The sequence below is a fragment of the Anomaloglossus baeobatrachus genome, chromosome 3 (genome assembly GCF_048569485.1).
Source record: "Anomaloglossus baeobatrachus isolate aAnoBae1 chromosome 3, aAnoBae1.hap1, whole genome shotgun sequence".
NCBI lineage: Eukaryota > Metazoa > Chordata > Amphibia > Anura > Aromobatidae > Anomaloglossus > Anomaloglossus baeobatrachus.
Window position 1 is genome coordinate 302,783,763 of NC_134355.1, and position 72,089 is coordinate 302,855,851.

The window sequence follows — 72,089 nt, forward strand, 5'->3', positions numbered from 1 at the left end:
AGTAAAATCTCCCCCATCCTGTATTCCTTCTTGGTAAAATGTGCCCCATCCTGGACACCTTCGTGGTACAATGTAATCAATTCCGGGCCCCCTCATGTTTAAATGTCCACATCCTATGCCCCTTCATGGTAAATATCTCTCATCTTGGCTCCATCATAGTATAATGTCCCCCATTCTGAGCCCCATCACGCTAATATGACCCCACACAGGGCCCCTTCATGCTGAAATGTCCCACATCCTAAACCCCTTCATAGTATCATGTCCTCCATCCTGCACCCCTTCATGATATGTTTCCTTTCTTGGGCCCTTTTTTCCTGATAACGTTACCTTTACTCGTTCAACACTTTTTTTTTTAAAGCTATCTTATTTTTTGCTTTATAAGATGACCGGATTATAAGACACACCCCAAATTTATAGGAGGGAAATAGGAAAAAATAATTTTTAATGTTAATATGAGGGTCCGTATTTTAATCCTAGTGCAACTTAATCCTAATGCTCACCAGGGTGGAGCGGCGGTGGTGGAGCGACTCAGGAAGGTCACAGGTGGCAGGGTAGGTGATGCTGCAGGATCAAAGGAGGGGGTGTTGTGGCTCAGGAGGGTTGGCGATACTGCAGACACAGGGGTGTCGCTACACAGGCGCCATTGAATCCCCTGGATATGGCTTATCAGGGAGACGGTGGTAGAGCGGGGACATAGGAGGCAGGGTCACAGGATGCGCTCTGGCATTCCGCGGCGGGAGGAGTTTATCTGCGGTCGGGCAGGCTGTGGAGGTGTCACATGACAGGGTGTTTTGGCAGCAAGTGCATTGAGCTGACTGACATTGAATCACCTGCGGTTGATGAGATGGGTTTCAAGAAAATGGCCGCAGAGGGGGCTCATATGCAGATAGGACTCTTCGGCCATTTACTTGAAGTTCATTGCATCAATCTGTGCAAGCGCCACCTTCGCGACCATGTTCTTGAGCTTTATTGCGTGAACTGCAGGCGATACAATGGAGCCAGCAGTCAGCTCAATGCACCTGCCGCCGAGGAACCCTGTCCTTTGACACCCTCGCAGTCCACCCACTCGCAGATCAATGCCACCCACTGTGCCCCAATAAGCCATATAGGTTGTGTAAGACGCACCCCTATTTTACTCCCAGTTTTTAGGCATAAAAAGTGTGTCTTACAAAGTGAAATATATGGTAATTCTCCCCTTCTTCTACTCCTACATTCCATGGCGTCCTCTTGTTAAGCTGGCACAAGAGCTGGCAACTGACATTGGCATCCCCATCCTGCAGCATGACGTCTCTGACCTTTGCCATTCGGCGGGAGTGCTGATATCAGCTGTTGGCCTCTGATTGGCCAGTGGATTGTATTGCAGAGCAGAGAGCCGGAGAGTCTCTGCACTGCAATACATTTAGCTGGATGTGCATTATTGGATGGCAGTGGACCTCTGGACCTCAATTAGTTGCACTGGCTGGCCTCACAAATGTTCTTTTGGATTAATTGGCAAAAACTCATTTAAACACACTTCAAAATATTGTAGAAAGCCTTTCCGGAAGAGTAGAAGCTTTAGTAAGAGCAGAAAGTGAGGAAAAATTCTCTATAACTTCCTACGGATTTAAAGTGATATGTAATAAAAAGCTCCCGTAGGTGTGATGCACAGGTGTTTCAATACTTTTGTGCATTTAGTTTACGTTTCCCTTCTATTCTTTCACTTGAAACATCTTCAAAACTTTCTTCAATTTCTTCTGCCTGCAAAATGTGAAGAAACATCAGTCGATGACTTTCTACAGGAAAAACAGATATATTCCTAATTTAGCAATCTTATCCAATTATTTTTTATTTTTCAGTTGTAATAACTCAATTGAAGTGTGTTATATATGTATTATGCAATAGGCATATCATAAGCTAATCTTCCTACCTAAGAGAGTATGCTGGCTCCCTAGTATCCATGGATTTCATCACAAAATACTTTCACAGTGAGTAATGTATCACAAGTTATATCTCTGCTAGTCACACATAAGCTGCCAGAGTACTACAATACAATTATAAGGTTTTTCTGGAAAATGGACAACTAATTACTTTTTCCACTAGTTTTTGTAGTTATTTTGAACCAATTTAACAGTTTTTAGGGACTACATGAAGTGACGTAACACGCACTGGTCGGAATTCATCAGAAAGGAACATGAAATAGGTGCTGTATGAACTTGCCAAGTTCATGATTTTTTTCACGCAAAGTATCATTATTACAAATAGCACCACCTACAACAGATCACTTAAACAGATGCGCCAGACATTCTCTTCCTGTAATCTATTCTGAAAAATGGCAAGTCAGACAAAAATATTGTCTTACTCGGTGACCCTGCTTCCAGTTCCTAATCTTTAATCATGGTATATGTAGAACAGAAGCGCTGGAAAGGCAGGTTCAACCATTTTGGCATGAAAACGAACTTTATCGCTTAGTGATTCATCAGAAAGTATTCAACTTTAGGCTAACTTTAGGCTATGAAGGAGACATGATCTCAATGTAAATCCTTAATAATGAACCTCAGCCCTTGTGTAGACATATCAATGAAGAATTTATAGCTACTTTCAATAATGTAGATTTTTTTAAGCTGTAATATTTTTGTATTAAAGCCTATGTTAATGCATTACTGAGCTGTTAGGAAATGCTGCTACATTCCCATGTGCTTTTCTACACATTGAACAGTGTAACTTCACTTTCATGTTTTAACTGATGATGGGAGAGCATGCTCGGCACTGCTTCGTACTCGATCGAGCATCAGTAGCTTGGGTACGCTCAGTACTTGGCCGAGTATCACAGGTGTTCGGAGGTGTTGTTCATGAAACAAAACACAAAGCACAGGCTCGCTTTACTGAATGAATGGGAGCAGGCACCCCAGTGAGATCCAATTGCAGTCCCTGAATGGTTCTCACAGGGGAAAAAACAATGTTTTCAGATGCAGTGTCCAAAAAAAAACCTGTTCACTCTTCCCCAGAAATTATCTGTTTACAGGTATGTGGGCTGAGAGCTGAACTGGCCAATCATTGACTTCCATTACTCGACTTGAGCACACCCGAGTGTCTGACCAGCTTGACTCAAGTAACAAACACTCAAGCATGATAGTGTTTACTCATCATTTTGAGTACCGAGCAGTGTGGGGGTAATACTGGGGGTCATATTACAGTGTGGTGGAAATACTTGGGGCCATATTACAGTGTGGGGGAAATACTGGGGGCCATAGTACAGTGTGAGGGAAATACTGGGAGTGATATTAATGTGTGGTGAAATACTGAGGACCATATTACAGAGTGGGGAAATACTGGGGGTCATATTACAGTATGGGGGGAATAATGGGGGGATATTACAGTGTGGGGGAAATACTGTGGGTCATATTACAGTGTGGGGGAAATACTGGGGGCCATAGTACAGTGTGAGGGAAATACTGGGAGTGATATTAATGTGTGGTGAAATACTGAGGACCATATTACAGAGTGGGGGAAATACTGGGGGTCATATTACAGTGTGGGGGGAATAATGGGGGGATATTACAGTGTGGGGGAAATACTGGGGGCCATAGTACAGTGTGAGGGAAATACTGGGAGTGATATTAATGTGTGGTGAAATACTGAGGACCATATTACAGAGTGGGGAAATACTGGGGGTCATATTACAGTGTGGGGGGAATAATGGGGGGATATTACAGTGTGGGGGAAATACTGTGGGTCATATTACAGTGTGGGGGGAATAATGGGGGGGATATTACAGTGTGGGGGAAATACTACGGGTCATATTACAGTGTGGGGGGAATACTGGGGGTGATATTAATGTGTGGTGAAATACTTAGGACCATATTACAGAGTGGGAGAAATACTGGGGGTCATATTACAGTGTGGGGGAAATAATGGGGGGGGGGTATTACAGTGTGGGGGAAATACTGCGGGTCATATTACAGTGTGGGAGGAATACTGGGGGTGATATTAATGTGTGGTGAAATACTGAGGACCATATTAGAGTGTGGGGAATATTGAAGGCCATATTATAGTGTGGGGGATACTGGGGGCCATATTACAGTGTGAGGGAAATACTAGGGGTCATATTTCAGTATGTGAGAAATACTAGGGACTATATTAGAGTGTGAGGGAAATACTTGGGGTCATATTACAGTGTGGGGGAAAATACTGGGGACCATATTACAGTGTGGGGAAATACTGGAGGCTATATTACAGTGTAAAGGGAATACTGGGAGCCATACTACCGTGTGGGGAAAATACTGAGGGGCATATTACAGTGTGAGGGAAATACTGGGAACCATATTACAGTGTGGGGAAATACTGAGGGCTATATTACAGTGTAGAGGGAATACTGGGAGCCATACTACCATGTAGGGAAAATACTGAGGGGCATATTACAGTGTGAGGGAAATACTGGGGGGGTCATATTTCAGTGTGGGTGGAATACTCGGGGTGATATTAATATGTGGTGAAATACTGAGGACCATATTAGAGTGTGGGGGAATGTTGAAGGCCATATTATAGTGTGGGGGATATTTGGGTCCATATTACAGTGTGAGGGAAATACTAGGGGTCAGATTTCAGTGTGGGGGGAAGTTCTGGGGACCATATTACAGTGTGGGGAAATACTGGGGTTATATTACAGTGTGGAGAGAATACTGGGAGCCATACTACAGTGTAGGGAAAATACTGAGGGCCATATAACAGTGTAATGGGATATTGGGGGTCATATTGCAGTGTGAGGGAAATACTAGCGGTAATATTGCAGTGGGGGGTGGGAAATCCTGAGGGCCATATTACAGTGTGGGGGGAATACTGGAAGCCTACAGTCTGAAGGAAATATTGGGGGTCATTATTTCAGTGTCGGAGCTACTGGGGGCAATATTAGTGTGGGGAGAAATACTGGGGACTATATTACAGTGTGGGGAAATAATGGAGGCTATATTACAGTGTAGAGGGAATACTAGGAGCGTTACTACTATGTAGGGAAAATACTGGGGGTCAGATTACAGTGTAAGGGAAATACTAGGGGTCAGATTTCAGTGTGGGGGGAAGTTTTGGGGACCATATTACAGTGTGAGGAAATACTGGGGGCTATATTACAGTGTAGAGGAAATACTGGGAGCCATACTACAGTGTAGGGAAAATACTGAGGGCCCTATTACAGTGTAGTGGGATATTGGGGGCCATATTGCAGTGTGAGGGAAATACTAGGGGTAATATTGCAGTGTGGGGGGAAGTTCTGGGGACCATATTACAGTGTGAGGAAATACTGGGGGCTATATTACAGTGTGGAGGTGATACTGGGAGCCATACTACAGTGTAGGGAAAATACTTAGGGCCATATTACAGTGTAGGGGGATATTGGGGGCCATATTGCAGTGTGAGGGAAATACTAGGGGTAATATTGCAGTGGGGGGGGGATACTGAGGGCCATATTACAGTGTGGGGAAATAATGGAGGATATATTATAGTGTGGAGGTGATACTGGGAGCCATACTACAGTGTAGGGAAAATACTTAGGGCCATATTACAGTGTAGTGGGATATTGGGGGCCATATTGCAGTGTGAGGGAAATACTAGGGGTAATATTGCAGTGGGGGGATACTGAGGGTCATATTACAGTGTGGGAGATACTGGGGGCAATATTACAGTGTGGGGGAAAATATTGGGGACTACATCACAATATGAGGGAAATACTGGGAGCCACAATACAGTGTGCGGGAATAGAGATGAGCGAACCGGTCCCGGTTCGGCTCGAGGTCGGCTCGCCGAACGGAGGTCCCGTTCGAGTTCGGCTCGTCGAACGTTCGACGAACCGAACTCGAACTGCATAGGAAACAATGGCAGGCAATCACAAACACATAAAAACACCTAGAAAACACCCTCAAAGGTGTCCAAAAGGTGACAAACAACTCAAACACATGGGAAAGTGACAAGGACATATACTCATGCGAAAACAAAACAGCTGGACAAGGAAAAAGAGGAGGACACACAGATATATGAGTATATGCAAGGAAACATCGATTCCATTATTGTGCAACTTGAGCCCTGCTCATTTTAGGCTTCCAATCTGGATAAATTGCCTGAGCTCGCCACGTACGCCTTGGGGATCTTGTCGTGTCCTGCAGCCAGCGTTCTCTCTGAACCTGTCTGCAGTGCTGCTGGGGGTCTGCTGGCAGATAAGCACACATGTCTGTCCACTGACAATGTGGACATGGCTCTCAGAGGACTTTTCTTCCCCTGGGTCAGCCAGGGGACGGGAAAGGCACGCGTATTTTTGAGAGTGCTTCATGCAAAGCATCTTTTTCTTTTTCAAAAGGGGGCTCAACCGATGCCAGTCAAGTGGGGTGTGTGTGGCCCAGTTAGTGGAAACGAGGGAGGCTGTGGTTGGAGTCCCCTCGCTGTGTTTCTAAAAGAACCAAGATGAACAAGTCATGGCTCTCAGAGGACTTTTCTTCCCCTGGGTCAGCCAGGGGACGGGAAAGGCACGCGTATTTTTGAGAGTGCTTCATGCAAAGCATCTGTTTCTTATTCAAAAGGGGGGTCAACCGATGCCAGTCAAGTGGGGTGTGTGTGGCCCAGTTAGTGGCAACAAGGGAGACTTTGGTTGGAGTCCCCTCGCTGTGTTTCTAAAAGAACCAAGATGAACAAGTCATGGCTCTCAGAGGACTTTTCTTCCCCTGGGTCAGCCAGGGGACGGGAAAGGCACGCGTATTTTTGAGAGTGCTTCATACAAAGCATCTGTTTCTTATTCAAAAGGGGGGTCAACCGATGCCAGTCAAGTGGGGTGTGTGTGGCCCAGTTAGTGGAAACGAGGGAGGCTGTGGTTGGAGTCCCCTCGCTGTGTTTCTAAAAGAACCAAGATGAACAAGTCATGGCTCTCAGAGAACTTTTCTTCCCCTGGGTCAGCCAGGGGACGGGAAAGGCATGCGTATTTTTGAGAGTGCTTCATGCAAAGCATCTGTTTCTTTTTCAAAAGGGGGCTCAACCGATGCCAGTCAAGTGGGGTGTGTGTGGCCCAATTAGTGGCAACGAGGGAGACTGTGGTTGGAGTCCCCTTACTGTGTTTTACATGTTTTTAGAAGGGCATGACATGGCTTAGAGGTTGACTTTCAGCATCTGGAAACTGTTGGCTACCAAAATGCTGCCTTTCCAACCTTTTTAACCGAGGATTTACGAGACCTTATGCCCATCGCAGTGCCCCAAGAGCCGATGACCAGGCGCCACTCCTTCTCCAACAAAGGCGTGCACGCGCTACACCAGCATGTCGCACTAAACATCACTGATTCCTTGAGAAACTCTGTGTGACAGGGTGCATTTCACCACAGATAATTGGCCCAGTAAGCATGGACAGGGGCGTTACATGTCACTGACTGGGCAATGGGTTACTGTGGGGAGAGATGGAGAAGGGTCTGCTGTACAAGTCTTGCCGTCCCCACGAGTTGTTTCAATCCTTCTTCTGTATGTAGAAGTTAATACACTGCTTCTGCCTCTTCAACCTCGTGTGGGTCCTCCACCTTGGCGCAAACCCTGTGTGGTCAGGCCACCCTTCCTTGTAACTGCGCACAAGGAATACCACACACCTCCTTACTATGCTGGCAGCAGAGCTCAATGCCATCAGGCGGTCAAAGGTTTACTTTGAAATGTATGGGAAATGTGAGTCACACTGCTGAGAAGTTGTGGACGGTTAGCTCTGGAGACCGAGTTTCATCAATGGTTGTCTCCACTCAACCAGCAGCCAGGGAAGGCCGGGTGCGACAATGATGCAAACATGGGTGCGGCCCTTCGCTGTGACAATGTGACACACGTGCCTTGTGTGGTTCACGTGTTGAACCTGGTTGTCCAGCAATTTTTAAAGCACTATCCTGGCCCACATGGCCTTCTGCAGAGAGCACGGTGTAACGCCTTCCTTGATCCACACACTCAGATGGGCTGTAAATGATAGGCTAGAGGGAAGCCACTCACCAAGCAGGACCCCTAGAACCCTGAAACCCTTTAACCCCTATACAGGGATTAGGAATTACACAGGGCCCAAGGTGATTAATACCTGTGGAAGGCTGCAGTTCCAGAGAATAGTAGTCAGGCAGGGTCAAAACATTAATTGAGGAACAGGAACAGAATGGGACGGCCAGGACTTAATCAGAAAACAAGCAGAGGTGAAATGTGGATCGGCCAACAAGGTACATAAACAGCAAGCAGGAAAAGTAGTCAGGTAACAAGCACACAAAATCATAAAACTGCACTGGGGGTAAAAGCAGAGCTATGTCTGGCAGTGGTCTGCAGACAGGATGGGCATAAAAAAGGGTGTGGTGTCTTCCAATTAGTTGTAGCTGAATGATGGTATTTCATCTGTGAGATACCCACCAGCTACATTCAGCCAGAGATTCTGCATCTGTCAAGGTAATGCAGCCCAGTGGGTGAGCATAACCTGCGTCTGTCGCGGGCGGGGAGGAGGGTGTCAGCACACCGCGCTCACCCCTTCTGCTCGGGTCCGGCAGCTGCTCCTGGTGGCTCGAGCCGTAGGCCGGATCCCGGGGTTTCTCGAGCGACACTCCTCGCCCGTGAGTGAAAGGGGGTGTTTGTTGGGATTATAGTTCGTGACGCCACCCACGGTTGCGGTGATAGCACCACCGCTGCTCAGTGTGGGGGTCCCGGGGATGGTGATTGGAGCAGCCAGGTGTTGTGTTGCCCCTCCGTGGGTAGGGGTTGGTGATCCTGGGGCCCGGTGAAGAGATGTGAAGTGTAGGGCCTGGAGGGCGCAGGGACGCGGGGGCAGCGCTGTGCCTTGCGGCACTGTGGTACTCACTCAGCCTGAGACACGGACACAGTTTGTACGGTAAACCAACGGCTGGTAGGACGGTCCCACAGACGGTTGCACCTGCACTCCCGGTAGGTGACGGTGACGTCTCTCTTCCTTGCACCTGTTTGACTGATGGTAGCGGTGGATTCCCTCCGGTTACCCGCTCCCCGACTGCAATCTGGGCCGGAGGAGCTCTACACTTTGCCCGCAGGCGCTGGCCCTGGGGAAACTGGTGCCTTGGCGGTGGCGGTGTCTCCCCGGTAATGGTCGGGCTGTTGCCGTCAATCGGGACTTTGTTGCTGGGGGATCTGCGTCCCCTTCACTGACGGATTCGGCAAATTGGGCGACTCCTAGCCTTGCCGGGGTCCGAGAGGCCCCTGCCCTGGTGCTGACTGTCCTTCGGAACACTGCTCCAGACCACCGGGCACACAGCCAACGGGGTCCTTCCAGGAACTTCCAAACGGTCCCCCTCCGGACAGTCACCGCCGTCGCTGACCTTGCTGTTCTAGCCCTACACACAGCTGGGCTCTCAGGCTCTGCGCACTCTCTGCGCTCTCTCCACTTCTTGCTTTCCTCCTTTTCCACTTTCCTTTCCTTACTTTCACTTCTGGTTGTTTACTCTAGCCCTTCACTGGACTTCACTCTTGCCCTCCCCGGGCTAATCTGCCTGGTAACTTCCTGCCTCCAGAGTTGTGAGCTCCTTGGTGGGCGGAGCCAACTGCCTGGCCCACCCCCTGGTGTGCACCAACAGACTCTTGGAGGAAGGCAACAAGGATTTCTGGTTAGCAGGTGTGCCTACCTGGAGTGTGGGGTGTAGTGGTGTTGTTATCTGTGTCCCCTGGCTTGCCCAGGGCGACACATTCCCCCTTAGCAAAATGCAGACCGTCCGCGGGCTGCCGTCCTACACCGGTTTTATTTTTCTGTAAAAAGGGGATAACAGGGTTAAACAAACATGCATTTCAATAACTCTTCCCAAGACGGGAGGCACATTTTACTTTAAACGTTTCAACGGTATACGGTCACGGTTTCCGCTCTCTCCCACCCAAGCAACCTGGCCCTGATGCTGCCCCTAAAACCCAGGCAGCACCCCTTGACCCACAGTCCAGCACAAGTCACCCGAGCGGGATCTGTCCTTCCCCTCCAGAGGGTAGCCACCGGTCCCTTTGGTGGCTGGACCCTGGCCTGCTCTGCTCAGGGCCCTCCCTCCAACCTGCCTCTCCGGAGGCGGCATTGCGGAAACGGTAACGGTACCCAACATATTTACAAGCCACTAACGTTTGTGGTTGCCCTGCAGAGTTCACGGGCTTGTCCATGGATAGTTCCCATGCATTTTTAAACTTTTAACGGTCCCCACGGGGACAACGGTGCCGGCTCCTGCCGGTTGCAAATCACAGCTGACAATCAGGTGAAAACTCGGTTCAATCAGTGTTTTTCATTTTTCAAAACTTTCAACAAACTTTCAAACAAGCAGGTGGTCCCAACGGGGACGGTGCTGCGGGCCTCCATTGCCCTACTCCGGTCTTTCAAGCGCTGGGGCTGCTGGCAAGGGGTAGAGGTCTGCGCTCGCTCGGGCCTCCGGGCCCCTCCTGAGGTTAACGTCCAGCGCAAACCATCCTCGCTCCCCAAAGTGCCGGGTATACTGCACAATATCTCCCGGCATCAGGTTACGGCCGGGATGTTCTTCGGGCAGGTGAGCATGCACGTCCCGCCGGGCTACAAACACCTCAGCCTCCAGGCCCGGCTCATAGATGAACCCGTAGCCCCGGCGGACATCAAACCGCCTCACCTGTCCCTCGTGCAGCGGTCCCCGGTCACGGAAGGTCGCTTGCCGGAGATTTTCTTTCTCACGGATCGCTCTGGCCACCAGCTCGGCCTTCTTCCTCTCTCTCTCGGCGATCTCCAGGCCCAGCGGTACCGGCTCCCTATCCCAGTACGGCGCTGCTGCCAGCGCCGGCGCACGGGTCGGGCCCCGCGGGACATCCAGAACGTTACCCACCGTCAGGAAGGTGGGCGGCGTATCCCGCGGTGTCATGGCCTTGGGCGCTGCCTTGCAGCAGCAACCCGGCGCTACCTCAGCCGAGGTGTGGGGGATGGGCTTAGGGGCTTTCCGCTGCCGGGCCTTCGGCTCGGAGCGGGTCTTCGGCTCCGGCTCGGGGAGTTTCTCAGGGGATGCCTCCGGTTCGGTCTTCGGAGTCTTCCACGGCAACACCGCTGACCTGCTGCGAGCTCCGGCTACAGGTTGGCCCGCTTGGGCGGGGACGCTGGGTACTGCTACCGGTTGCGGTGGTAGCAGGCCTAGTGGCGGGGTCACGGCCTCCGGGACGGGTGGCGAGGGAGGCAGCGAAGGGAGAGGGCTTGGACCGGGCCCCACAGCCGCGATGACCGGCCCCTCAAGGGCGTCGGGACGTGGGTCACTCACCCTCCCTTTCTCCGCTTCCTCCTCGCGTCTCCGCACGGTGGCTACAACGTCCGCCATGTCGGCCTCCCACTCCTCCATGAGGAGCTGCATCTTCACCTGCAGCCGTTGGTAGAGCTGCGCGGTCCGGATCTCTACCCACGCCGCGGTTCCAGGCGCGGGGGGCACGGTGTCGCGGGACGGCATCCACATGACGGCTGGTTCGTTTGTTTCCAGGAACGGGATGTTTGCAGAGTCCTGGCGTCCCTGCTTTTATAGCGGCGACTACATGCCGCCAGCCGCCATCGCGTCCCCCTTAGCTCTTTTCGGCCCCTCCTCTCTCGGGGCGGAGTTTTGGCCTTCGCGCCTCTACTGCTCGAGAAGACGCTCGAGCGGGAACTTTTCGCGCCAAAGATGGCGGCTTCTGAAATTTTTCTGCCGGATACCTCCGGCGGTAACAAGGCGCACCTCTACCTGACGGCAGAGCGGTAGGATCCTGTTCGTGACGCCAAGTTGTCGCGGGCGGGGAGGAGGGTGTCAGCACACCGCGCTCACCCCTTCTGCTCGGGTCCGGCAGCTGCTCCTGGTGGCTCGAGCTGTAGGCCGGATCCCGGGGTTTCTCGAGCGACACTCCTCGCCCGTGAGTGAAAGGGGGTGTTTGTTGGGATTATAGTTCGTGACGCCACCCACGGTTGCGGTGATAGCACCACCGCTGCTCAGTGTGGGGGTCCCGGGGATGGTGATTGGAGCAGCCAGGTGTTGTGTTGCCCCTCCGTGGGTAGGGGTTGGTGATCCCGGGGCCCGGTGAAGAGATGTGAAGTGTAGGGCCTGGAGGGCGCAGGGACGCGGGGCAGCGCTGTGCCTTGCGGCACTGTGGTACTCACTCAGCCTGAGACACGGACACAGTTTGTACGGTAAACCAACGGCTGGTAGGACGGTCCCACAGACGGTTGCACCTGCACTCCCGGTAGGTGACGGTGACGTCTCTCTTCCTTGCACCTGTTTGACTGATGGTAGCGGTGGATTCCCTCCGGTTACCCGCTCCCCGACTGCAATCTGGGCCGGAGGAGCTCTACACTTTGCCCGCAGGCGCTGGCCCTGGGGAAACTGGTGCCTTGGCGGTGGCGGTGTCTCCCCGGTAATGGTCGGGCTGTTGCCGTCAATCGGGACTTTGTTGCTGGGGGATCTGCGTCCCCTTCACTGACGGATTCGGCAAATTGGGCGACTCCTAGCCTTGCCGGGGTCCGAGAGGCCCCTGCCCTGGTGCTGACTGTCCTTCGGAACACTGCTCCAGACCACCGGGCACACAGCCAACGGGGTCCTTCCAGGAACTTCCAAACGGTCCCCCTCCGGACAGTCACCGCCGTCGCTGACCTTGCTGTTCTAGCCCTACACACAGCTGGGCTCTCAGGCTCTGCGCACTCTCTGCACTCTCTCCACTTCTTGCTTTCCTCCTTTTCCACTTTCCTTTCCTTACTTTCACTTCTGGTTGTTTACTCTAGCCCTTCACTGGACTTCACTCTTGCCCTCCCCGGGCTAATCTGCCTGGTAACTTCCTGCCTCCAGAGTTGTGAGCTCCTTGGTGGGCGGAGCCAACCGCCTGGCCCACCCCCTGGTGTGCATCAACAGACTCTTGGAGGAAGGCAACAAGGATTTCTGGTTAGCAGGTGTGCCTACCTGGAGTGTGGGGTGTAGTGGTGTTGTTATCTGTGTCCCCTGGCTTGCCCAGGGCGACACACGTCCACCTGTGCCGCTGGCATCGACTCCTCTCCCATCATCAGCACTATGCATGAAAGGAACACGTTGTCACCTGGCGACCGGAGTACAAATTGACGGAGCGTACTCCGTTGGTGACTTAACAGCCGTGTGCGGCAATGATGCAAACCTGGCTGCGGGCCATCGTCAGGGCAATGTGACACACGTGCCTTGTATGGCTCACGTGTTGAACCTAATTCTCCAGCAATTTTTAAAACAGCATCACGGCCTACATGGCCTTGTGCAGCGGGCACGCTCGCTATGTGCTCACTTCCATCGTGCGCACACAGCAGCTCAACAACTTTCGTCGCTACAGAAGTCTTTACGTCTGGCGGTTAAACGCCTGAAATGCGATGTGCCCACACGCAGGAATTTGAATCTGCACATGTTGCAGCGTTTGTGGCAGCACCGCCGAACCCTGCTGCAATACGTTATGACATATAACCTGGGATAACTTGATCCAGAGGTGGTGCAGATCACGCTGCTGGAGTGGTGTCAGATCAAGGACCTATGCACCCTGCTACACAGTTTACAAATGTCGACGAAGATGTTTAGCACTGGCAATGTCATTCTCAGCGTGACAATTCTGGTCATCTACATGATGGAGCACACTGTAATTATTATTCGGAGTCAGGTGTTGGGACAAGAGGAAGGGGAGGAAGTACAGGAGGAGTTATATGTGGAAGGGATAACAAGATCTAAGAGGTCCAGATGGTCAGCGGCACCTATGCGGCAGTCATGGTGAGGGAGAGGGATTAACAAGGGCGCATAGTATCAGCAAAAAGTGTTGATGAAAGTGCAGGAGCCCATGAAGAAATGGAGGACGAACTGGCGATGGGCATGGAAGACTCAGCAGATGAGTGAGAGCTTGCTCACATTTCGGTTGTGCGAGGTTGTGGGTAGAGGGCAGAGGAAGGATGCACGATTCTCACCTCTCTGCCACCAACACACCAAGGACTTGGTCCTCCTGGATGCACAAGACACATGAGCGCCTTCTTGCTGCACTACCTACATAACCCTCGTATTGTATGAATTTGAAGTAATCCTGAATACTGGGTTGCCACACTGTTAGATCCCCGGTACAAGACAAAATTTGGCGAAATAATTCCTGCCATAGAAATGGACGCACGTATACAGGAGTATCTGCAGAATGTGGTACACAATCTTAGATCTGCTTTTCCACTAAACACCAGTGCTGCACAGAGTGAATCTCAACGGTTTGTTATGGATAGGAGGAAATGGTCTTTTACTTGTCCACATCTGAGGGACCGAGGGGTGGCTGTTGTGCTGAGATGCCATTGAGTACGGTGTCCCTGCAGAGTTGCACTTTTGGTCATATACAAAATGAGTTGAAAAGGGACAGATGCGGGTGAAAAGGGGAACAGGTGTGTTGGAAAGGGGAAAAAAGTTTTGGTCCGTGGGTTTGGTGGTTAAGCAAAAGTAACATTTGATGAAGAAACACCATCTGTTACGGTGGGACTGGCAGATTTGGATAAAGTGGTATATACTATGTTACCGCTATATAACGAAAATTAATAAGAAAAGAAAGATAAGGTATATATCCCCATCAGCAGTCAGTGTCCACCGTGCTCCCAGATGGAAAAGGAGAGGTTGGCAACTGGAAGGTTTGGTGGAGGATACAGAGCTGTGTGGCTATGAAACTAATAGTAGCCTGAACCAAGTTAGACACCACTCGGATCTTGAGACTGGGAGCCCTGTTAGCGTCACAGGGTCCACACGCCCACCCAGCCCAGGAACTCCCTGTTAACATCACAGGGGCCATTCAGTACGCTGACCGTGTGCATTGGGGCAACACCTGTGAACAGCAGGCGCATCAGCAGCAGCAGGCCTGTTAATGCCACTGGGCTGCACAAGCAGGACTTGTAGGACAGGAGCTGGTCTTAACCGTTCTGCGTTACCAACTGTGGTGGCGGCCTGCATCAACGCCCTATCCCTGCCTACCTCTGGCCTAAAGCCACAATGGGTTCAACACATGGAGGTGTGCTCTTTCGGAGCATAATAGAAGACTGCGCACCTCCTTGTTGTCTCCAGCACCTTCTATAACCTGGGTCCGCCCCAAACCAGGGTGGACCACAATGCACCTCCTGGAGACAAAAGCAGAGTGACACGTCATAAGTGGCATAACTAGCGTCCTATTTGGAACCGCAACTTCAATGATGACCTCATGGCTGTCATGACCCAAACACCTCACCAGTCATCGTCTGACCATCAATAATGAGGTGACAAGTCATAGGGGCGGGCCTCTGCAAGCCATTTGGGAGTGTCCTGGCCACATCTTCAGGACACCTGATGCCCTGTGGTCTATATGGGCCCCCCCACATCAGGGGCAGGGCCAAAGAGTTCATTACCGAACCTAGTCTCTGATGCAGTAAGTGCCTGAGCATGGTCAGTTGCATGAAATAGAGTCTCTGAAAAAAGACTATCAGCTTTAGCATGGTGTCTAGGCACAAAACAGGACTTAGACCCGGCACGGAATGCAAGTACCTGTGCAAAGAGGCTTTTCACACTAAGTGTGAGAGCATGCGCTGTATCCCGAAATGAAGACTTAGCGTCAGGAATGGCACAGTCAGGCTGAGCATACTCACTAGGCGAAACACTGTAGTTAGGCTGCAGCTGGGGTAAATCGGCACACGCATGCGCACTAGCTGCCTCTCCACACTTAAACGTGGAGGAGAAATTGATCTTCGGGTGTGAACTTGGAGATGCTGTCTATGAACAGAAGGAAAAGCTAAAGAAAGCCTCACTTTATATCCCTCCGAATTATCAAATGCAGCAATGAATTCCCTGAGTTTGCTATAACATTAGCGTAGCAAAATCTGCATGAGGGTGTCCTGCACAGGTGCTAGAAATAGCTTGGCACCAGTGGGACAATAATGAAATACAACATCCAGTTCTATGATGCCACTAAATGGCAGTATTTTTTGCTATCATTATAGCTTATTAAAAACAGAGCAGGAGGGTGTCCTTCAGAGGTGCTGCTCATAGATTTGCCCCAGTGGGGCATTAATGGAATACAACAGACAGTTCTATGATGCCACTAAATGGCAGTTTTTTTTGCTATCATTATAGCTTATTAAAAACAGAGCAGGAGGGTGTCATGCAGAGGTGCTGCACATAGATTTGCACCAGTGGTGCATTAATGGAGTACAACAGCCACTTCTTGTATGCCACTAAGTTTACTCAATTTTTGGTATTATAATGTATTAGTAACAATGAGTTTGAGTGTGCAATGCAGGCAGATGTGCTGCAAATATCTTTCCACTAGTGTGACTACACAAAAGTCCAATAGCCACGTTTAGGATGCCACTAGGTACACTGACTGTTTGCTAGTATAATGGCTTAGTTATAATGAGTTGGAGTGTGCAATGCAGGTAGAGGTGCTGGAAATGTCTTTGCATTAGTGGGACTATAGCAAAGTCCAATAGCCACGTTTAGGATGCCACTAGATACACTGAGTGTTTGCTAGTATAATGGCTTAGTTATAATGAGTTGGAGTGTGCAATGCAGGTAGAGGTGCTGCAAATGTCTTTGCACTAGTGGGACTATAGCAAAGTCCAATAGCCACGTTTAGGATGCCACTAGGTACACTGAGTGTTTGCTAGTATAATGGCTTAGTTATAACGAGTTGGAGTGTGCAATGCAGGTAGAGGTGCTGCAAATATCTTTGCACTAGTGTGACTAGACAAAAGTCCAATAGCCACGTTTAGGATGCCACTAGATACACTGAGTGTTTGCTAGTATAATGGCTTAGTTATAATGAGTTGGAGTGTGCAGAGGACAGGAGGGTACAGTGCCAGGATTGTGGGGCTCTGGGTAGAGGAATGGAAGCCTGCCTTTCTATTCCCTCCTAATGGGGAAATGCAGCGACGAAATCCCTGACCTACTCTGTTTTCAGGACCTGTCACCTATGGCTCTGACCCTGCCGGTACGAGCCCTTAAAAGGACTTATAGAAAGTGCTCTCCCTAAGCTGTCCAGCGCTGTGTATACAGCAGTATCGGCGATAGGACTCAGTCAGGACGGAGCTGCGCCAGTGATGTCTGACACCAAGGACGCAGAAGAGATAATAGCGTGCTGGAGGAAATTGTCCGGTTTTATAATGCAGGGACATGTGACACGGACATCCTATCACACATGCCGTTGCTTCTCTGGCTAAAAGTCCACTTAGCTGTGTGTGTGTCTGGGATTGGCTGACATGCTGGCCCGCCCCACAAGACGCGCGCGCTTAGGGAAGGAAGACAAGGAAAAAAAAAAAAAAATGGCGATCGCCATTATACAAACAGGAGTGATCTGAAGGCGCTGTTCACGCACACTATACACTGAAATGTCATAATAGTGTGAGTCACAGAGTGACTTACACTATTACAGCGGAAAGCCAGCTAGGAATTTGCTGTTTTTTTGCTGCTAGAACCGTTCTCGAACGTTTCTAGAACTATCGAGCTTTTGCAAAAAGCTCGAGTTCTAGTTCGATCTAGAACAGGCCCCAAAATCACTCGAGCCTAGAACTGGAGAACCACGAACCACGAACCGCGCTCAACTCTATGCGGGAAGTATTATTTTTATAGGAGCACTCAGTATATTGTGATTGTGAAATGGGTACAGTGGGGCCATTACAACTTTCTGGGGTCAAAATGTAGGCACTGTTTTCTAGGGCACTTGCATGGGGCACTGATATTTTTATTAATGGGGAAATTTTACCATCTGGAGTTCACAAGGGAGGTATTTTACTATGCAGGGTGCACAGTAGTGGGCATATATGGGGTATTAAGAGGATTATTAATAGGGACACCTACGGCAGCAGCAGCTCAGTATTGTGGTGACAGTAGGATGGGGAGTTTGTGCAGGTTGGGAATAGATGGGGTCGGTGCTGAAAATGTGAAAAATCAAATATGTCCTTTTTTAACCCCTTTTCCCCCGGCGATTTTTCTTTTTTTGCTTTTCCCTCCCCTTCTTCCAAGAGTCATAGCTTTTATATTTTTATTACAATATAGCCATCTAAGGGCTTGTTTTTTATGGAATGAGTTGTACTTTTAAATTACACCATCATTCTGCCCCATGTTGTACTAGAAAATGAAAAAAAAAATCCAAATGCAGTGAAATTGCAAAAAAAAGTGCAATTCCACAATTGTTTGGGAATTTTATACTTACCATGCTCATTATGTGGTAAAACTGACCTGGCAGTATGATTCCCCAGGTCAGTAGGAGTTTGTAGTTTTACTTTTATCCAAGTAGTGAAAAAAATCAGAAGTTTGTAAAAAAAAAAAAAAATGAATTGTGCATTTTCCGAGACCCGTAGCATTCTCACTTTTCGGGATATGGGGCTTAGTGATAACTTATTGTTTGCGCCTTAAGCTGGCGTTTTTAATTATACCATTTTTGACAAGTTGTTTTGATCACCTATTATTGCAAGTTAATGCAATTTTGCAGCATCCAAAAAAACTTAATTCTGGCATTTTGATTTTTTTTCTCGCTACACCCTTTACCAATCAGATTAATTGATTTTATATTTTGATAGATCGGGCATTTCTGAACTCAGTTATACCAAATATGTATTTGTTTTATTGTTTTATTTTCAATGGGGCAAAAGGGGGGTGATTTGAACTTTTATTTATTTATTTTCATATTTTTGGAAAAAAAAATTACATTTTTTTATTGATTTTACTAGTCCTTTTATGTCTGCACTATCCGATCACTTCTACTGATCAGAGCGATGCTTCAGCAGACATGCTGATCTCCTGTGAATACCGTTGCTATGGCGGCAATCTCAGGAAGGGAGTTATGACAGCAACAGGGGTCATCAGCTGAACCCGGACTGTCATCACAACCCATTGGTGCCTCTTGATCGAGTCATGGGGCTGCCGATGGCGGCGGAGAACAGCGTGATCCCCATTGGAGTGCGTTAAATCATGCTGTCAGTGTTTGACAGCACTATCTCAGGAGTAAACAAGTGCAGGTGGATCAGAGATCCACCTGTGCCTGTTAGCTGCACATGTCTGCCGAACAGATCAGCAGACATGTAAGGGGAATAATGCGGGCCAGGAGGCAACCTATGGTGTAGAGGTACCTTCTAGGTGGTAAAGGTGTTAAAATCTCCAACTACAAGTTGTTTTGTCGGTCTGGGACAGATGGAAAAGACGGAAAAAGTGAACAACTGCATCAGAAAGAAAGTCAGCTGTAAGTCCCCATCTATAACTGTACTATAATTTCTCATATGTTTTGCAGTACTGGCACCTAACACCATACGGTCACTGTATGGTGGCAATATTTGTGTACATCTTTGTATAGTGATTTTCAGTAAAGTTCCCCTATGTCTATGATTACGCTTAACTACCATAGTTTTACACATGGTTATCTTGTTATTGGCCCAGTGAGCTGAACCCCTAGCTGCACCTCTGAGTTTTGTTAAAGTAGGTTAGATAGTTTAATGATAAGAGATGCCATTCAGCTTAATGCACATTTTGATGAAAATATTGATTATTTTGTATTATTAAAGTTGGATTATAATGTAGGTTGTTGAAAAACATTTACGCATTTACGGATTATACACATTTGGTAATAATATTAGTGTCATATCAGGGTGATAGAAAGAAGAATGTATGACGTGGTAAGATAACCATACTTCACAGGAACACATCTGGGTTCTTCATAATTCTTAATTCCTTTTTACCAAAAGAAAGGAGAAAGACTGAACAGATTAAGAATGAGTCAACACTGAAAATGGCTTCAATGGACAAAATAAAATCTATTTTGGATCTAACTTTTCGTCTCAATAGGGAACACTGACAATAGCATTTTATTAATGGGGCTTTATTCTGGACATTGTTGTGTTTCAAACAAAAGCATACAAACAGGAAATCTGTGAAGGGTGCCAATGGCTGGTGGGTATACAGTATTGTAATATTTCACAGTACTCCATTCAGAGTTCCTGGACGTCACAGGGTTTGGTATTTTGTGGATTTGGAAAAATAGTGAAATGACAAAATATAAAACTGTAATATCTGGGGCGATTGTCTAGCAAGATTCAGGAAACGTGGAAATAATGATCATCTTATGCTTGGTTTATCCCAATAAGGTGGTGAGTGATTTATCATTAATTAATCTTCCTTTTAAGGTAATTTTTTGACTGCAAGTGGAAAAGTAAAAGATGCCAAAACATTTTTCATTTTATTTAATTAATCTGATGAGACTGCTTTATTGAAGATATCTTTGCCTTCATCCATTTTAATGATTTATAGTTTCCATAGTATGTATTTTGAGATGAAGACATTCCAAAATTAATCTTTCACATTTAAGCATACTCTAAAGGCCCTGTTACACGTTACAATTTATCTGACGATATGTCGTCGGGGTCACGGTTTTCGTGACACACTTTTGTAGTCGTTAGCGACGTCGTTGCGTTTGACGCCTACGAGCGACTCCGTACGATCTTAAAAATAGCGAAAATCGTTGATCGCTGACACGTCGTTCAGTTTCAAAATATTGTTTGTCATTTAGAACACAGTCGACATATTGCTACGTTTGACACCCTGCCAACGACGAACAACATCGTTAGTGCGTTCGTCATCAGCGACGCGGGCGTATCGTTACGAGCAATGCTCCACGCCTCCTCTGTTCTGATTGATGGTCCCAACTGCATTCCGATTTGGCAGGCATGGTTGATAAGGCAGACACAATTACACGCCTCTGTCGTTGCCGGAATCGTTGGGATTATTGCTGTGTGATGGTGTCCACACAACCGCCTTGGTCAAACAATATATCGCTGAACGATGTTGCGTCGTTTGTGAGATGGGTACGTGTGACCGCTACAAAATGACCTATGAGCGATCTTGGCAAATCATAGCAATGATCTGGGCGTGTCACATCGCTAACGAGATTGCTAGCGATATCGTTGTGTGTAAAGCGGCCTTTAGGGTATGTGCCCATGATCAGGACTCACTGCGTCCTGGATACAGCGGGTCCTGATCAGCGGGGCCGCGAGTCTCCTCTGCAGAAGAACGCAGGAGACTGCAGCTGCTTATACCTATGATCAGGGTTCAGTGCGCTGCGGTCTCTCGCTTGTGTTTTCCCTACGGAGGACACATGCGAATTCGCAGCAAACAATTGATATGCTGCGGTCTGGAAAGTCAAACTGCAGATCAGTGTTTTCTGCGGAAAAACCAAGCACAGTGAGTACGGAATTTCTAGAAATCCCATCTACTCTGCTTGTACTGTACAACGCAGTGTTTTGGACGCAGCGAAAACACGCTTTATCCAAAACGCTGCAAACACTGATCGTGGGCACACACCCTTAAGGGCTAGACCGATAACAGGGCAGATAATCCTCCTGGATTTTCAGGCAGGAAATCTGCAGCATGTTACAGTAATTGGAAAGTCAATTATATTTTTTCGAATGAACCAGGTAGCAAATGGTTTAACTTTTGCTGCATTTTTTGCTCTAATTTTATGATGCTATGACACCACAGGACTTGAATAGTCTTTAAGGGTAAAATTGGGACTTAAAAAAAAAAATAAAAAATGTGTCCAAGCACTAACAGACAGGTAGTTGCTACATTGCTACCTACCTGCCTGTTGTACCTGGCGTCATTATTCGATGGCAATACAGTGGCTTCATCAACTAAGCAGTGGCTTCTTTTTTGATGTGCTCTGTAGACAGGGAGGGACAGTTATAAGATAGAAACTCCGGCACTCAAGGATATATCAGGATAATAGTTTATTTTCCAAAGTGAATAAATCAGATATAACGTTTCGGCTGATGCCTTCTTCACAACTGAAATTTGTATAATAAAATACAGAAAAGAAAGTCAGTACCAATATTCATACAATTATTCATATACAGCTTCATATTAGTGACTGTAAAATAATGCACAACTTAATGTAATCAAACATTTTACCTAAATGGTATGACAAGTGATGTCTAAGAAGAACGTCAGACGTATTTGTCCAATTATATCTAAAAAGATAATGCCCAAATATTAAAAAACATAAAGAAATCGTGAGATAATCCTACTAAATTTATATTATATTATTAGGACACCGTAACCATTATTGCATCATAAGACGAATCAATTAGTGTCAATCCATAGATTTCTATGGGACATAATCTGAGCAGGTAGGAAAAGGAATATACTCATAAAGTAAATAAGTAACAAAATAAGCAAAGCAGCATATTATTACCTTCATTCGGAAAATAATATGTGGATATATTATAGTTCCCAAAGGGGAGGTGATTATAATGCTGGGCCGCTATAGAGCTGAAAGAACAAAGTGAAAAGAACACTTTTAGTATGCCAGCAGATAAAGAAAAGACTCCGGTAAAGTGTGTGACTTCTCTGTGCCGGTGATTAACGGCACCAGGTACAGCAGGCAGGTAGGTCGCAACTACATTCCTGTTAGAGCTTAGGCACATTTTGTTTCTAACGTCACGGAAATACCCTTTAAGTAACACTACAGTACCTGCATCTTTGCTGGTTGAATAACGCCAAATTGATATATATCAAAAGGGAAAATGCAGGTGTGCTGCACTGATGATAAAGAATTTACAGGAATCAGATATATTTAAGTAAATTGCAGTTTATTTCTATTGCATTCCTAGGTCAAATGGTAGAATAGTCCCTCTGCCTCAGAGGAACCCTTTTGTATCCAATTGCTATGGAAAGATTGCGCAAAAGAACTTAAACTGTTAACAGATTTTACATCCTCATCATGTTGTTTTATAATATAGCTTTTCTTGACTTCTTTGTGAATTTCACACCACCACAATACATGGATTGAAATAAAGATGGTGACTCCACTCGAAGAAACGCGCGTCGTGGCTGGGCATCACAAACCATTAGGACACCATTTACAGGAATTACTCCCTAACAGATTGACTTACTGTACATGGTTTTATAGCCCTCTGGTTGTGCTAATAGTTTCTTGCCTGGTATATGCCAGTGTACATGCTATTGTACTATCTTTATGTACATATAATTTCTGTCTTTCAGTATCAACACGCCCCTATTCAACCTTTTGTATGATACACACCACTTTACAGTCTCCAATGCACTCTTTACACATAACCTTATTCCCTGTCTATGCATACAGCACTTTATTCTTAAAGGAAATCTGTCACCAGGTTTTGCTACCACATCTGAAAGCAGCATAATGTAGAGACAGAGACCCTGATTTCAGCCATGTGTCGCTTACTGAGCTGTTTGCTGTCATTTTGATAAAATTAATGATATCTCTGCTGCAGGTCTACTACTGTTGTATTGCTTATTACCTGTATCCATAAACACTTAGTCCTTGTACATTACTTTTTATGCATCTTGCCCTTCCTTTTTTTGTAAAATTTATCACACAATTTTACTTGAACCTAAGAAATATTTGTATTTATCACCAATACATGACTAGATATCGGTTTCTTTTTTGTTCTCTCCCTTCTGGAGTATCTCACTGCATATTGCTTCACTGATGAATCCATCGGCATTACATGTCCTTTCTATATTGCGCATATATTTTCAACTATTGGGATTACCTGCATTATTACTGTATCCATATATATTTTTGTGGTGTTCCTGTTACCCATCCGTATGGATTGAAATCAGACTGAAAATCTTTATTAGGAGAAGTTCGAGTGGATCTTTACAAATAAGAAAAGTACTAATCCTGCTAGAGACGTTTTGCTTTACAAGTTGGTATACTGTAAATATAACACTTTACCTTCTCCATTTCCTATGTTCTGTAATGATTATAAAAATAGATCTAAGACTAGAGTTTCTCTCTTGAGGGGTCATTTAAGGAAAACGCAGTGTGATGACTTCCAAAGGGATGCCAAGCAATATGCAGTTTGTTTTTACAGTATGCAATTGCACTGACCACAGAAGTACATCTCTTTTTGCTACTGAACAGATATCATGTATCTTTATATTTCTACTCAAAATGGAATAAAATAAATAATATATGTAACTAAGTAGAATAAATGCTTCTGCCGATTAAAGTCCTGAATGAATGAAACTGTAGTATACAATTCAGACACAAAAATATCTGATATCAAGAACCAAGAACCAAGAGACCTCTATTAATAAAGAACTGTAGATTTATTAAATAAGAAGATAAATATGTATAGTGTCATGAAAAGGTATTCATACCCAGTGAACCTTTCCATATTTTTTTCACATTACACCCACAAATTTAAAGTGTAACTCTCGTTTTCATTTTTATTTCATAGATTAATAGTACTCATGAAAAGAAGAAAATCTGTAATAAATCTTATCATATAAATTTGCTTCTTTTTCCGCCAGAATTGATCAGTCATTATAAGTGTTGGGTGAGCAGTACAGTGCTCGATGCTCGGTCCTAAAAATGATGAGTGAACACTACAATGCTCAAGGGCTCCTTACTCTAGTCGAGTAGGTCAGACTCTCGGACAGGCTCAACTTGATTAATGAGCATAAAAGAAGTCAATGATTGAGCAGTCCGGCTCTCCGCCCACATGTAGCCAGCCATCTTGAGAGCATTTCAAAGGAAGTAAGCCTGGATTTCTTGGATTTTCTTTGGGCACACTACATCCAAAAATGTTGTTTTTACCCTCAGTGAGAGCCATTTAGAGACTATAAGTGTCACGGGCGGAGGAGGGGACGCTGCACTCTCCCACTGCTCGGGTTCGCTGCTGCTGCTGCTCGGTGGTGGCGCGAGCGGTGGGCCGGATCCCGGGGACTCGAGCGGCGTTCCTCACCCGTGAGTGAAAAGGGGTTTGGTTTTGGGGATTTATTGTCCGTGACGCCACCCACGGTTGTGGTGAGATTGGTGACACCACCGCTGCTCTGGACGGGGATCCCGGGAGCGATGACAGGGAGCAGCTTGGATGTTAGTTCTCCCCTCCGTGAGTAGGGGATTGGTTGTCCCGGGGCCCGGTGATGGGGTAGGGATGGATGGCAGGCAGGTTACGAGGCCTGGCGAGGTGCAGGGTCGTGGGGGCAGCGCTGTGCTGCACGGCACGGTGGTACTCACTCAGCCAAAGTCTCCGGTAAAACAAACAGCTGGATGGACGGGTCCCACAGACGGCTGCGGTGTTTCTCCTCCCAGCAGGTTGATGGTGACTGCCTTTGCCTGCACCTGTGTACTGTAAACGGTTCCAATGGGTTCCCACCGGTAACCCGCTCCCCAGCTTGAAGGTTGCTGAAGGAGCCCCTTTTGCCCGCAGGCTCTGGCCCTGGGAACTTTAGCCTTGGCAGTGACTGTGTTTCCCTCTAACGGTTGGACTGTTGCCTTCTGTCGGGACTTGGCTGCTGGGAAACCCAGGTGGTTCCCTTCGCTAACGGATTTGACAAATTGCACGGCGACTCCTAGCCTTGTCGGGGTCCGTAAGCCCTTGCCGGATGGTGCTGGCTTCTCTTTGCGTACCGGTCCGGTACCGCCGGGCCACCGCCCGTCCACGGTCCTTACGGCTAGCTCCAATAGGCCTCTCCTGCAGACGGTCACCACCGTCTGCCAACCTTGTTCCGTCCGGGCCACACACCCGGACCACTTTCTGTCTGCTGCTTTACCACTTTCCTTCCTCTCACTTTCACTTCCCAACTGGACTCCTCTCTTTTTCCCACCTCCAGGACTGTGAACTCCTTGGTGGGCGGGACAAACCACCTGGCCCACCCCCTGGTGTGGACATCAGCCCCTGGAGGGAGGCAACAAGGGTTTTTGTCTGACTTAGGTGTGCCTGACCGGGAGTGTGGGGTGTGTTGGTGTAGTGCTTGTGACGTCCTGGCTTGCCCAGGGCACCACATTCCCCCTTAGTAAAATGCAGACCGTCCGCGGGCTGCCCGTCTATCACCGGTTTTATTTTCACAACTGAAAAAGATCAACGGTAAACATATAAAACATTTTGCAATCTTCCCACATCGGGAGGCACATACTTAAACGTTGCTAACGGTAACGGCTTCCGCTTTCTCCCACCCAAGCAACCTGGCCCTGATGCTGCCCCTAAGCAAATGGGCAGCACCTCTTGACCCCAGTCCAGCACAAGTTACCCGAGCGGGTTCTGTCCTTTTCAGGGGACCCACGTCCATGGGGAACCCCTGAAACCCCCGGAGGATCGCCACCGGTTGTGGTAGTGGCGAGCCTGGGCCATCACTTCCCTCCAGGCCCATCCTCCAAATCAGCCTCTCCGGAGGCGGTAACGGTTTAGCCAACATTTTTATTTACACACCACAAGTTCGTGGTTGCCCTGCCAGTCCGTAGCAGTTTCTACGCATAATTTGCAAACAGTCCCCACGGGGACAACAGTTGCTGGCAACGACCGGTTCAAATCAGGGTTGAAAATCAGGTAACTTCTTCGGTAATCATTCACTTATCATTCACAATCTTTTTAAAACGGTCCTTTCAACACACACAGTCCCCCCTCTAAAGAGTAGTTTCCCTGTACCTAATCGGGGGTCTACCTAGGTTGGGACGAGTGGACCTCCGAGGTCCGGTGTCAGTGGTGGCAGGTAGTGGGGCAGAGGGAACCATCAGTTCCTCTTCCCTGCTATTGTGTGGGGCAGGCGGAGGCATAGGGGAGCTGGGTATAGGTTCATCCCTGGGCACTGGCTCATGGTTCGCTACTTCCATCACTTCCTCATCCATGGGTTGTGGGAACAGTATCACTGGAAGAATCACCGCGCCGTTCTGTGTAGGCCAGTCTGCTGGAAAATCACCCATCATGGTGTGGATTACCTCTTTTGCCTTCTCCGCCGGTCTAGGAACCGGAGCTTCAGCCGCTATCCTCAATGCTGGTGGGCACCTCTTTAGATGGTCCCGGGAAACCGTGGCCAAAGTTCCCCCCTGGTCACGACTGATCTGGTAGGCCTACCCATTCTCCCATCCTGTGGGCTGTATGACATACGGGGTTTGCTCCCATTGGTCATCCAACTTGTGGGTCCTCCTTTTTTGCTTCAGCACTACATCTCCAGGCTAGAAAGGACCAGCAGACGCCTTCTGGTTGAAGTGCTGCTCCTGCTGTTTCCGACTCCGACTCAAGTTCTTTTCAACATACTCCTGGATTTGTCGGTACTGCACCCTCCGCCGAGTGTCCCATTCAGCTGTCGAAGGGAGTGCTTCCGGGGCTTCCAATCCCATGTCCAGATCCACCGGTAGCCGGCCTGGTGGAGGAACTGGTTCGTCTGCCGTTGCCCTCAATGCTGGTAGGCACCTTTTCAGATGGTCCCGGGAAACCGTGGCCAAAGTGCCCCCTTGGTCACGACTGATCTGGTAGGCCTTCCCATCTTCCCACCCTGTGGGTTGTATGACGTATGGGATTGGTTCCCATTGATCATCCAGCTTTTGGGTCTTCCTCTTCCGCTGTAACACCACATCTCCTGGCTGGAAAGGGCCCGCAGACGCTTTCTGGTTGAATCGCTGCTCTTGCTGTTCTCGACTTCGACTTAGGTTCTTCTCCACATATTCCTGAATCTGCTGGTATTGTGCTCTCCGCCGAGTTTCCCATTCAGCTGTCGAAGGGAGTGCTTCCGGGGACTCCAACCCTATTTCCAGGTCCACCGGCAGGCGGCCGGGACGAGCCCTCATCAGGTATGCTGGGGTGCATTTTGTTGAGCTGGAAGGGATATTGTTGTACATATCGACCAGGTCAGGCAGCTTCTCCGGCCACAGGTTCCACTCTTCTAGCGGCAACGTCTTAAGGAGGCCCAGGACCAGGTGGTTCATCTTTTCACACATGCCGTTGGTTTGGGCATGGTAAGGCGTGGTCCGGATTTTCTTGCAGCCGTACAACTGGCAAAATTCTTGGAATACCTCCGCTTCAAAGGCCGGGCCTTGGTCAGTAAGCACCTTCTCAGGGTATCCATGTGGTCGGCAGAAATAAGCCTGGAACGCTCTAGCGGCGGTACGGCCGGTTAGGTCTTTGACTGGGACAACCACCATGAACCTTGAATAGTGGTCTGCAATGGTTAGAGCGTAGGTGTACCCACTTCGGCTGGGGGTGAGCTTTACATGGTCCAGGGCAACCAGCTCCAGCGGTTGATGTGTAACGATCGGGTGTAGGGGCGCCTTCTGGCTGGCCTCGTCTTTCCTTCTCAGCGTGCAAGGGCCACATTCTCGGCACCAGACCTCTACAGATTCCCGTATTCCACTCCAATAGAACCGCTCCCTCAACAGCATCTCTAGTTTCTTCCATCCGAAGTGTCCAGCACCATCATGGTATGCTTGCAGGACGGTGGGCACATTAGCTTGGGGAATCACCAACTGGCGAATCTTCTCATGGGTCTTTGGGTTAATCAGCCCACGGTACAACTTCCCCTGGTGTAGATACAGCCGGGTCCGTTCTCGCCACAGGCGTTGGGCTTCGGCTGGGGCGGCAGGGTTTATCCCAGCAGCGCCTTGTTCCACCAGGATCTTGACTAGGCGGACAGCGGGTTCCTGGTCCTGAGCTTCTTGCAACTCCTGGCTGGGCAGCGGGTCCAGGTTTACCCGTTGTTGATGGACATGCACCTTCTCAGTTGGCGGCCGATGAAATGCGGGCAACTCAATCTCTTCGAGGTCGTCATCCTCGGGCCCTTCTTCCGACAAGTGGGGCATCCGAGAGAGTGCATCGGCATTAACGTTGGCACGGCCGGCCCTGTACTTGATGGTGAAATCGTAGTTGGCTAGCCTGGCCACCCACCGCTGTTCCAACGCGCCCAGCTTGGCTGTGTCCAGGTGGGTCAGCGGGTTATTATCCGTGAAAGCGGTGAACTTAGCTGCTGCCAGGTAATGGCGGAACCGCTTGGTGATAGCCCACACAAGTGCCAGGAGCTCAAGCTTAAAAGAGCTGTAGTTCTCAGGGTTCCTCTCAGTCGGTCGGAGCTTTCGGCTAGCATAAGCAATCACTTTTTCCTTTGCGTCTTGGACCTGGGATAGGACTGCCCCCAAGCCTACATTGCTGGCATCGGTGTAGAGGATGAAGGGGTGGCTGTAATCAGGGTACGCTAGGATTTCTTCTCCGGTCAGGGCCACTCTCAGCTGGCGGAAGGATTCCTCATGCCTTTCTTCCCACACCAGTGGGGCTCCTAGGGGTCTACCACCTTTGGTCTGTCCCACGAGGAGGTCTTGCATGGGAGCAGCCATCTTCGTGTACCCGTTGATGAAGCGACGGTAATACCCCACCAGGCCCAGGAACTGCCTCACCTCCCTCACCGTGGTCGGCCTCGGCCAGTCCTGGATGGCGGTGATTTTCTCGGGGTCAGGGGCGACAACTTCTGCACCAACCACATGCCCTAGGTACTGCACTCTGGGTTTCAGCAGATGACACTTTGAGGGCTTCAACTTCATCCCATATTTAGCAAGAGACGCGAACACCTCGGCTAGGTGCTCCAGGTGGGCTTCATATGTCTGGGAATACACAATCACATCATCCAGGTACAGCAAGACGGTCTCGAAGTTTAGATGCCCCAGACAGCATTCCATCAGCCTTTGGAAGGTTCCAGGGGCATTGCACAGCCCGAACAGCATGCGATTAAACTCGCAGAGTCCCATAGGGGTGGCAAATGCAGTCTTCTCTCGATCTTCTGGCGCCACAGCCACCTGCCAGTACCCACTGGTGAGGTCAAGGGTGGAAAAGTAGTTAGCGATTCTCAGCGCAGCCAGGGATTCCTCAATGTGGGGCAGAGGGTAAGCGTCCTTATGCGTTATCTGGTTAATTTTTCGGTAATCCACACTCATCCGCATGGCATCCTTCTTCTTAACCAGTACCAACGGGGCGGCCCAGGGACTACAGCTGTCCCTAATAACCCCTGCCTCCTTCATGTTCCTCAACATGTCCTTGGTACATTGGTAGTGTGCAGGGGGAATAGGCCTGTACCTCTCTTTGATAGGGGGGTGCTCACCGGTGGGGATATGGTGTTGGACCCCTTTAATCTGCCCAAAGTCTAGGGGATGTTTCCTAAAAACTCGCTCATACTCCCGTACCACCCGGTATACCCCTTCTTTGAGATGTGTAGGGGTATTGTCAGTGCCTACGTGTAGCTGTCGGCACCACTCGTCTAACTCCCCTTGGGATGGGTGAGTGCTGGCAGTAGGTGGTGAGGTTGGGGGAACGGCCTCGCGGATGGTGTGGGGATCCAGAGTGAGCAACTTGGCAAGGGTAGCGCACCGGGGAAGCCTGACTTCTTCCTCCCCGCAGTTCAGCACCCTCACGGGCACTCTCCCCTTCTTTACGTCTACCACCCCTCGGGCGGCCATTTCTCTGGGCCAGTGTTTAGAGGGCATGGGCTCTATCATGGCGGGGTAGTCACGCCCCTGGGGCCCTACCGCTGCCCTACACCAAATCATCATCTCGCTCCTGGGAGGTACAATCAAAGGGGCAACATCCATCACTCTCACCCCACCAATCTCTCCTCCTGTCGAGTTCACATGTTGGCGGTACATCAGGGCTCGGATCTCACGCTGCACAACTCTCTGTCGGCTCCCCGCCGCTGTGGCGGCTAGCTGCTGCAGTAGGGTCAGCACGTCACTCATACAGTGCTCCATCACGTTAGTCCCTAGCACTACCTTCGGGTTATGATCACTGGGTTCATTCATTATCACAATCATACCCTGGTGTTACAGTTCAGCTCGTCCCACAGTCATGGCCACTTGTTTGTACCCCACTTGGGTCAATGGGAGTCCACCAGCAGCAATCAGTGTCATACTGGCGTCTGGGGGAGCCAGTTCGTCTTTTCCCCAATACCGTTGATACAGTGTGTATGGTATAGTGGTTACCTGTGATCCAGTGTCCAAGAGAGCCATCACCGGTATGCCGTCCACGGCCACAGGGATGATGGGCTGGGCCCCGATGTACCGGTCCCACCAGTCTGGGGGGTCATGGGGTTCTACTCCTGAGGATTGGCCCGTGGCCCCAGGGGTTGCTCGTTTAACGGACACCGTCGGTAGTAGTGGCCGGTTTTGCTGCACCTGTAACAGATTGGGGGTCCATACCGTGAGTCATTGGCCCTTCTCCGCTGCATCCAGGGGACGTCCTCAGGGCTGTCGGCGAGCTGCATCTTCACCGGGGCCTGGGATCTGGTCGGAGGCTGGAGTGCAGCGAGGATCTTAGCGAGGTCCCCATCCATGCGGCGAACCTGAGCAGCGAGTTCTTCCATCGTTTCACTTGGGGCTGCAGGTTCTGGAGGTGCTGGTGGGGTAGGGGCCACCACGACGGGAGCAGTCTCAACTGGCCATGGGGCTGGCTCAGGAGCTTCAGATGCAGGGGGTTGCAGAGCTTTGATGGCCTGTTCCTTTAACACGGCAAAGTCCACAACAGGGTGTTCTAGGGCCCACAGCCGAAGTTGTTTGCAGTCCTCTGAGGACCTCATCCCCTGCACAAACTGCTCACTTAACATTTTGTTACTGTCCGCACTGTTGATGGTGTCCACCCGCTTCAGTGTGCGGAGTGCGGTTTGCAGGCGCAAGGCATAGTCCCGAATGCTATCTGCGGGCCGTTGCCGGCATTGATAGAACTGCATCCGCAACTCTGCCTCGGTACGGGTCTCAAAGGCAGTCTGCAGCTTCTCAAAGATGGTGGCTACAGAGGACCGGTCCCTCTCGGCCCAGGTCTCTGCCTCTTGCTCAGCCGCGCCGGTTAGCTGCCCCAGCACTAGCGCTGCACGTTGTTTATCAGTCAGGGGGTACAATTCCAGTAGCGGACTAAGCTTCTTCCGGAAAACTTGCAAGGCATCAGGTTTCCCATCGTACTGCGGTAGCCAGGCAGCTCTGGGCACATAAGGCAAGGAGAACGGCATCACCTGAGCGAGAGCTGGGGCCGCGGCGCCCCTCGCCAGCACGGCCGGGACCTGGGCGGGCCCATTCCCATCTACGGGTGCCCTCGCGACTGCGACCGCCGCTCCTCCAGCGGCTTCGTCGGACGCAGACATCTTGTTTCCGTCCCCCTTAGTCTCTTTCCGGCTCCTCCTCTACAGGGACGGGGGTTTTGGCCTTCGCGCCTCCACTGCTCGAGGAGACGCTCTCTCATTTTTCGTGCCCAAGATGGCGGCTTCTCAAATTTTTCGGCCGGACACCTCCGGCAGTCACAAGGCGCACCTCTACCAGACGGCAGAGTGGTAAGATCCTGTTCGTGACCCCAAGTTGTCGCGGGTGGAGGAGGGGATGCTGCGCTCTCCCACTGCTCGGGTCCGGCTACTGCTGCTGCTGCTCAGTGGTGGCGCGAGCGGTGGGCCGGATCTCGGGGACTCGAGCGGTGTTCCTCGCCCGTGAGTGAAAAGGTGTTTGGTTTTGGGGATTTATTGTCTGTGACGCCACCCACAGTTGTGGTGAGATTGGTGACACCACCGCTGCTCTGGACGGGGATCCCGGGAGCGATGACAGGGAGCAGCTTGGATGTTGGTTCTCCCCTCCGTGAGTAGGGGGTTGGTTGTCCCGGGGCCCGGTGATGGGGTAGGGATGGATGGCAGGCGGGTTACGAGGCCTGGTGAGGTGCAGGGTCGCGGGTGCAGCGCTGTGCCGCACGGCACGGTGGTACTCACTCAGCCAATGATGTACACAAAGTCTCCAGTAAAACAAACGGCTGGATGGACGGGTCCCACAGACGGCTGCGGTGTTTCTCCTACCAGCAGGTTGATGGTGACTGCCTTTCCCTGCACCTGTGTAGTGTAAACGGTTCCAATGGGTTCCCACCGGTAACCCGCTCCCCAGCTTGAAGGTTGCTGAAGGAGCCCCTTTTGCCCGCAGGCTCTGGCCCTGGGAGCTTTAGCCTTGGTGGTGACTGTGTTTCCCTCTAACGGTTGGACTGTTGCCTTCTGTCGGGACTTGGCTGCTGGGAAACCCAGGAGGTTCCCTTCGCTAACGGATTTGACCAATTGCACGGCGACTCCTAGCCTTGTCGGGGTCCGTAAGCCCCTGCCGGATGGTGCTGGCTTCTCTTTGCGTACCGGTCCGGTACCGCCGGGCCACCGCCCATCCACGGTCCTTACGGCTAGCTCCAATAGGCCTCTCCTGCAGACGGTCACCACCGTCTGCCAACCTTGCTGTTCCGTCCGGGCCACACACCCGGACCACTTTCTGTCTGCTGCTTTACCACTTTCCTTCTTCTCACTTTCACTTCTCAACTGGACTCCTCTCTTTTTCCCGCCTCCAGGACTGTGAACTCCTCGGTGGGCGGGACCAACCGCCTGGCCCACCCCCTGGTGTGGACATCAGCCCCTGGAGGGAGGCAACAAGGGTTTTTGTCTGACTTAGGTGTGCCTGACCGGGAGTGTGGGGTGTGTTGGTGTAGTGCTTGTGACGTCCTGGCTTGCCCAGGGCACCACATAAGCGGCTCTCATTGGGGTTCCAGCTCCTATCATTCAGTAAAGCGAGCCTGTGCTGTATGTCAGATGATTCACGAATGACACATACAAGCACTCATGATACTTAACCAATTCGGAGGGGAAATCTGTATTTAGTGAAGACTTTCTCATTGCTGAGGAAATGGCAGCTGTTACTGATGAGATTCAATGACAGGAGGAGAGGGGAGCTAGAGGCAGAGCTTCCTCCTTCTGCCTCTTCTGCCTACATAGAATCTCCTCAGTACAAGCTGCCATCTCCTATCTCAGTAATGGGAAAGTCTTCACTGAATGCAGATTTCCCCTCAGAATTAAGGTGAAATCTGATTATAATTTTTATTATTATCCCCTTTTTAAAAGTGATCCCCCCAGGGTCATGGAACCGTGCACCGGCCACCACACCCGTGACACTTCCCCAGTTGAACCAGGCCCGGGACCGAGTACCCCATAGCCCTGGGGCGCGACAGGCTTTTCTTGGCGCTGTGAACAGGATTGGACTACACCCGTTAACACCGGGTGATGTACACCTTATGGACTGTTTGTGTGCTTGGTGAAACTGCCGCCATTTTTGTGTAAAAACTGACTGAGCCACAACAGTGGTGTAAAGCGCGTAAAAAAGGATATCGCCCACAACGCCAGCAAACGCGGGTAGAACGGGGCAGTGACCTGACCCAGAAGCTCCCAAAGTGTTACAGCCCCGCAAGAGTGTGGTAAGAAAAACCAAGGGAGAAGCAAAATGGAGGCACAGAGAGGAGACGGCGGCGCAGTGGGGCCTAATCTTGGCACAGGAGCGGCAGCGCCAGGAACGGTGGCACCGATCATGCCGATCACCCTGCCGTTTGTCTCGGGAGCAGCGTGGCTACCCCAGTATGATGGCAAACCAGATGCCTTAATCGGGTTCAAAAATAAAATATGCACCGTATTGAACATGTATGCAATGACTGGCAAACAAAGAGTGTCTGTTGTGCTAGGACAGTTAACGGGTGCGGCAAAGCTTGAAGTAGAAACCTTGCCAGATGTAGACCGGGAACCAGTGACTAGCATCTTTGAAAAGTTGAAAATTGCTTTTGAAACCCGTACGGAAGCAGAGCTGAGAATGGAATTCTATAATTGCAGGTAGCGATCACAGGACAGTATCAGAGACTATGCTCTAAGGTTACAAGCAGCCCTGCGGACCTTGAGACATTTCGATCCCATCAGTGCCCCAGAATGAAATAAGATGATGGTTGAACAGTTCCTGCAGGGGTTACAATGGAGGACCGTAAGCAGCTGCGCCTGTGGGCTCTGGAACACCCAGATTTGGACTTTGTTGTTCTAAAAGACCCGGCCATAAAAGCCCTGCAATCCCCTGCAACCACAGACTCTGTTCCCCGGTCCTGGCAAGCCAGTACCTCATCTTTGAGAGTGGAGCCCTCACCCTTAACCATGGTAGAGGGTAATGGACAGGTTGTGCCACCTGGTGCTCCAAATGACTTGTGTTCCCAAGTTCAACAGCTGAGCAAGGATGTGGCCATGATCCTAAAAGTGATGCAGCTCAAGTCAGAACCCAAGCTGCCGGGGAAGATCCAGCTGGCAGACTGCCCTGAGGATGTCCCATGGATGCAAGGAAGGAGGATCCCACTGTCCCGAGGAAGGAGCAGCGATCGTTATGACTCGTCTAGAGAACCCATCTGCCGTCGTTGCAACAAAGCCGTCCATAATGCAAGAGTGTGTCCTTTAAACCAGCAAGCTCTGGGGTGAATGGCCAACCCCCAGGAATAAAGGACCCATTACACGCTACAATATATCGTGCGATCACATAAGTGATCGCACCCACCCCTGTCGTTTGTGCATCACAGGCAATTTGTTGCCCATGGCGCACAATGTCGTTAACCCCCGTCACACATACCTCCCCAATGACGTCACTGTTGGTGGCAAACATCCTCTTCCTGAAGGGGGAGGGACGTTCAGCGTCACAGCGACGTCACACAGCGGCCGCCCAATAGAATCGGAGGGGCGGAGATGAGCGGCCGGAACATCCCGCCCACCTCCTTCTTTCCTCTTTGCCGGCGGGATGCAGGTAAGCTGTGTTCGTCGTTCCCGGGGTGTCACACATAGTGATGTGTGCTGCCTCAGGAATGATGAACAACCGGCGCGCAGAAGGAGGAACGACACTATGAAAATGAACGACGTGTCAATGAGTAATGATAAGGTGAATATTTTTGCTCATTAACAGTCATTCGGAGGTGTCACATGGTACGACATCTCTAACAATGACGGATGTGCGTCATGAATTCCGTGACCCCGACGATATATCGTTAGATATATCGTAGCATGTAACGTCACCTTAAGACGACAAGGCCCATCTGACTGGTGTGACCGATATGTGGGCGGACGACCAGTTCTGTCTATCACCCTGAACGGAATCCCCACATCTGCGTTGTTGGACACCAGTTCACAGGTAGCAACTATCCAGTATGTTCTCTACAAGAGATTCTGGTCTGATGCTGAACTCGCCCATCCAGACTCTGGCCTTACCATTTACACTGTGAATGGACAACCAGTGAACCAGATCGGGTTCAAAGAGGTGACCATAAAGGTGAGGAGGGTAGAGTTAAAGGGCCAGGGATTGATTGTAGTTGAAACTGATGCAAATGAGAAAAATCCATAGATGATTTTGGGTACAAATGTCATTGAAAATTGTCTGGGGTAAATGTTGTTTTTACTCCAACAAATCGCAGCAACTGCCGGTGCTGGGCAGCAGAGGATCCTGCAAAGAGAAATCCGGGCCCTCCTGCTGAGAGAACAGTTAAACCTATCTGATGGTGAAATTGGTAAAGTATTGGTAATAGACTCCAATCCTATTGTGATTTCTCCATGAAGTGAAATGATTATATGGTGTCGGGCGGCAATAGGCCTTAAAGGGCAAGACTACCAGGCAATGGTGGAGCCCATATATTCAGAAAATTGGTCTACAGTCCTGACAGCCCGGAGTGGTGGTTGATGGGAAGGGTACCTTATGCGTCTGTTCTCGCGTTTTGAAACATTCAAGAAAAAGTGCCCCCCCCTGCATGGGAAGGAAGTTTAATGTTTGAAAATATAATTAAAGTGTTATCCTGTATTCACCTTGGCAGCCCAAGGACGTGCTGGAATTCACCAAGGGGGAATGTAGCACACATGAAGCCATCAGGAGCTACAGGGAACTGCATCTTTGCCAAAGATGCAGGTCCTACCCCTAGGGACCGAGAAGACCAATGCCGGTACATCAAATTATTCATTTTAATCCTTGTTTTTCCCCCCCAGAACTGGTGACGGGCTAGGATTATTCCCAATGGATGACCACTTAGAGGTGGAACCGATCCAGTCAACTAGACGATGACCAGGGAAGAGGGGCCAGGAGAGTCAATAAGTGGACATGAAAGAGAACGGACGCAGAGTACTGACAAGGAGTGTAGTGGTGACCTGAGGGCCCAGGCGAGTGGTTGCCGGTGGAGTATGGTGGAGAACTCCCGGACCATAGCACCAACAGATAAACCGACCCCTTAAGGGTTCAAGCTACCTGTCATACGGACTAAGATTGAAAGACAAGCAGGAGGGGACTCCCAAACGCTCAAAGCCATGAAGATCCACCAACCAGAGACAGGTTCAGGGAAAGAAAGTCACAAGGTCACCATATCGGCACGGGAACAAGGGGACCAGTGTTGAGGACCAACTGCCATCAGGTTGCTAGCAACACAGTGTGAGTAAAACACCAGTTACACTGCAACCCCTCTGTATGTGGTCTACCTTCTTTCTGCACAACAGCATCACTGGTGGACTTAAACAAATATTTTCCATCATCTATCCCCTAGGGCCAAGCTCTACTTGCAGAGAGCCGCAACATCCCGGCTGCCATTAACATCAGCCCCAGTGAGAGATTGTGCAGCGGCAGCTCCCTCTCTATAGCCGCAACCCGCAAGTGGCGTCACGACAAAAACTAGTATAATTATCCCCAGTAAATACTCCCTTTTTAAAAGCAACCCCCAGGGTCACGGAACTGAGCACCGGCCACCACACCCGTGACACTTCCCCAGTTGAACCAGGCCTGGGACCGAGTACCCCATAGCCCTGGGGCGAGACACTTTATTCCATATAGTTTTTATTTATATATATATATATATATATATATATATACAGTGGGTGAAAGAGGTATTGAACACGTCACCAATTTTTCACAATTGCCACATGAAAGGCATTAAAGGATACACGTGTAAAACCCTACCTATTTACCTACTCTAATCTAGAGACTTGGTGCTTTCAGGAAGGGGTTAACCACTATACTGCTGAATCAAATGAAACTTAAGCTCAATGAGAAAATTCTACTGATTTTATTCCTCTAGGCGTTTTGGAGCCACTGCTCCTTCGTCAGGAAAAATCACTAATGTGCATTTTGTATCCTGAAGAAGGAGAAAGGCTCCAAAATGCGTAGAAGAATAAAATCATTACAATTTTCTCATTGACCTTCAGTTTAATTTGATTCAGCAGCACGGTGGTTTGCCCCTTTCTCTCTGCACCTATTCTCTTGATATTCATGGGGAATGCAGTAGTCAAACCCAGCGGATTAAAATAAAAACTGCATACAGAGAGTGGATGACGTTGCCACTTTTGCCTGCTATAGTAGCTGTGACTCCGCTCAACAATTTCAGGTAAGCAAATCCCTATATTTCACTTATCTGGTCTCACCGAGATAAGACCCTATTGTGCGTCTTTTTGTCTTTCCAGTATCTGCACCCTGTAATCTAAGCTGTTTCTCCTACATTAACTCTCCAAGAACTGCATTGTACTGAGCATTGCACTCCGAGGTCTCCTATAAGACCCAATAATGCAATGCAGTCACAGTAATACCATTAGTCAACATGGCTACAGAATTATCGTGATTGGCAGTCAATCTCTGCATGTTTAGTGGCTGAAAAACAGCCTCAAAACATGCAGGGCCAGGATTCGAGCATAGCGGTGGAGTATCGAGTGTGCCCAAGCACCCCGATGCTTGATCGTGTACTGAGTAGCGCTAAGCATGCTCGCACATCATTGCTCAAAATCTTTTCAATATACTGCTAGAAGACCTTAGGATATTGTATATGTATTTTCCAATCAGAGGTTTTTCACTGTTATTATTCAATTAAAATTTGGAGTGAAAATTCAGAAGGGTTGGCAATTCAATTTCAAACAATCCATCAAACTCTACTTATTACCAGCATTATGCTACAATCCAGATGCTGCTGCAAAAGTAAATTATTAGAATATATTTAGAACATACAGTCTTTGGCAATGATTAATTCTTTTAATTTACCACCTCTCAGTCTTTAAATTGGAAAAGTTTCAATTTTAGAAGTATCCACCAAAAAAAGAAGGAACGCTGGGCACTATTTTTTCCTCCCTCCAAAATCGACTAGTAGAAAGGAATAATCAATTTGCTGCTTTATTCCACCTGTTCAGGTATTCAGCGTGAGCCTGAGTATGTTTCTACTTTCTGGGGTGCACTATAAAGCTGCAGAGTCGTAATTTTCCAAAATTGAAGAAAACAGGCACTAACCGCTGTTGTAGAAAAATCAAGAGGCTGGTTTATTCAGGCATAGAGGGAGGGTGCAGGGATAGAGTGCACAAAGACTACAGCCGTTTCGTACTGATTGACGATGCTTCCACAGGTCTTAAATGGCCGTAGTCTTTGTGCATGCTATCCCTACACCCTCCCTCTACGCCTGATTGGTCAATTTTAGAAGAAAACAGTAATTTTTATATTGAGAATCTGACCGTTCTCAACAAACTGCTACTTATGCACTTTACTAAGAATGTTGTGTTAGATTACAGGTTTTCAACTGTTTGAAGTTTGAAAGTTCGCCTATCCTTTAATTCAAGAACTCAGTGATGGCCGGACATCACAGGATTGTGATCTTGTCACATCATTACAGAAGATCGCATTGGCCAATGACATAGAATACAGTATATATAGTCTTCTCAAAATACAAGGTTTGAAATCAATCGCGAAACGTTTGCATCTCATAGAATTCCAATATAATCTCTCATAAGAGAAGCATTATTTAGAAACTAATAGTTTCTCAAATGTATACATAAGCAATTTCACTTTACATTCAGTTGTTTTTTCATTTTTATTACTAGGGTGTGAGTTTTTTTTTTACAGATTTCCATCTAGATTACAGTAAACGAGTGGTTGTTGAACTCTTACTCATTACTATGGAAATAAAGGACATTAAAGTGTAAATAACTGGAAATTTCTCCCATGACTCGTCGATCAAAGTCACTCCTTATCAAGTGAAATTAGTTCTACCCAAAGTGAACATTTAGTATTTTCCACTTAGCTGTTAATTTCCTCAGTGATTATGTATAAAACTAGCTGTAGTACCCGGTGCTGCCCGGGATAGTAACTGTCTCTCTGTTCCTCTCCCTATCTCTGTCTCTCTCTCTCTCTCTGTGTCTTTCTGTCTCTTTCTGTCTGTATCTGTGTGTCTGTGTCTCTGTCTGCTTCTTTCCCTGTCTGTCTCTGTCTGTCTATCTGTGTATTTGCCTCTTTCCCTGTCTGTCTCTGTATCTCTTTGTCTGTCTTTCTCTCTCTATCTGTATATCTGTCTGTCTCTCTCTCTGTCTGTCTCTTTCCCTGTCTATCTCTGTCTGTGTGTTTGTCTGTCTTCGTCTCTGTCTGTCTGTCTCTGTCTTAATCCGTGTCTGTCTCTGTCTTTCTGTTTCTGTATCAGTCTTTCTCTATCTCTTTGTCTGTCTGTCTCTGTGTCTGTCTTTGTGTGTCTGTCTCTGTGTCTGTCCTTGTGTTTCTGTCTCTGTGTGTTTGTCTCTGTGTGTCTGTCTGTCTCTTTCCCTGTCTGTCTCTATGTTTCTGTCTGTCTCTTTCCCTGCCTGTCTGTCTATTTCTCTATCCACTGTCTGTCTCAGTTTGTCTCTCTTTATCTGTCTCTCTGTCTGTCTCTCTCTTTCTTTCACTGTCTGTATCTTTCCCTGTCTGTCTTTTTCCCTGTCTGTCTCCTTTTCTCTCTCTGTTTCTTTGTCTCTCTGTCTCTCTATCTCTTTCCCTGTTTGTCTCTTTACCTGTCTTCCTCTGTCTGCCTCTTTCTCTGTCTACCTCTGTCTGTCTAGTTCCCTGTTTATCTCTTTCCCTATCTGTCTCTTTCCCTGTCTGCCTGTCTGTGTTTATGTCTGTCTGTGCCTCTGTCTGCCTCTGCCTGTCTCTTTCCCTGTCTGTCTCTATCTCTCTGTCTCTTTCCCTGTCTGTCTCTCTCTGTCTCTCTCTCTATCCGTCTCTCCACCAATATATTACCTCACACTTAAGCTTCTTATGCTATGAATGCCCTGTAATCCTATAGCAACCGATCATAGCTCCTATTAATAACTTGTAGTTCCCAGCTCCATTGACTTTAATGGAGGCAGGTTTTATGGAGAGTAACTGTAAAGCGTGGGGTTACATTTTTCCATCAAAACATAGCCTATGACATTCTGTGAGTCAAATGAGGCATCTGTGCAAAATTTCACGATTGAAAATGCGATGGTGCGGATTCCTTTATCAGACATACATACATGGCACAAAACTAAAGAAATTTCAAATGTCAACCTTCTAGCTTTAAGAAACGCTAAAAAAAATCAACAGCAACAGCAATCTGTCACGGCCAGGTGTACGGGCAGGCCCAGGAGGTGGATCCACTGGACCGAACTCCTAGATGGTAGGAAAGAGTCCGGCAGCTGGAACACTAGAAACAGCAGAACAGTCCTTGCACACGGGAATAGCGGAGAAGTCCCTGGGACCACGGAGTTATGGGTGGTGGTCCGGGTGACGCAGCTCAGGTTCGGAAGCCGAGATGATGTCAGGCGGGGTCCGGAACCTTGGGAGCAAGATGACGGGTCACCGCAGGGATCCGAGATGGTGCGGACTGTCAGGATGGCAGAAGGACAGCGTTCGGGGTTCAGGATACGGCAGACTGGATGGCGAGGCAAGCACGGCTCTACAAAGAGAGATAGGTGAGTACATGCACTGAAACACCAGGAGACCTGACTCCTAGCTTAGGGAACACGAAGATCAGGCCCCGCCCCCTTGGACAATACACCCCTTTATACCCTGTACCTGATTAGCCTCATTACCTGTTAATGGACGCTGGCCCTTTAAGAAAGGGTCAGTGACCGCGCGCGCGCCCTAATGCGCATGCGCGCAGCCCGGGTGCCAGAAGCCAGGGAAGGAGGCTGAGAAGAGGACGCAGGGGAGCCGGCCAGGGCCTGGGAAGCCGTCGGGCGCCGCGATCGGGGACCAGGGGGCCTGGGAAGGACGGGGACCGGAGGCTGGAGAGCGGGGAGCGTGGCAGGTGAGCCGGGGAGCGGGGCTGAGGACCCGGGGAGCGGAGCAGAGGACCCGGGGAGGGAAGCCAAGGACCCGGGGAGCGTGACAGTACCCCCCCCCCCACGCCCCCCTCCCCGCAACCGGGACATGAAGGCACGGATCAGAGGAGTGCCCACGTTCTCCCTGGGCTCCCAGGACCTATCCTCAGGACCATACCCCTCCCAGTCCACCAGGAAGAACTGACGACCTCGAACGGTCTTCATGGCCACGATATCCCTTACCGCATAGATGTCGTCATCGGCAATAGGTGGAGGAGCCGGACTGGCAGCAGCGGAGAAGGGACCAAGGACGACCGGCTTGAGCAGGGAGACGTGGAAAGAGTTGGGAATCCTCATCGTGGCCGGGAGCTGTAGCTTGTAGGAGACCTCATTGATCTTGCTGAGGACCTTAAACGGCCCGATGTAGCGAGGACCCAGCTTGTAGGAAGGTATCTTCAATCGGATGTACTGGGAAGCAAGCCAGACCAGGTCACCAGGAGAGAAACACGGAGGGTCCAGACGCCTCTTGTCAGCGTGTTTCTTCATCCGCTGGGAAGCGCGTCCAAGGGACGCCTTGACAGAGTCCCAAATGGTAGCGAAGTCACGGGCTACAGTATCAGCCGCAGGGACATCCGAAGAAGGGGATATAGGCAATGGAACGGAGGGCTGAAGTCCGTAGACGACATGGAAGGGAGATTTGGAGGACGACTCACTGATATGGTGGTTATGTGAGAATTCAGCCCAAGGCAGAAGCGTGGACCAGTCGTCGTGATGGGCGTTGACATAGTGACGTAAGAAGGATGTCAAGATTTGATTGACCCTCTCCACTTGGCCATTAGACTGAGTATGGTAAGCAGAAGAAAAGTCCAGAGTCACTCCCAGATGCTTGCAGAGCGCCCTCCAGAAGCGGGAGGTGAACTGAGTTCCTCTGTCGGACACGATGTGGGATGGAAAGCCATGCAAGCGGAAGATGTGATGTATATAGGCTTCCGCGAGTTCCTGAGCAGAGGGCAGTCCGGCCATAGGGACGAAGTGAGCCATTTTGGAGAACCGGTCCACCACGACCCATATGACTGTGTGTCCGGAGGATAATGGCAAGTCCGTAATAAAATCCATCGCTATGTGTTGCCACGGAACTGAGGGTATAGGCAGAGGCAGAAGACAGCCATAGGGCAGGTGTTTGGGCGTCTTGTTCCTGGCACAAGAGGAGCAGGCAGAGACATAAGCAGCGACGTCCGTGCGAAGGGATGGCCACCAGTAATGGCGTACAATCGCACCCCATGTTCTCTTCTGGCCTGCATGACCGGCTGTTTTGGAGGCATGACCCCAGTGTAACACTTTTTGCCTGTCAGTCTCAGAGACATAGGTCTTCCCGGGCGGTATCTGGGCCAGAGTGACAGGGGCCACCGGAATAATCTTGCTAGGAGGGATGATAGGTTGGGTAGTCTCTTCCTCCTGCTCCATGGGCACGAAAGACCTAGACAAGGCATCAGCGCGTACATTCTTGTCCGCGGGTCTGAAATGGAGCTGGAAGTCAAACCTGGCAAAGAATAAGGACCACCTGGCTTGCCGTGGGTTCAGTCGCTGAGCGGACCGCAGGTATTCCAGGTTCTTGTGGTCCGTGTAGATAATCACGGGGTACACTGCTCCTTCCAGGAGGTAGCGCCACTCCTCCAGAGCCAGTTTGACCGCCAATAGTTCTCGGTCACCGATGGTGTAATTACGTTCCGGCGCGGAGAAGCTCTTGGAGAAGAAACCGCAAGTCACCATCTTGCCGGAGGAGGATTTCTGCATGAGCACTGCTCCAGCCCCCGAGGAGGAGGCATCCACTTCCAAGGTGAACTGGCGGTTTAACTCCGGACGGTGGAGTACAGGAGCGGAGGCAAATGCTCGCTTCAGGGAGCAAAACGCGGCGTCGGCCGCAGGTGACCAGTCCTTTGGATTAGCCTCCTTTTTGGTCAAAGCGGAGAGAGGAGCAGTCAGGGCAGAGAAGTGAGGGATAAACTGGCGGTAGTAGTTGGCGAATCCCAGGAACCGTTGGATTGCCTTCAGTCCAGAAGGAGGAGGCCAGTTGAGTATGGAGGAGACCTTCTTTGGATCCATCTGCAGTCCAGTGCCCGAGATGATGTATCCCAGGAAAGGGAGAGAAGACTGCTCAAAGACGCACTTCTCATATTTGGCGTAGAGATGATTCTCCCTCAGTCTTTGCAGAACCAGCTGTACGTTCTCTCTATGGGTCTGGAGGTCCGGAGAGAAGATAAGGATGTCATCCAGATAAACTACGACACAGACGTAGAGGAGGTCCCGGAATATGTCGTTCACCAATTCTTGGAAGACTGCTGGTGCGTTACACAGGCCGAAGGGCATCACGCAGTATTCATAGTGCCCATCGCGAGTATTAAACGCGGTCTTCCATTCGTCCCCAGAGCGGATACGAACTAGGTTGTAGGCACCACGAAGATCCAGCTTGGTGAACACACGGGCTCCTCTGAGCCGGTCGAACAATTCGGGGATGAGCGGCAGAGGGTACTTGTTTTTGACGGTGATCTGATTTAGACCCCGGTAGTCGATGCATGGGCGTAGGTCACCCTCTTTCTTCTTCACGAAGAAGAAGCCTGCTCCCGCAGGAGAGGAGGATCTCCGGATGAATCCTTTTGCCAGGCTCTCTGTGATGTAGGTAGACATGGCCCTGGTTTCGGCCGGAGACAACGGATATATCCGTCCTCGAGGTGGTGTTGTTCCTGGGAGCAGGTCGATGGCACAATCGTAGGGACGGTGTGGCGGAAGTACCTCAGACTCCTTCTTGTCAAAAACGTCTGCGAAGGACCAATAGGCCGAGGGCAGTTCCGGTAGGTTCTCTGGAACCGGAGGTCGTCGGATAGGTTGTATGGACTTCAGACACTTCTCATGACAAGCAGAACCCCATCGGGTGATTTCGCCAGTACCCCAGCTGACTGATGGTTCGTGTGTCCGCAACCAGGGAAGTCCCAGCAGGATCTGGTGGGACATGTGTGGAAGGACGTAGAGAGTGATGTTCTCGGTGTGCAGGGCACCGATACGCAGTTCGACCGGTCTGGTGACCCAGGAGATGGTATCAGAGAGGGGTCTCCCATCCACAGAGGCAATCACTAGGGGCTTCTCGAGTAGAGTAACAGGCAGCTGGTACTTGTCCACCGTGGCCTGCTGGATGAAATTGCCTGCTGCTCCAGAGTCGAGGTATGCCTCAGCCGTGAAGCGCGTCTCTCCCGTTGACACTTGCACAGTCCACATAACCGGGTCTGAGAGAGTCCCAGCACCTAGGGTGGCCTCTCCTACCAACCCTAGGCTTTGGAGTTTCCCGGCCTTTCCGGACAGGAGCGTAGGAGGTGAGTGTCCTCTCCGCAGTAAAAGCAGAGGCCCTTGGCGAGCCGCTCTGCTCGACGTTGTTCAGAATGCCGTACTCGGTCGATCTGCATGGGCTCGTGGACGGGAATCCCAGCTGTTGATGACTGCGATACGGAGGGCTTCTGTGGAGGAGGGGAATGTCGTACCGGACGTCTCTCCCGAGACAGCTCTTTGGAGCGCTCCTGAAAACGAATGTCCACACGGGTTGCTAGGGCAATCAGGACATCTAGGGTGGAGGGCACGTCACGACCCGCCAACTCATCTTTGATGCGACTCGAAAGTCCTTCCCAGAAGGCGGCTGTCAGGGCCTCATTATTCCACCCGAGTTCAGAAGCCAAAGTGCGGAAACGGATGGCGTATTGGCCCACCGTCAGTGTTCCTTGACGTAGGCGGAGAAGTGATGAAGCAGACGCAGAGGCGCGTCCCGGCTCGTCAAAGGTACTGCGAAAGGCCTGCAGGAACTCTTGAAGATCCTTGGTCATGGGGTCCTCCTTCTCCCACAAGGGGTTCATCCACGCCAGTGCCTCGCCCTCCAGGTGAGACATTATAAAGGCGACCTTGGCTTGGTCGGAGGCGAACAGATGTGGCAGCTGCGTGAAATGAAGGGAACATTGGTTTATGAAGCCCCTGCAGGTCTTGGGATCTCCAGCATAACGAGGTGGTGACGCCAAACGGAGTCGGGAGGCATCCGACGCGGCTGCCACTGGTGCGGGAGCCGTGGATTGCCTAGTGGGGGACCTGGTTGCCGCAGGCGTCATTGATGCTTGTAACGTGTACAGGCGGGTGTCCACGGAGGTCATAAATTGCAGCATGCGGGTCTGGACTTCACGCTGGCGTTGGAGTTCCTCTTGCAGGGCCAATAGTGCTGCAGCGGGATCCATGGCCTGATCTTACTGTCACGGCCAGGTGTACGGGCAGGCCCAGGAGGTGGATCCACTGGACCGAACTCCTAGATGGTAGGAAAGAGTCCGGCAGCTGGAACACTAGAAACAGCAGAACAGTCCTTGCACACGGGAATAGCGGAGAAGTCCCTGGGACCACGGAGTTATGGGTGGTGGTCCGGGTGACGCAGCTCAGGTTCGGAAGCCGAGATGATGTCAGGCGGGGTCCGGAACCTTGGGAGCAAGATGACGGGTCACCGCAGGGATCCGAGATGGTGCGGACTGTCAGGATGGCAGAAGGACAGCGTTCGGGGTTCAGGATACGGCAGACTGGATGGCGAGGCAAGCACGGCTCTACAAAGAGAGATAGGTGAGTACATGCACTGAAACACCAGGAGACCTGACTCCTAGCTTAGGGAACACGAAGATCAGGCCCCGCCCCCTTGGACAATACACCCCTTTATACCCTGTACCTGATTAGCCTCATTACCTGTTAATGGACGCTGGCCCTTTAAGAAAGGGTCAGTGACCGCGCGCGCGCCCTAATGCGCATGCGCGCAGCCCGGGTGCCAGAAGCCAGGGAAGGAGGCTGAGAAGAGGACGCAGGGGAGCCGGCCAGGGCCTGGGAAGCCGTCGGGCGCCGCGATCGGGGACCAGGGGGCCTGGGAAGGACGGGGACCGGAGGCTGGAGAGCGGGGAGCGTGGCAGGTGAGCCGGGGAGCGGGGCTGAGGACCCGGGGAGCGGAGCAGAGGACCCGGGGAGGGAAGCCAAGGACCCGGGGAGCGTGACACAATCAGAGAAAGTTGGAGCCAGATTGATGAAGAGTACTGTTTGTCACTTATTAAGTCCATACCTCAGAGACTGCAAGCTGTTATAAAAGCCAGAGGTGGTGCAACAAAATACTAGTGATGTATTGGAGTGTTCTTTTGTTTATTTGTTTTTCCTGATTCCATATTTTTTTCCTCATAATTGAGTGATTCCATAATTTTTCCGCGTTTGGTCTTGAAAAGTAACCATTACTGGTTAGCACATTATGTTTTCATGATTTTTTTAGTGTTTCTTAAAGCCAGAAAGTTGCCATTTGAAATTACTTTTGTTTTGTGCCATGTCTGTGATCTTATTTAAAAAAAAGTAAACAACTGAATGAACATTCTCAAAGCCAGGTGAGTCCACAATTTTTGCCAGGGGTTGCAGAACAATCAATTAATCAAATTTGTTTTGTTTTGTTTTTTTTACAGATTTTCACATAATAATGACAATAAAAATTGATTGAAATAGGAAAATCTTTTTGTATTGACAATGATTCAAATTTATATTCAAGTATCACAGATGTTACTTGTATAGAATAAGAACACTAAACAGGTTCTTAGTGGAGAGCTAAATAAATATCAATGTATTATATATACAAAACAATAAACATGCCTTTGTTGGATAATATTAATAGAAATGTATAATAGACCTCACTGTACAAGCCCTATATAAGCAATCATAAGAGTCAGCTCTATGATTAAAAAAGTAAGGTGCATAATGCATAGATAAAGTACACATGGTTTTAGATAATAATAATAATAATAATAATAATATTTATTCACTTATTTGGTGCCATTAATTCTATAGCACCTTACATACATTGACAACACTGTTCCCATTGGGACTCACAATCTAATTTCCATATCTGTATGCCTTTCTAGTGTAGGAGGAAACTGGAGAACCACTGGAAACTCACACAACCATAAGGAGATCAAACAAACTCTTTGCAGATGTTGTCCTTGGTGGAATTTAAACTGAGGTCTCCAATGCTGCAAGACTGCAGTTCCAACCAATGAGCTACCCTCATTAATCCTTGGTTATTCGTTATAGATGCTTCATTTAAGTGCATTTAAAAACGTTGTCCAGGTTTAAAACAAGTGTGTAGTCACTCTAACTGACTGCAGACTTGTACAGTGCCCCCTTGAACTTTTCAACCTTTTCCCACATTGCAGGCTTCAAACATAAAGATAAAAAAAATGTTAATGTTATGGTGAAGAGTGAACAACAAGTGGGACAAAGTTGTGAAGTTGAACGAAATGTATTGCTTATGTTAAATGTTTGAAAAAAATAAAAAATTGAAAATTGGGGCGTGCAATATTATTCGGCTCCCTTAAGTTAACACTTTGTAGCGCCACCTTTTGCTGCAATTACAGCTGCAAGTCGCATGGGATATGTCTCTATCAGTTTTGCACATCGAGGGACTGAAATTCTTGCCCATTCTTCCTTTGCAAATAGCTAGAGCTGAGTGAGGTTGGATGGAGAGCGTTTGTGAACAGCAGTTTTCAGCTCTTTCCACAGATTCTCAATTGGATTCAGGTCTGGACTATGACTTGGCCATTTTAACACCTGTATACATTTATTTGTGAACCATTCCATTGTAGATTTTGCTTTTTGTTTGGGATCATTGTCTTGTTGGAAGACAAATCTCCGTCCCAGTCTCAGGTCTTTTGTAGACTCCAAAAGGTTTTCTTCAAGAATGGTCCTGTATTTGGCTCCATCCATCTTCCCATCAATTTTAACAATCTTCCCTGTCCCTGCAGAAGAAAAGCAGGCCCAAACCATGATGCTGCAACCACCATGTTTGACAGTGGGGATGGTGTGTTCTGGGTGATGAGCTGTGTTGCTTTTACGCCAAACATATCATTTGGCATTGTGCACAAAAAGTTTGATTTTGGTTTCATGTGACCAGAGCACCTTCTTCCACATGTTTTGTGTGTCTCCCAGGTGGTTTGTAGCAAACTTTAAACAACACGTTTTATGGATATCTTTGAGAAATGGCTTTCTTCTTGCCACTCTTCCATAAAGACCAGATTTGTACAGTGTATGACTGATTGTTGTCCTATGGACAGACTCTCCCACCTCAGCTGTAGATCTCTGCATTTTATCCAGAGGGATCATGGGCCTCTTGGCTGCAACTCTGATCAGTCTTCTCCTTGTTTGAGATTAAATGTTTGAGGGACGGCCGGATCTTGGTAGATTTGCAGTGGTATGATACTCCTTCTATTTCAATACGATCCCTTGCACAGTGCTCCTTGGGATGTTTAAAGTTTTAGAAATCTTTTTGTAGCCAAATCTGGCTTTAAACGTCTCTACAACAGTATCACGGACCTGCCTGTTGTGTTCCTTGGTCTTCATGATGCTATATGCGCTTTAAACAGAACCCTGAGACTATCACAGAACAGGTGCATTTATACGGAGAATAGATTACACACAGGTGGATTATATTTATCACTAGCTGTAGTACCTGGGCATTGCCCGGGGTAGTAACTGTCTCTCTGTCTCTCTCTTAGTCTCTGTGTGTGTGTCACTGTCTGTCTGTCTCTTTCCTCATCTGTCTGTGTCTATGTCTATTTCTATCTCTGTCTGTCTTTGTATCAGTCTATCTGTTTCTATCTCTGTGTCTCTGTGTCTGTCTGTCTGTCTATCTCTGTGTCTGTCTGTCTCTCTCTATCTCTGTGTATGTCTCTCTGTCTGTGTCTGTCTGTCTGTCTCTTTCCCGGTCTGTCTCTTTTCCCATCTGTCTCTTTCCCCGTCTGTCTCTTTCCCGGTCTGCCTGTTTCTATTTCTCTGTCTCTCTGGCTGTCTCCACTTTCCCTGTCTGTCTGTCTCTTTCCCCGTATGTCTCTCCCCCGTCTGTCTCTTTCCCCGTCTGCCTCTTTCCAGGTCAGTTGCTTTCCCCATCTGTCTTTTTCCAGGTCTGTCTCTTTCCCCGTCTGTCTCTGTCTGCCTCTTTCCTCATCTGTCTCTGTCTGTCTCTTTTCCCATCTGTCTCTGTCTGTCTCTTTTCCCGTCTGTCTCTGTCTGTTTCTTTACCTGTCTGTCTGTCTCTTTTCCTGTCTGTCTCTGTCTGTCTCTTTTCCCGTCTGTCTCTGCCTGTCTCTTTTCCCGTCTGTCTCTGTCTGACTCTGTCTCTTTTCCCGTCTGTCTCTTTCCCCGTCTGTCTCTATTTCCAGGTCTGTCTCTTTCCCCGTCTGTCTCTGTCTGTCTGTTTCCCCATCTGTCTCTGTCTGTCTTTTTTCCTGTCTGTCTCTGTCTGTCTCTTTTCCCGTCTGTCTCTGTCTGTCTCTTTTCCCGTCTGTCTGTCTCTTTTCCCGTCTGTCTCTGTCTGTCTCTTTTCCCGTCTGTTTCTGTCTGTCTGTTTCTTTTCCCATCTGTCTCTGTCTGTCTTTTTTCCTGTCTGTCTCTGTCTGTCTCTTTTCCCATCTGTCTCTGTCTGTCTCTGTCTGTCTCTTTTGCCATCTGTCTTTGTCTGTCTCTGTCTCTTTCACAGTCTGTCCCTGTCTGTCTCTCTGTTTCTTTCCCTGTCTGCCTCTCACTCTCTCTGTGTCTCTGTCTGTCTCTGTCTCTTTCTATCCGTCTTCCCACTGACATCTTATTACCTCACACATAAGCTTCTTATGCTAACAATGTCTTTTGTTCCTATAGCAACCAATCACAGCTCCTATTAAAACTAGTAGTTCCAATCTCCATTTACTTTAATGGAAGCACGTATTTTGGAGAGTAACTGTAAAGCACGGGGTTAAATTTTCCTGGAAAAACATAGTCTATGACGTTCCTTGGGTCACATGAGGTGTCTGTGTAAAATTTCGTGATTGTAAATGCGACAGTGCGGATTCCTTTAGCAGACATACACACACACACACACACACACACACACACATACATACATACATACACTCAGCTTTATATATTAGACGATCAGTCATTTAGGACAACATTGGATCATTCAGAGATCCTCAATGAACTTCTGGAGTGAGTTTGCTGCACTGAAAGTAAAGGGCCCGAATAATATTGCACGCTCCACTTTTTATTTTTTTATTTTTTACAAAAGTTTAACATAAGCAATAAATATCATTCAACTTCACAATTGTGTCCCACTTGTTGATTCTTCAACAAAAAATTAAAATATTTTATCTTTATGTTTGAAGCCTAAAATGTGGGAAAAGTTTTAAAAGTTCAAGGTTGCCAAATACTTTTGCAAGGCACTGTATATCCTTACAGCGCGCACATTGTGTGCTCTCAGGATACTCTGGTGCCAGCAATCATGTGACTGCAAATATGCAATATACATAATTCTGGATATATTTCAACTAGTCATGTATAGACTAGCTCAATTACGTTTAGTCGGAATGTGGCCAGGAATATGCTTATCACAGACTTGTGGCACCAAAGAATCCTGACAGCGAGCACTGTGCGCTGTGATGATGTACAGATCTACAGTGACTGCAGACTTTTAATCAGAACCGAACAAACCCATTAAGGAGTCACTATAAAAATCCATGTACCAGTGCTTCCTAATAAAGTCGGCAATCAAAGTTATTTTTTTTTTAAATTAAATATCCGAGTTTTATTTCACTAATTAAAGAAAAAATATGATATACAAGTTTAGTATTGTTTTAATCATACTGACTGAAAATAGGCATCTCAAACAAATGTAATTCATGATTGGATGTGCACTGTGATCTGTGATAATCTATAGATTCTCACCAACAAAATTCAGTAGACAGAAAGTCCCCCAAAAAAAGACAATACAAGTTTTCAGCATGTTCTTGTCATGCACCTCAGGAATTGTAATAGAATCTAAAAGTTTTAACCAACAAGTTTTAACATTTTTACCTAAAAAATAGTGATGAAATAGTTGCTATGTTTCAAGTTCACAACACTTCAAAATTTCAAAGTGCTCTGCCACACCCTATAAATTTGGCATTTGCGATCTCACTGGACAGTAACAGATCATTTGGCAATGATGTTGCTGTCCTAAAGTTTCAACCGTATGAACTAACTTGGCAGGATTTTTTTAAGAAGTCTGTAGAAATTGAAATGGAAATTTACCTTTCAAGACTTTAGTATTAATATACAAGTTAACCCCGTCACGATCAATGCCGTACCTATACGTTATTGATCATGTATGGCCCATTAAGGCAGGCGAGCCAGCATTATTCCATACATATGTCTGTTGATCCAATCAGCCTACATGTGCAGTTAACAGGTGCTCTGACAGTGAGATATATCATGTGCCAGTGGTGATTACAAGGCAACAATAGGTTAGCATGACAGTGCAGGCTCAGCTGATAATCCCTGTCACTGTTATGACTCACTTTCTGTGAATGCCTGCAGAGTGACATCACTTTAAAGAGAACAGCATTTCTGCTGTTCAGAGGGATGCTGCAGCACCCCTCTGATCACCAGAAGCGATCAGATAGCGCAAGCTTTAAGTCCCCTAAGGAGACTAATAAAGACTGCAAAAAAAAAAGTTTTTAAAAATATGAAAAAATAACACTCTAGAAGGTCAAATCACACCCCTTTTGCCCCATTGAAAATAAAACAATCAAAATATAAAATAAATGTTTCTTATCTGTAGAGGGCATAGCAAAGAAAAAAATCAAAACGCCAGAATTACGTTTTTTTTTGGTCTCTGCAACATTGCATTATAATTCAATAACATTGATTCAAATAGCAATAGCGCTGCTGCGCCTGCATAACATATATATCCCCAAGGTAACTTCTTTTCCATTATCTCTATGGTTACATTTACTGCATTCTTTGTACTATATCCGTTGTTTACTATGTTCTGTTCTCACCAGGCACTTTTTCCATATACTTCCATGCCTCAGTGCACATCATCCCTCACCCTTCAGTCACCTACTATACAGGTACCGTATCCTAGCCGGTGTACTATACAATTGTATACATTTCTGTCTATTTTGTCCAGAGTAGTTCCATACCAGCATTTAATAATCCCCCCTTTTACCAACAGGAATTTTGTCTGTTTTATTAATACTGAGGTTGCCATATTGATGTTTACATTGTTTTCATGCAAAAAATCTTTTTGCATATACTATATTTAAAATGCCACTTAGCTACTATAGCCTATACTTAAATTAAACATGACAGTACCTTATGACCAGTTGTCTTGATCTGTACATAGTTTGTATATATCCTGTATATATTTCTTTAATATGTATATAGTAGTTATTGTATATAATTTTGCTGTATTTTTGACCATATGCTTTGTATCTCTTCACCTAGCGACTTGACTAAGACCCAGGTGGGTCGAAACGTCGTCGGATGTTGCTTGATCACCTGTTTAAAATAAATGATTTTTCACCTTCTTGCAAATTTACACATTGAGTGCAGTGAATCTATTATTATAAGCCTACATGTGCAGTTAACAGGTGCTCTGACAGTGAGATATATCATGTGCCAGTGGTGATTACAAGGCAACAATAGGTTAGCATGACAGTGCAGGCTCAGCTGATAATCCCTGTCACTGTTATGACTCACTTTCTGTGAATGCCTGCAGAGTGACATCACTTTAAAGAGAACAGCATTTCTGCTGTTCAGAGGGATGCTGCAGCATCCCTCTGATCACCAGAAGCGATCAGATAGCGCAAGCTTTAAGTCCCCTAAGGAGACTAATAAAGACTGCAAAAAAAAAAGTTTTTAAAAATATGAAAAAATAACACTCTAGAAGGTCAAATCACACCCCTTTTGCCCCATTGAAAATAAAACAATCAAAATATAAAATAAATGTTTCTTATCTGTAGAGGGCATAGCAAAGAAAAAAATCAAAACGCCAGAATTACGTTTTTTTTTGGTCTCTGCAACATTGCATTATAATTCAATAACATAAGATCAAAGAGGAATATTTCCAGTGGATGAAGGGGTTAAAGTGTATAATCACCATTTTAATTGTTATATAATAAATTAATAGTTTACATGAACATAAGCAATTTTGTAATATATCTTATCAGTCAAATCTGCTTCTTTCTCTTCCAGAATTGATCAGTCATTATAGAAATACCCTACTATGTACAATGTATCAGTATGTACCAGTATAGTCTGCCTGGGGGGGGAGTCATGGCCTGCACTGCAGCTTCAAGGTTACACAGGTAACATCACCAGAGCCTGTGTCTCAGACATTCAGCTCCTTCCTCCGCCTGTCAAGGTTGTCAGTTCAAGTCCCAGGGACACTTGTACAGGAAAGAGGAAATTATATTTCTGCAGTTATAAAGAAGTTTACATTTTTAATATTATTTAGTAATTTTATAGGAAAAAAACAATCAGATTTTTTTCTTCATCTCTAGAATGCAGGAGATAGAAATACACTGCTATTTACAGATGTATATGTACCTGTATAATCTGCTTTTGTGTTCCCTGTGTGCACTGCAAGTCAAGAATACCAAATCCACCTATTTTGCTCAGTCTGGACTGTGGCTAATTGGTATGAGCTGCTGTCTATGGAAAAGGAATTTGAGTGTTGAGGAGAGTGAAGTAGAGAATTGTTTAATTTATATGCAGAGAGATGTTGGCCCCACCTTCCCTGGGTGGATTTGTTAGAAAGCAGGCAAGGAAAGGTGAGAGGAAGTCGGGACAAAAGCTCTAACTGCCGGGACAGTGGGACTTAGCCCCAAATCAAGACATCTCTGCTGAATTCAGGACGGTTAAAGCCGCTTTAAACGCTGCGACATCGCTAAAGATCACACTCGCCCCCGTCGTGAGTGCGTCATGGGCAAATCACTGCCCGTGGTGAACAATATCGCTAGTACGTGTCACACGCTCATAGCATCCTAACGACGTCGCTGTGGCCGGTGAACAAACTCTTTTTTAAGGGTACGGTTCATGCGGCGTCACAGCGATGTTACACAGTGGGCCACCAATAGAAGCGGAGGGGTGCAGAGCAGCCGCATTAACGTCACTCCCACCTCGTTGCCAGAGGACGCAGGAACGCTGTTGTTCGTCATTCCCGGGGTGTCACACATAGCGATGTGTGGTGCCTCAGGAACGACGAACAACCTGCATCCCAAATGAGCAACGATATTTGGGAAAGGAATGAAGTGTCAACAATCAACGATTTTTGCCGCTTTTAGGATCGTTAGCGGGCGCTCGTAGGTGTCATACGCAAAAGCGTCGTTAACGATGCCTGATATGCGTCACGATTTCAATCACCCCAGCGATGTGTTGTTAGCGATGTCGTTGCGTGTAACAGGGCCTTTAGAAGCTTTGGTTGTGGGGAACCTACAGCTCTGTAGTACAGAGCAATAGTGTCTATATATATTGTGCAATGACACAGTCTTTAAAAGCTATGTTTTATTCATATTTTTAATTCTGTTCACATGATGACTAAGCAAACTGTAAGAACCTGTCTGAAGTATGAACATTACTTAACCATCTAATATTTTGTCATGTGAATTTTCAGTTTTAGGCAGCCTTAGTTTACACTCCTTAAGGCCGAATATGTTTAAATTTGATGTACCCTTGATGTAATATTCATTATATATTCTAAGAAATATTTTTTTGAAGGTACCTTCATTTATTGTAACTTGGCATTACTTCCAGTATACATCCAGCCTCCCTGTTTCATTTTGATGACAGTATATTTGTATTTGATATACAGCTCTGGCAAAAATTAAGAGACCACTACAAAATTTTCAGTTTTTCTGATTTTTCTCTTTATAGGTATATTCTTGAGTAAAATTTAAATTGTTCTTTTATTCTATAAACTACTGACAACATGTCTTTCTCTTGATTACATTCCAGAGGTTTTCAATGGGGTTCGGGGCTGGAGATTGGATTGGCCATGACAGGGTTTTGATGTGGGGGTTTTTCATCCACACATTGATTGACTTAGCTGTGTATCATGGCGTGTTGTACTTTTCAGCTTTGCCCAACACCTGGTCGTCTAATGGTTAGATGGAGACCTAGAGAGGCATACAAGCTACAGTGTCTTGCACCTACTGTGAAATTTGGTGGAGGATCGGTGATTCGGTGATGATCTGGGGATGCTTCAGCAAGGCTGGAATTGGATGAACCTTTGTGAAGGATGTATGAATCAAGCAGCATACAAGGTTATCCTGGAAAAACAGTTGCTTCCTTCTGCTCAGGCAATGTTCCCCAACTCTGAGGACTGTTTTTTCCAGCAGAACAATGTGCTATGTCACACAGCTAGGTCAATCAATGTGTAGATGAAGGACTACCACATCAAAACCCTGTCATGGCCAGCCCAATCTCCAGACATGAACCCCATTGAAAACCTCTGGAATGTAATTAAGAGGAGGATGGATAGTCACAAACCATTAAAGAAGAACTGCTTACATTTTTGCACCAAGAGTGGCAAAAGGTCACCGAAAAAAAGTGTGAAAACCTGGTGGAAAGCATTCCAAGATGCATGAAAGCTGTTGTGAGAGACATCCTGAGAGATTCAAGGCCATGTGCCCTCAGCACCCCAAGGCCTCGTCCCCATCCAAAAGGCCGTCCATGGTGATGTGTGTGGGTGGAGGTGGTGGTAGGTCCCTGGACAACCTCCAACCTGTCACCATCGGCCGGTCTATGATCATGGGACTGCAAGACACAGCCGCTGAGATGACTCTCAAACGGCCTGAGATGGTGTTCCCCCAAGACTTGGTACCCGGAAAAACCCTTGCTGTCTCCGGGATTGGAGGCATTGAACCGGTGCTTCCCGTCGTGAAGGTTTATTTGGATTGGCACGCAGGATGAGGGGTGAGGGAGGTGGGAATAATTGATAATATTTCTGCCAAAATGCTGCTTGGGACCGATTTGGGATGGCTAGTGTCTCACTACGTGGCCACTGAAACCCCAAGGGCTGATCTTTCAGCCAGTGCTGACCTACCACCTGGGAATGTTGATGTGTTATTTGTACCTGCTGTAAGGGAGGAGGGAGTGAGCTTTGAGTCTTCTGCTTACACTGACACCACAGACACACACGCAGCTGCAGTTGTGACAGGGGAGGGGGTCAGAAAAAGGTGTGACAATGCCTTTACAGGTGATCATCCAGTGAGCTGGGATCTGTTGCCCTCTGCAGGGATAAGCAGAGAGCAGGATACTGCAGGGAGAGAGCCAGTGCGTGAGGTGGGGGCAACCACACCAAATGCGGGACCCCCGGAGATTTCACAGCGGGGTTCTGCTGCTGCAGAGGGGGAACAGGCAGGTGAGATTGGGGCTGGCCCAGGAGCGGAAGTGCTTCCAGGTAAGATCTCGGTGCAGGGTTCCCCCACAACTGGGGTGTCTGGAAGCCAAGTTGGTCTGCCTGAACCGGCGACTTGGTCAGGAATGGAGGGGAAGCAGGCACGACCCACAGTAACAGTGGCCGTGGCCACTGTCACCCGCAGTGGGAGTGCTGGAACCCAAGGGGCCTCCCAGAGGTCCAATAGCTCTTTCCCTTCTGACCAAGTGGCAGCCGAGTCAGGCAGAGGCCAGGACACAGGTCCCGGGGTACTGATCAAAGATGTGGCAGTCTCGTCGATTCTGGCCACATCTAGTCAGGGGTTTCAGGCAGCGTTAGAAGCTGATGACAGCCTGAAAGCTCTTACGGAGCAGGCGGCACAGCCTCCCTCGGACCAAGGACAGCTGTACCGAGTCACGGTCCAGCAGGGTTCACCAGAGGCGTGGCCCAGGGACCGACAGTTGGTGGTACGCTATCCATTCCAGATGGAGTTGTTGCGGATTGCACATGAGATTCCGATGGCCAGACACCTAGGGATCGATAAGACCAAGGCCAGGTTAACCCAGCATTTCTACTGGTCAAAAATGGGGCCGATGTGGTTGCTTACTGTCGTTCGTTTAACACCTCTCAGAGAGTGGGAAAGGCGGGGGCACACCCCAAAGCCCCACTGGTATCTTTGCCCATCATTGATGAGCCTTTTAGGAGGGTGGCTGTGGATCCGGTCGGCCCGCTGGCTATCCCCAGCAGCTCCGGGAATCGCTTAATACTGATGGTAGTAGATTGTACCACCCGGTACCCTGAAGCGTTAGCCTTGTCGTTCATTCTGGCCGACAAGGTGGCCACCGCATTACTGGAGATTTTCTCCCGAGTGGGTTTTCCCCAGGAAATGCTCACTGACTGGGGGACCCAATTCATGTCACAGCTGATGGAGTCCCTCTGTAAGCAAATTCAGGTGCAACATCTGGTGGCCAGCCCATACCATCCACATACTAATGGCTTGTGCAAGCGAGCGGTTCAATGGCACCTTAAAGCAGATGCTTAAGATGTTGGTTGACTCTCATGGGCGTGACTGGGAGCGGTATCTCCCACACCTGTTATTTGCTTATCGGGAGGTTCCACAGGCCTCAACGGGATTCTCACCTTTTGAGCTCCTGTACAGGCGATGTGTGCGGGGCCCCCTGGCTCTGGTTCCTCCTTTTCCTGACAGTTGTGATTAAAAATCATGGTTATTCCACAAAATATTGATTTCTGAACTCTTCCTGAGTTAAAACATTATTAGTATTGTTGTTTCTAAATGATTATGAACTTCTTTTCTTTGCATTATGTGAGGTGTGAAAGCAATGCATTTCTTTTTCGTTATTTTGACCATTTCTCATTTTCAGAAAATAAATACAAATATTTTTACTTGGAAATTCGGAAACATGTCAGTAGTTTATAAAATAAAAGAACAATTTACATTTTACTCAAAAATATTCCTATAAAGAGAAAAATTAGGAAAATGTTGCAGTGGTCTCTTAATTTTTGTCATAAACCATAGAGAAATGTTCTATGCAAATGTTATAGATCAGATATACAGTATATTCCACTGCCAGGTATATAGGATAATAAGCATTTGCTTCACCAACAAAGAAGTTAAATATAAATAGCTACAATGAAACAGATTGTGGGTGTTATTTTAAATCAGTAATATTACTAGTATTTTGAGGACAATTTGCCATTTCTATATATTTTTGCATTAGCCACTGATATGATGATACTTAGTAGCCAATAAAAGGATACAATAATTTGAATGGAAGTGGAAATAATTTCTGTCACGCTAGGTTCTGTTTCTGGAGTAGCATAGGGGCGGTGTATGATGGACTAACACTCCAGAGAAGGAAATATAGTATTCCCACAGATAAATCTGGAGTTCATCATAGACCTAGGAAATATTTCAGCATCAGTCAAATATATAGGTAAAATATGTTTCTTTTCATTGGTTTCAATATTCCAGAATGTTCCAACAGCTACAACATTTACATTTTAGTCGACAATTGTGTTAATACATCAAAATGTTGTGCTTTGTTTTGTCAGGGTAGTAAAATGTTTAAAACCCATATTTATATTATTTGATATAGGTGGCAAGTAAACGTCTTACAGACACATGAAAGGTATATCTGGTACTTTTAAGTTTTTCGAAGATTTGATACATATCCTGTAATTGGTGAGGAGTAGTGAGGGAGTGAATGCTATAAGCACCTAGACTATTGGTGAAATGCCAATTTTCCTCTAGAAAGGTGTATTATCCCCTTCACCCCCATTTTTCATTTTCATTTTTTTCCTCCGTAACTTTTTTTATTTTTCTGTCAATCTTGCCATATCAGGGCTTATATTTTTGCAGGACGAGGTGTACTTTTGAGTGACACCATTAATTTTACCATATATTCTACTGAAAATGGGAACAGATTCCAAATGTGTAGAAATTATGAAAAAAAGTAAAATTCCACCTTGGTTTTGGGATATTTTATTCACCATGTTCACTATATGGGTAAACTGACATGTCAGTATGATGCCTCAGGTTGGTACAAGTTCGTTGATACCAAACATGTATACTTTATACTTCAGACGTTTGTCTAAAAAAGAATTGCGCTTTTGTTGCCATTTTCTGAGATCCATAATATTCTCATTTTTGGAATATGGGGCTCAGTGATTGCTTAATTTTTGGCATCTGGAGCTGGCATTTTTAATTATACCATTTTTGGGTAGAGGTACTCTTTTGATTGCCTATTGCATGTTAATGCAGTGTTGCGGTGACAAAAAAACACGTAATTTTGGCATTTGGATTTTTTTCTCACTATACTGTGTACCAATCAGATGAACTGATTTTATATTTATAGATCGGACATTGAATGTGTCAAAACCAAAAATGAGTATTTTTTTAATTGCTTTATTTTCAAAGGCCACGAAGGGGGTGATTTAAACTTTTAGGATTTTTTCCTTTTTCATATTTTTTAAAACTTATTATTACTGATTTTACTAGTACCCCTATGGGACCTTATGTGTGCACACTGCAAATGCTTCTCCTGATCACAGCAATGCTGCAGCATCCTTCTGATCAGGAGAAAATCAGTGTTTCTATGAGTTTCGGTGTTTTGCCAGCTCTCACAGGAAGTGCCTCATGACAGCATCAAGGGTCATCACCTGACACCGCGCTCTCATGATAACACATCAGTGCCCCGTGTCTTCTTCACGGGGCCACCGATGGCAGCAGAGAACAGTGAGATCCCTGCCCCGGCACTTTAAATTCTGCTGTCAGAGTTTGACAGCGCGATCTAAAGGGTTAACAGGCATGGGTGTATCTCAGATGCACCCGCACCTGTTAGCCGCACATGTCGGCTGATCAAATAAGCAGACTTGCGCGAGATTAATTCGGTATCGCCGCTGGACCCCGCAGTAACCGAAGGGACATGACCAATGATGTACTAGTACGTAATTTGTTGTGAAGGGGTTAAAGGGAATTTGTCAGCAGGTTTTTGCAACCTCATCTGAGAATAGTGCAATGTAGGAAAAGAGATCCTGAATCCAATTATGTATCAGTTGGGTTACTAGGTGCAGCCATTGTGATGCAATCAGACTTTTTAGATTTAGCCATGTAGCAGAGCTAAGAGAGCTGTCCCGCCCACACCATACACTCAATAGAGATTGTAAATTAAAGTGAGGTGTCACAGGAGGAGGCGTGTTGGACATTATATTATAGTCATTGGACATTGACATTGTAGCCCAAGCAATGAGATGTCCTGCTGCTTAAACAAACATAACAAATAAACAACAGATCGGACCTTCACAAGACAGACATCCCTGAACTCTCTGTGTTAAACCTTGCAGCATGCTGTCTTCAGATTGCATACCAAAAACCTACCAACAGATTTCCTTTAATCATGTATTTCATGTATTAGTATGTGCTACTGAGTACACACAACAATCACTATTAAATTCAAGAAAATAATTTACCAGCGTTTGCTGTATGAAAAATATCACTTAAAAAGAAAGTCTGTTTGTTTTCCTCTCTATTCAACTTTAGTTCACACATAAAAATAAACTTTGACAGTCTTCCTGCACGTCAACTTGTCTACTTGGCAAGATGTTTGCCAGACCTGAATTACAATGTATTTGGCGAGCTCTTTGGTCCCTAATGTAATTTCAATCTGAATAAATATGTAAGTCCTATGACAAAGTGTGGTATATACAAATGTTTAGCAAACAAGTAGTAAAGTGAAAAGATGATCATCACTCTTCAGCATTTTATGCTGCTTTGTGCCAGCTGTGTGTCTGATGACAATAGCCAATGTTGAAAGTTACTTTTTAAAATATTGGTATTAAATTGATATTTCATGGAAAATATCTGCATTACATTACCATCATAAACAGGGAGAGGAATACGGGTGTATACCGTGCTAAAACCACAGGATCCAGAAGATTTTAAATAAATCCCTTTATTTTCATTAGTCTACGCGTTTCAGAGATATAACCATCTCCTTCTTCAGGACAAGGGAAATCATACTCCCTTGTCCTGAAGAAGGAGATGGTTATATCTCTGAAATTCGTAGACTTATGAAAATAAAGGGATTTATTTAAAATCTTCTGGATCCAGTGGTTTTAGCACGGTATACACCCGTATTCCTCTCCCTGTTTATGATACTATTTACTTTTGGGGCCACTGCTGACCACCACCGTAACTTGTGCAGAAATGAGTTATGACTGGCACAACCCCACCAGTTGAGTGCGTTTTCAGCACTAGACAAAAACCCTATAGGTGGGACCCTATTTTGCGCTTTTTATTCCACAGTTACATCATGTTCTGCATTACATTACTAACATTTTGAATGCCACTTATGGGTTGGCATAAGGGGTACTTTGCACACTACGACATCGCAGGTGCGATGTCGGAGGGGTCATGTCGAAAGTGACGCACTTCCGGCATCACACTCGACATTGTAGTGTGTAAGTCCTAGCTCATACGATTAACGAGCGCAAAATCGTCGTAATCGTATCATCGGTGTAGTGTCTGGGAATTCCATAATTACGCGACTGCGACAGGTCCGATGTTGTTCCTCGTTCCTGCGGCAGCACACATCGCTGTGTGTGAAGCCACAGGAGCGAGGAACATCTCCTACCTGCGTCCTGCAGCTCACGCCGGCTATGCGGAAGGACAGAAGTGGGCGGGATGTTTACGTCCCGCTCATCTCCGCCCCTCCGCTTCTAATGGCCGCCTGACGTGTGACATCGCTATGACGCCGCACAACCGGCCCCCTTAATAAGGAGGCGGGTCGCCGGCCAGATCGACGTCGCAAGGAAGGTGAGTCCATGTGAAGCAACTATTGAGTCCATGTGAACAACTATTAAGAGGAGACGTTGTGTAGCAGGCCTTCATGATAAAATAGCTGTTAGGAAACCACTGCTAAAGACAGGCAACAAGCAGAAGAGACTTGTTTGGGCTGAAAAACTCAGGGATGATGAGCCCAAATTTGAGCTCTTTGAATGCAACCACCGTGTCTTTGTAGAAAAGGTGAACTGATGGACTCTACATGCCTGGTTCCCACTGTGAAGCATGAAAGAGGAGGTGTGATGGTGTGGGGGTGCCTTGCAGGTGACACTATTGGGTATTTATTCAAAATTGAAGGCATACTGAACCAGCATGGCTACCACAGCATCTTGCAGCGGTATGCTATTCCATCCGGTTTTCGTTTAGTTGGACCATCATTTATTTATCAACAGGACAACGACCCCAAACATACCTCCAGGCTGTGTAAAGGCTATTTGACTAAGAAGGAGAGTGATGCAGTGCTACGCCAGATGTCCTGGCCTCCACAGTCACCAGACCTGAACCCAATCGAGATGGTTTGGGGTGAGCTGGACCACAGAGTGAAGGCAAAAGGACCAACAAGTGCTAAGCATCTCTGGGAACTCCTTCAAGACTGTTGGATGACCATTTCCGGTGACTACCTCTTGAAGCTCATCAAGAGAATGCCAAGATTGTGCAAAGCAATAATCAAAGCAAAAGGTGGCTACTTTGAAGAACCTAGAATATAAGACATATTTTCAGTTGTTTCACACTTTTTTAAGTATTTCATTCCACATGTGTTAATTCAAAGTTTTGATGCCTTCAATGTAAATCTACAATTTTCAGAGTCATAAAAATACAGAAAACTCTTTGAATGAGAAGGTGTGTCCAAACTTTTGGTCTATATATATCACATAGAATACATTGAAACTGCTGTCTTCATCAAGTATAATACACCTGGATTAATATATTTGCAACACGTTGGATACACTGAGACTGCTGTATACATCACATAGTCAACTACTCACTGATGAATACATCACCTAGGATACACAGACATTGTTAAATACATCCATAGAATACACTCAGGCTGCCGTATATATCACATAGAATACACTCAGACAGCTGTTACATCACATACCGTGTTTTTCCAAAAATAAGATCTCCCCCAAAAATAAGCCCTAGCAGGGATTTTCAGCATTTTCAGCAAGGCTTAAATATAAGTCCTCCCCTGAAAATAAGCCCTAGTCCCGGATCAATAATGAAGTTTCCATGCAGATAAAACAGTTAACGATACTGCAGGACACTTCATTATATACGGCAGACACTCCACAATCACACTCACCAGATGCCAATCAGAGGACCTGCAGTGATCACAACCCCCCACACATCCGATCTCACACATACACATCCGATCTCACACACACACAATCATATCTCACACACACACATCCGACCTCACACACACACAATCATATCTCACACACACATACATCCGATCTCACACACACACATCCGATCTCACACACACACACATCCGATCTCACACATACACATCCGATCTCACACACACACACACATCCGATCTCACACACAATCATCGGATCACACACACACAAACATCGGATCATACACATATCAGATCTCACACACACACACACACACACACACATCAGATCTCACACACACACTCACCACATCCAGCAACACCGATTTCTTCTCGCTGGCAGAATCCTGAGAGGCAGTGCGGTGGAGCGCAAGGACCTACCTTAATGCTAGCTTACAGGACCTATGGACACGTAACTTCCTCCCATCATTCCTTGCGGCCGGAAGCATTATGTAACACTGGATGTGATGAATGAATGTGTGTGTGTGTGTGTGTTCTGTTGTGTCTGAGTGTGTTAGCGATCTGCTGTGTATGTGTGTGTCAGCCAGAAGCAGGGGAGGATGGCATGCAGCACCCACCGGAGATCACAGGAGGACCTGGGAGCCACGCAGACGTCCGTATCTGGTAAGTATGAGTTTCCTGGGTAGTGGGGTGTCTGATTTTTTGGGGGGTTAACTTGCCTCCCAACCGTGTTTCTCCATGAATAAGACCTCCTCCAAAAATAAGCTCTAGTGCTTTTTTGGGGCCCAAAAAAAGTATAAGACAGGGTCTTATTTTTGAAAAAACACAGTATATGTCCATAAAGTGGTTGTGACTGTTCACAACCTAAAAAGGTGAGTCTTATTCGCACTGGTATCCCACAATTGTTACCAGATAAGACCCTATTGTGCTTTATTCTCCTTACAGCAGCTTACATGTTCAATCATGTGAGCTGACCTTTCTATGGACTGCCTCGGATTTCTGGAACCAGTCTTACAAAAAGAATTTGCCTCATGTGAATGCACTATGCAATGCTTTTAATTGTAACTTACCTAATTATTGTTTTCAAAGCCTTATTCTGATACTTACAAAGTTAAAACATATAATTTTCTTCTATTAGCAGCTACTTTAGTTTGACATGATTATTTTAAATAGTAGGTTATATGCTGCATGTCTACCAGCTTGGCTGCGTAGCTGTAATATCTTTAGTATATTTGAATTTAAAACCATATAAATTAACATCATTTTTAAAGCCTGACTTCTGGGGCACCCATCAATACGTAGACTTAAAGTACTAGTACTGTAGTACCAATTCTTCCCTGCATGGCAGCATTTCTAGTAACCAATGATGAGCGAATATATTCAGCAGTATTCATTAATTGCAAGAATATTAAGGTATTGGGATATACTCGTCAAGTATTTTGGTATTTAGCTCAAGCTCATGAGTTTTGATTCCCCTCCCCATGTTTGGTGCCTGATTTTTAGCCACAAAGCATGCTGGGATTGCCTGCCAATCACAGTAATGCTGTAGTCATCTTTGCTACTGGCATTATTAAAAAAGAAAAAAGCTGAGACAAGTGAACATAAGGTAATGTATTTTAATATAGAATTTTGGGGGGTGAGGGGGTTACTCACCTGAGATTGGGTTGTATATGTCACAACGCCAATAAATGCCCATAGATTATTCAGCTTCTTCAGTCATTACTGGAGGTAAAATTGTATGTTATTATTATATTATTAAAAGAAGATCTTCCTCTGAATTTAGATTAAGGAGAAGTGTGAGATAGACGTTCTGGTAGACTGCGCTGCTATGAAAGAGGAGTAGTTCCACGTGTGGTAATAGTTAAAGCAGCTTTTATTTACGCACTTTAGGTTCATACTTAACCCATATCAGCAGTTCAAATTCCTAATGGCTCCTGATGGCACAATTTATGGGCATTTTGCTCAAGAGGCAAACTTGGTAGACCTCCAACATCTCTTTGCTGGAATCCAACGGCCCAATATGTTTTGCTGGATGTTTTGCTTTTCCATGGCCCAACCATAATCAGTGATCCCTTATGTTGGTCTTTATTAGAACCAGTTCCCTCATTATGTGTTCATAGCTGGGCAGCACTCCATTAGACCAGGCCCCACACTACTGGCTGACACTGGGATCATTAAGTCCTGGCATTCTTCTGTGACGCCCTGGACCCCCAGGGGTCACAGCTAACAACACCACCAACACCACCCCCCCCCCCACACTCCTAGTGAGGACACAACAGTCACCCGAAAGGGAGACCTGATGCCTCCCTCAGGGCAAGTAGGGCACACCAGGTGGGCGGAGTAAGGCAGAAAGACACGCCCACCAAGGAGACTACTGTCCTGAGGCAGGAAATACAAACAGATTGAGTTGTAAAGTGACAGTGACAGGAGGTGTAGAGGAGTAGAGCTGTCCGAGACCCGGGTAGGAGCTTGGGACCCTTGTAACGTCAGGCAGGCAGACGGTGGTGGCCGCCTGCAGGAGTACCGGTGTACGACCGACGGAACCGTAGGGACCGGGCAGGGTAGGAGCCTGCCGGACCTGAATGGGGAGTCAACCATTTACCGGAGCACCAGAAACTGGGTAATCAGACCCCGTCCTAGCTTGGAAACCACTGAGTGTAGGAAAATTAACTGATTGCAGTCTGGACCTCACGGGTTCATTCTCACCCTAAGACCCGAAAGAAGGCAAAAGCCCACCGAGACCGGGTGAGCGCCACCGCCAAAGGCCAACCACCCGACGGGCCAGCGCCTGCAGGCAACAGAGGGCTCCTCCGGCAGCTGAACGCCGGGGAGTGGGCTACCACTGCCCAGGCAGGGGAGCCGAACACCAAGACCAGAGGTGCAGGGAAGAGGGACCATCACCAACCTCACCGGGGACATCAGCAGCTGGCCGCGGGCACCGACCATCCTCGAACTTTGGTTTACCAGTGACTCTGAGTGTGATTAATCGTGAGTACACCAGTGCCATCCGGGCACCGCCCGCAGCACGGCGCCCTGCACCACATTGCCATCGCCTTCCCCATCGGGCCCCGGGACGCACCACCCCTACCCATGGAGGGGTTAACACCGAGGCTGCGCCACCAACACCGATCCCGGGAATACCCTCCACTCCTGCCGGAGCGGTGGTGCATCCTGTCACCACAAACCGTGGGTGGCGTCACGGCTCACCCGACACCCACCGTACACCACCACCCCCACTGCTTCCCCCTAACGGAGTGACGTGGCCCCCGGTCCGGAGGTGCTCGAGTCACCGACAACCCGAGCCCGGACTCCGAGCGGCTCGGCCCGAGCAGCGGAGCGGCCGAGCCCTTTCAGGGCGGTACACTTCCTCTCCCAGTTCTCACTTAATTGCTGTCCAAAATGAGTCTCTGCCAAACCTACCGAAACTTTGCTTTTCTAAATCTTGCTACCTTTTACTCCCAGCTACACACTGCTGCTTCCTCTTTCCAACTCCATACTCTCCAAACTCTCTTGCTAAGAAAAATATTCTTTATTGGTGCCCCTGCATTCTACCTCTTTACAATGGTATCAGAAATTGCCGTACATCAGCAAGTACAATTGTAAATAAGGTGGAGGATGGATGTTAAAAGATGACCGTGTTGCTGTAGAAGATGAATGGTACAACACTCCCGTGCAGATTCATGTAGCTTTAGTACACATTTCAGACTTGAACCAAACCTTTTTCATATCAAAATACAGATAGCAATCTATATCTATATGTCTAATATACACAATATACATTATAGCTACTGTAAATATGCTATCTGTAGTTTTATTTGAGACAAGATTTTGTTCGAGCCTGAAGCTACCTGAATCTACCTGGGAGTGTGAGACATTTAGTTTTCCACACAAGCACCGTCACCTTTATATGCCTTTCCTCCACCTTATTTCAAAAATATAAAGCATACTTGCCTCCCCACTCACTTTTCCAGTTGCCCTCGCTGCTCCATGGTTCAGGCCTGGTTCTCAGTGCCTTGATCACGCTGCCTCTCCGACCTCGGACTTCCAGAATTGAGAAGGCCCCACGAGGTTACTATGAATGCCATAACTGCTTGAAGCCACCTAGCCAAAAATATAGAGCTACAGAGATGCGAAGCATCGGACGATAGGCAGAGAGCAAGAGGGGCAGCTGGAGAAGTGATTAAATCAGCCCTTTAGTGCAGGGGAAGATGTGGACTCACCGTGTGAGCCTGCATCAAAGGCAGGGACAAATACAATTACGTAAATATTAATGATAGACAAGCAGTACAATGCTCGGGGCATGATACTCAAAAGGATGAGTGAACACTACAATGCTTGAGTGCTTGTTACTCAAGTCGAGCTGGTAAGATGCTCGGACGGACTCAACTTGAGTAACAAGAATAATAAAAGTCAATGTTTGGCGAGTTCAGCTCTCCGCCCACATGCAGCTATCCATAAACAGAGCATTTCCAGGTGAAGGGATAGCGGGGTTTTTTGTGGACACATCCGAAAATGTTTTAAGTTCTGTGAGAGCCATACAGAGACTACAAGTGGCTTTCATTGAGGTGCCTGATTACATCATTCAGTGAAGTGAGCCTGTCCTTTGTGTTATTAAGTATCTGTGCACCCCGATGATCAATTGAGTACCGAGCAGTGCCAAGCATAAGAAAGTATACGTTATCGGTACTAGTGAGCGAGCATTACCATGGTAAGGTGCTCGGTACTCATTAAGAGCAGTTGGACATGACATATTCTTGGTTGGGCATGACACAAGCACCTGAGTACAATGGAATTCAATGGGGTACTTGAGAATTTATTTAGCAAATCATCCTGAAAAATGCTGGAGTCCCCTATTGAATTCCATTATACTCAAGTGTTTGAGTTGTGCCAATCAGACCATCCAAGTGCTTTGAATGAGTTCCGAGCACCCGAGTATGGTAGTGCTCGCTCAATACTAGTCATCGGTCATGAAAGTGTTAAAGAACATGTGAAAACTAAAAAACAGTTTATTCATAATAATGGGCAAATGGACATGTCGCTGTTCGATATTCGATCAAGCATAGGGGTGCTCGGTTACTCGGCCGAGTACCTTAAGTGGTTGGATGTGTCATTCGTGAAACAATGAACACAAAGCACAAGCTTCCATCACTGAATGATGTGAGCCAGTACCCCACTGAGAGAAATTTGTAGATTCTGAATGACTCTCACTGGGGGTTAAAACATTTTCAGAAATAGTGTGTCAAAAATGTTTACTCTCTGCATTAAAAAAGGAGTCAAAATGATAATAAAATGAGCACAGCTATCCCCAAAGCTTATGAGAGTTACTGAACACAGAGGAGTCTTAGATGACTGAGAACCACACAGAATAGCAATTCTGGCCCTATGTGGTCCTAAGTCAAATGTTGTTTCCCTCAGCCTAAAGGGTGCTTTACACGCTGCGACATCGCTACAGATATATCGTCGGGGTCACGTCGTTAGTGACGCACATTCGGCGCCGGTAGCGACATCGCAGCATGTGACACCTAGGAGCGACAATCAACAATCGCAAAATTGTTCAAAAAACGGTGATCGTTGACACGTTGCTTCTTTCCTTAATATCGCTGCTGCCACAGGTACGATGTTGGTCGTTGTTCCTGCGGCATCACACATCGCTATGTGTGACGCCGCAGGAACGACGAATATCTCCTTACCTGCGTAAGGCAATGCAGAAGGAAGGAGGTGGGCGGGATGTTACATCCCGCTCATCTCCACCCCTCCGCTTCTATTGGCCGGCCGTTTAGTGACGCCGCAGTGATGTCACTATGACGCCGAACGCACGTTCCCCTTGAGAAGGGATTGTTTGACGGTCACAGCGACGTTGCTGATAAGGTATGTGCGTATGACGCTGACGTAGCGATAATGTTCGCTAGTAATGTCGCAGCGTGTAAAGCACCCTTTAGAGTAAGAGCACTTAACATCTTTTTTTATGCGGATTCCACCAGGAACCCACCAGAAAAGCATTAAAAACCAATGAACACATGCATAGCAATGAAGAAACTACACTGCTATGCGTATGTTCCCTCTTCTGTAACTTTTTAACTGTAAATTGCTTCAGGCTTTGAAATCCTTTAAGCAGCTAAAAGAAGTGACCAGTCCATTCTTTTGGCAGCTCTTCCTTGATAACCACCACTATGTTATATACAGAATGTCAAGATGTCAGAAAAGATGGTTCACCAGAGTTTCGTGGAGCATTTTTCTACAGCAAAATAAATACTTAATCTTATAAAATCTTAGTTAATAATTTTTTATCTGACATTTTTAGGCTGAAAAATTCCTATCAAAAACTCAACGAAAATTTTTTTTTGTGTGTGTCCATTTATGAGTGGATCAGGCAAAATTTCAATATTCCTTTTTATGTCATTTTTTCCATGAAGTTTGATTTGTGAAGAAGTTATTCTCAGTGGATTCAATTTCAATTATTATGCTTTGGAATTTCTTCAGACTCCAGAGTAAAATATGTGTAATATGTAAAAAAAATCCTTCTATTCATCTCAACACTGCTATGGATTATACTCCACACTGATGAGGGGCAATACCCCAAAACAGCTGTCTGTGGATGGATACCTGGCCTTGGTATTTCCCTTGTCATATCTTTAAACTCGTCAAGAGCTGGATATTGACTTAAAATGCCACTTAATATGGTGATCTCCTAAAAAAAGCCACTCTTTGGTTATGTCCTTCCCGGAGGGATATCTGGCTATTTTCTGTGTCGAGACTCCTAACAGAGGCTCCACAAACCTTTTTGATTTGCATACTTCCCAGGGGGCACCTAGGGTTTCACTGTGTTGATCACCTTCTTTGGCTGGTCTCCCTGAGATCAGTGATTGTTTTGTCTTGTTGGTCTACTAGGGATTGCTCCCATCTAGCCAGAAGCCTACTCCACACTGATGAGGGGCAATGCCCCAAAACAGCTGTCTGTGGATGGATACCTGGCCTTGCTATTTCCCTTGTCATATCTGTAAACTCGTCAAGAGCTGAATATTGACTAAAAGGGCCACTTAATATGGTGATTATGGTGGTCTCCTAAAAAGAGCTAGGTCCTTCCCGGAGGGATATCTGGCTATTTTCTGTGTCGAGACTCCTAACAGAGGCTCCACAGACCTTTTTGATTTGCATTTTTCCCAGGGGGCAATGCACCTAGGTTTTCACTGTGTTGAGAGCCTTTACTGGCTGCCGGCAGTGTTTTCTCTGGTTGGTCTCCCTGAGATCAGTGATTATTTTGTCCTATTCAGAGAAGAAGAGGACAAAAACTCTAATACATCCAATAGATATCTGGAGAGGTCAACAGTGAAGTGAGTATTATTTTTTTTTCTTATAATTATGGTCTGGAGTCTGGAAAATAACTTCACTATGAATCAACTTTCCCAGGAAATTCTGTGTGATATAGCTAATTTAATTTTTGTCACATGCACTCATCTATAAAGAACATGCAAAAAATGTGCAAAAAAAACAAGTGATAACATAGTCCATTGTCTGCTCCTGAGTGAGTACATTGGCAGAACATTTTTCAAAACCCAGATTCTTTTTGGTCCCAAAATGTGTTTCTCCATCATATGCATTTATCGTAATATTTTCACACTACAGGAGACTAAATGGCTGCAGGGATGAAAATTGGATCTGGGCCATTAAGTGAAAGACAGTTAAAAAGGTACCTTTTTGAAAAGACCAATACTGTTAAGGAGCATATTTTACAAACACACCAAAAAGATATAGACCATTGAGTGAAAAGTCATTTGATAAATTGTCCTATATGCCGAAGATATACTGTTATGTCAATAAATATTTGGACAGTGATCGATTCTTCATGATTTGGGCTCTGCATGTCACTATTTTTTAGTTAAAATTAAACAACTGAGATGTAACTGATGTGTATACTTTCAGGTTTAATAAAAGGGGTTGAACAAATATATCCCGTGAAGCATTCATGAAATGCAAACATTCTTCTAAAAAGCCTTCTTATTTCAGGGGCTCAAAAATAGTTATACAAATTTACTTTACCATATATAAAATGTACATTTTTAATATACTTTGTAGAGAATCCTTTACAGGCAATGGCTGACGGACGTCTGGAAACCATGCACATCACCAAATGTGAGTATACTCCTTTGTGATGTTTTGCCAGACCTTTACTGCAGCTGACTTGACGTGCTGCTTGTTTGTGGGTCTTTTTGCATTAAGTTTTGTCTTAGGCATGTGAAATTCATGCTCGATGGGGTTGAGATCTGGTGATTGTTTCGACTATTGCAGAATATTACACTTCTTTGCCTTAAAAACTCCTGGGATGCTATTGCAGTCTGTTTTGTAATTGTCTGTTTGTACTGTGAGGCGCCGTCCAATCAGCCTTGCTGCATTTTGATACTTTGAGAAGAAAGTATATCCTTGTACACTTCAGAATGCATCCAGAGGCTTCTGTCTTCAGTCTCATCATCAATAAAAACTAGTGATCCAGGGCCATTGGAAGCCATGCATGTCCATGCCAACATATTGCCTCCAACAGGTTTTACAGAGGATATGGTATGCTTTTAATCATGAGCTGTC